We start from the raw sequence: 72,089 nt of genomic DNA on the forward strand, positions 1-72,089 counted from the left end.
TTTCTAAATGTAAGCTTAGACTCCGGAGAATAATTATACAACACTGTAAAAATAGTCTGCAGTAACTTACATATAGCCGTGAAATATCGGAGCTGGTTTTTTTCAGTGTCCCTACGTATACATGGTTGCAGCTAGCTCCAGTGTTTGCCAAGGACTCACAGGTACTTCCATCACAGAAACTGGTATTTCAAGTTAGGTCACACAGATGAAAAAAACATTTCTTGTTATAAAGGGAGGTTTCGTATTTTAAGGTGTAATTTCACCATCTAACTGAGGCATTACCTTGCCACTTTTGCCTTTCCTATATCACCTTCTGGCTGGATTCACATCAAATCCCTTTCACTAATGCAGGCATTGTTTATGTAGTAAAGTAGGAGACGATTTAACTGCATTTTTTTTCTTGTAATTACATGTTCCTTCAATTTTTGAATATGTTAATCGTACTGACAGTCTGTATCCTTATTTCTTTCTCTGCAGTCAACTTTGCTGCTGTTTATTTCAATTCAGCGTCATACCTCCTCACCCGCTGGAAGCTCACTCCCCATCCTGCTCTCCTGCATGCTGACTTGTCCTCTTGTCTCCTGGTGCCTCTTGCTGATAGTAGGACCACCAGTCCCACTGAAACTAAGCACTCAATCCTACTTTTTAAGAGTAGGAGAAAACTCTGCTATAGCAGGTGGTAGAATAACTGCCCACTGACCCTCATCTGCTACAGTAGTTGTTGGGACTTTGGACATTTTCAAGCCCAGCTGACCAACAGGATAAACTGATACGACTCAATCCTTCCAAGGAACCATATGAGCTCTCTGGATTACAAGCAGTTATCCTGTCCAGAGCCTGAAAATGCAGTGGCTTAATTCTTCCTTTCTGTGCTTTCCTAGAAGCCTATTTCTGTCTCCTATGTATTTCTTCCAAGCTCCTACCTTGCTAGCTCCTACTCTCCCTTTTAAGGAGGTTTTTCAGTTGTTGTTTTCCCCAGGAGAGCTTAAGTAATCAAATCAAAACTAACAGAAGGAATGGACAAAGCCACAGCCTGGGAACAAACCCATTGCCTGAAATCTCTGCAAAGAACCTATCCAGGAAATACAAGTGAAGAATACATGACAGAAGTAAGAATTTATGCAAGTGATGACACGCGTATGGGAACAACTTCCAACTCTTGCAACCTAAAAGTGAGGAATTAATAGCTGACCATTAGATTTGGGCACTGATTGGAAGGAGTTAAATTCCCAGGCTGCCTTTTCAGAGCAGGGAGGGGCACCGGGGAAGTCAGAGGGAGGAAAAAAAAAAAAAAGGCACCTGAATGCCCTGGGAAGGAGCAGCCAAACCTTCCCTCAAGCTCCCCTTGCCCTCCTGTGCTACAAATCCTCCCCAGCTGAGGGTGCCCCGGATCCCGGTGGCAGCCGCAGCCCCTGGCCAGGCACACGGCGTGCGGAGTGACCCACCTGAGCAGCCTTTCCCACACCAGGAAGCGAGTGCCACGTCCCAGTCCCGCTCGCCTCTCCCCACAGCCAGCCGTCCCCACGCGTGTGACAGCCCATGGCATGGCCAGTGGCCGGGGCCTGAGGGCAGGGACATGGCCATCCTCCCGGTTTCGGAGTGGGCATCCTGGAACGCATCCTTTGGGGAGCCGGGTGCCGGCAGCGGGCCCCTCTCCGGCCCCTGGTACAGCACACACAAGGTAAGTGCCCACTGCGCAGCACTGTGCTGTGGCCCAGGAATGTGTGGGCTTGGGGAGAGCGGGGTAATCATTTCAGCGTCTCCTCACCACCCTCTGCAGAGCCCCCTTCCAGCGCTCATTTGCTGCTGACACCTGCTCTTTCGTCACCCCGCAGTTCAGCCCGCGCCACCATGGCTTCCCCCTCCAAGCAGTCCTTTCTGAGTAGCAACCAGGCAGAGAGCTGCGTTGTTCTGTGCTAGAGCATCGCTGGTTTTTGTCATCGGTGTTTCTGTTGCTGTCAGTGCTGACAATGCATTTGGGCAACTGCAAAAGAGAGACTGAAGCAGCCCCTGAAAACTAGCAAGTTGTAGCATCTGCTAACAATAAAAATGAATTGGAGGTTGATTAAACCCTTTACCTTTTCCCTGCTTTTTGCTTCACAAACTAGGAGGCATGGGATGATATTCAACATTCTTGTTTTTCCCTGCATAAAAGGCAAACCACTTATTTATGATGCAAATTATTGGCATAAATTGTGCACAAAATGGCTTGCATAAACTCTCCTTTCCCTGTGAGCAGCCTAGTAGCAGGTCATAGCCTGGGCCAGGTCCCATAAACTTTCCCCTCCGGATTCCATGTTCGCTACCGGGTCAATATATCGATGGCAGAAGGCATTTCTCAGTCCCATGTTCTCAGAGCGAAGGAAAATGGAATTCCTGTGCTCAAGTCTCCGGAGCAGCAGGACTCCTGGGTGACGGCTGGCGGCAGTGCTTCCCGGGGCCAGAGCTGGGATCTCTCATGGGAGACAAGAGTGTGGAGCCAGGAGTTGCTCTGCATTTGGGAGTTAGGGCCCCGGGGCTGGGAGAGCTTGCAGAGCTGGCAGAGGCAGGCAGGAACAGGGAACTCCCTTGGCATGGGGACACCCACCTGCACGTCACCGTGGGGTTGTTGGTTTTCTTGCAAAGCATCCCAGCCCTGCTCCTGTACTTCTTGGTGTGGTTGTGTGAGAGTTGCTGTGTTTTAAGCCTGGTAGCTTTCTGGGAAGACCTGAATTTTTTTTATGTTGCTTGGGTATCTGCAGGCAGGACTGATCTTTTTTGTTTCCATCTACTTGTAGAGTTGAGGCTCTGGAGCAGCTAATGGGTAACTACAGGTTGTGTGTTTTTGTCAGCCTTCATTTTCCCAAGAGTTAAACACTTCTGTACACCCCCATGTCCACATTTTACATTTTTTTTAAATATCAGAAACCATTTCCTCCCTCCATTCCTGGCAAATGGGCTGTCCTGGCTGTGAGTCAGTGGATCAGACCAGGTTCAGGACTTCATGTGAAGGCTCTTTCCCTTCCCCTTTTCTTGAGGCCGTTTCATCCTCTCTGTTAGGTTTTGAAGCGGAGGTCTTGCTTTTTTACCTCTACAAGGGATTATAACTGCATCAGCTCTCATCTACCTGGAAACACCCCAGGAAAGCTGAGTAGAATTGCTTCTGGGGGAGGATTTTCAGTTCCTTCATCCCCACAAACCATCAGGCGGTGAAAGAGTGAGCTCCCCTTTCAGGAGCCCGTAAGCATGAGGGGCTCAGCACAGCGGCTGGTCACAGCTGCCTAGTGCCATGTGGACATCGGAGACATTCACCTGGGATCAGCAGATCTGACACACGCTTCAGGGAAATTCGTGGCACAAGAGCAAGCCTGAAACAATGTAAACACACAGCTCCTGGGAATAAATTAAGGTGCCTGTGTCTGCGTGGCTATGTAGTATAATGCCTCCTTGCGCTGACGTCAGACCTCTTTGCTTTTTTGTTAATCGGGGTTATTCTCCTGCCAGATCCCTCATCAGGACAATTGGTGCTAGCTGTCGGCATGAGGGTTGCAGGGGGAATGTGTGGTCGTAGGAAAACAGGGTGGAGGTAGGACATCTCCTTGGCATCAGCGTGGGTGTAGCTCGGTTGCAGCTTGGTTGATGCTGCTTGAGGAACTGCACCTTTGAAATACGCAACACAAGGTTCCGTGCTCCCACAGCCTTCCCTGTCTCCGCCCTGCACTGTTTGTTGTGGGACACGGGTGTGTTTAATGATGCAGTAAAATCTGATGAAATATGTACTTCATTGCCTGAAGTATTTCCTGACAAACTAATACTATTGTAATATTTTTGGGCCTGCTGGAGTAACGCACATAAGAAGCCACCACATGTGGATTTGGTCTGCTTAACAGAAAGTGTATGTAATTGCATCAGTTTCATCCTTTTTTATTTCCCTCAGCACTTCTCAAAGGTTGTTTATTTATTTCCGATATTGTTGTTTAAGGACAAAAACCTTTTGCAGTATCAATTGATATTATTAACTACAGTACTGATCTTGATTTGACTTTGTGTCAGAGAAGGAGAAAGAGCTGGGTGGCAATAGTCAATGAAAGCTCGGATGTAGTACTACTTCCATAACTTGGTAGATCACAAGGCTGTTGTGTGCAGTTGTTCAAGTGTGGAAGCTGAGCTGGAAATTCATTTCCCTTCTGCTTCTCTTTCCTCCTTTGCCTGTCTCTTAAAGATTCAGAGTTATTACTGGGTGCCCAGACACTCACCTCGAGAGATTGTTCGATTTCGTGTTTTGTGGTAATTAATAAATCATTTTGGCTCTATATTTGAGGTTTAAAATGTTGACAGCTCGTTCAGATGGATCTGTGGCCTCTTGTCCCATGACAATATATCACAGCCTGTCACAGGCCATACGTGCAGGTGGTGAATATGTGCAGCCAGGAAACCTGATCCTTCGCGTGCTCTAATCAGGAGGTGGTGGAGGCTGCTGTCAGGTGCGATGAGAAATCCCACACAGTAAATACATTGTTGGGAGGTCTTTCTACGCTCACTTCTATCATATAGATGAAATCTAGATTTCATGTGAAGTGCCACAATTAAGGTTTTTAGCTCATTCTGTTCAAGGAGAAGGTCTTCAGTGCTTCAACTCACCCCACCTTGCCAAGGGTTTGATGCCTAGTGCCACAGAGCCTCAGCAAGGTGAGGGCATGGTTTGGTCCCAGTTTCTTCCAGTGGCAGCAATTCCCTGCTGGTACTTCTGCCACTGTGGGAGCTGCTGCCTCTGTGCTGTGAGAGACCCAGTGCAGGAAGGACATGAGCTGCCACTGTGGAGAGGAAGATTATTTCTCCATTTCCGTTGGCTGAGGAAGCACCCCAGAAACAGTGAGCATCTCTTCAGCTGGCACTGCCACCAGAGAAGAGAGTTGTCATGGCACATCCTACAAACATAAAATCATAGAATCATTAAGGCTGGAAAAGACCTCTAAGATCATTAGGTCCAACCGTCAACCCAGCACCACCTTGCCTGCTAAGCCATGTCCTGAAGTGCCGTATCCACATGTTTTCTGAACAGTTCCAGGGATGGTGACTCCACCACTTCCCCTGGGCAACCCATTCCAATGCTTCACATCTCTGTCAGTAATGAAGTTTTTCCTCATATCTGGTCTAAACCTCCCCTGACACAACTTGAGGCCATTCAGCAGGACGTTTTAGAGCACTTAAACAATGACATTTCCAAACGTGGTTTTCAATCAGGGAAAGCTCTAGAGCAAGCCAAGGTGTTCATGAAGTGCAGATGGGAGCCAAAATGGCAGCATGGCCACAGCGCACTTGGGTTGCAACCAGGGCCACTTTCCTCTGCAAGAAGCAACCACCAGATATTATGAGGGTATTAAAGGTGAAGGCAAACCCTCTTGTTTTTTTCCACTTCAAGTGTCTTGGACAGTTTTTTAAATGTCATTTTTCTCAGTCTCTATAGGGTATGTCACGCTGTAGTCTGCTCCCTTATGGAATGCAGATGTTAACTGTTTCGGGTTAATCAGTAAACCAGTCCTTGAGCATGGGGAGAGGAGAGACAAATAGGTCTTCACCCAGCTCTCTGCTGCTGTACTCATCTCTGAAGACTACAGTGAAAAGTTTTTCCTCTTGCTCCCCCCGCCCCGCTCCTTATTCTAAAATGATTCATTGAAAGAAAACAAGGATATCTAGACACTAAATTTATTTCATCGTGTTGTTCTTTACCTGTCAGATTTCAGAGTTCACACAGTTTCAGTTTCCTTTGTCTTATGGGAAAATGTGTATGGGAGAAAATGCATACTGTTTTCTTAGGTGGGAAATGTGTGTTATTTTCAGCCCTTATAAATCAAAAGTTAGGAAAAGGACTTTGTCCAGCCTTTCAAATACACCTTTTTTGAATCAGTCATAGGGAATCCAAAAGTCAAAGCATATGATGAAGCAGCACTGCAAACAGTTGCTGCCAGATGCACACTCTTCTGGTGTTGTTCTGCTGTCAGGAATCCAGCAGCATTTCCATGGTTTAGTCCCCATTTAATTAAGCTCTGATAGAAAAGGATGTGTGGCTTTGGGTCATAAATGCAGGACTGTCAGCTGGGCCAGCTTTGCACCCAAGCTTTCAGGCTGTGCCAGAGCTATGAGTCTGATCTGCTGGGGGTTGTGCTCTGATTTGCGTTAGTGTGACTGAGAAGCTGACACGAGAAAGCAAAATACAGCACTAGTTAGAAAGGATTGCCCATATCATTTTTACTCTCATGTCATACATCCATTCTGCCTTGCCAAACATCAACTGTCCCAGCAGATGTAAAGATCACAACATGTCTGGTGTGAAATGAGCACACACCTTATACAAGCTGCAGCCTCCGGGTTAAAGAAAGATCAGCTGCTGCATGGGAACTCACTCCTTACACAAAGGGAAGGGAGATAAGCCCAGGAGAGCCTCACCCCTTGTCTGTCCCCTTGCACTGTACCATAAGCACGTTTGTATCATTGTGACACTCAAATTCCTTAGGGAAATGTAGCTTTTTTGAATTGGTGGCTTCAAGGAGAGTGGGAGTAGGCCATAGAGCTGTTTATGCCTCTGAGTACAGAGACAGGGGATGGGGCACCAGGTCTGCAACAGATGCCCTGGGTGGCAAAGTAGCCCAAACACTGGAGGTAGCATGCAGCTATCGAGCCAGCCTGAGGAGAGACCTGCTTATCTGGTTTCCCCGAAGAACTGCTCTGGGTCCCAGAACAGCCTAATTTCCTAGTGCTGTGTTATTGGCAGGTCTCTATCACCCTGCTCGGGTTTCTTCTACTAAGGCTGGAAGGACTCAGGCGCCTGTTGCAGTTTCGCCCCAAAGCCCAGCACGGTACTGGGCAGCAGATACACGTTTCGAGCTTGGGGCACACAAACTGAAAGCAAATACTATTGATGGGAAAGTTCATCCTCCATCTATTCTGGACACTTTCATCTCTTCAGCAAGCTGGCAGAGCTGCTTGAATGAGTGCTTTCTAGCCTCACAGCCAGCAGAAGCTGGTGAGAAAAGCCATTTTATTTAGGCTGACAACTTCCAGTTAATTTTGACTGAAGCAGTTTTGGTGGCTTCTCCTGGACACCTCAGCCAGGATACTGGAAACAAAACTGCCCTCGCAGTGCTGGGGCCGTGCTGAGCACCAGCTGTAGCTCTGCCAAGTGCCTGTTTCCCGATTCTCGCTGGGCTATTTTTCCCAGATCTCAGACCATTTTCAACACTTCCCCTCCCAGCAGCTGCTATGATGAAATGAGTTTTCAGTTTTTCTGTGGACATTAAAGAACATGTGCATCTGGTTATTTTTTTTTTTATGATTAAGGTGACAGTGAGTTAAACAGGAGCTTCGTAATTATGATAATCTGTTTTAAGAGGTTTGAGAATGTTAATTCTGAAATTTCTAGACAATAAGGAACACTACAGTTCTTGTCGTTTGTCAGAAAATGGAGTGCAGAAGACAAATGCAAGGAAACTTGAGTCACGAGTTATACATATCCCACCTAGTGTAGAAATTAGTTTTGCTTTGTACTGCTTCAAAATGGTATTTTACAGAAAGACTGGGGGCATAGTGCAGGCTCTACCTGATATCCAGCTCAGCCACTGACTACAGGGCTTAAAACACAGGCAATGCTCTTCAGCACAGTGATCCAGAGCAGCAGAATCAGATTTAGTCTGGAGCCAACAGAGCAGGGTGAGTGCTCCCCTTCCCTTAGTCAGCACCAGGTAGGAAAGACCAGGCATGGGCCGAGTCTGAATGCCTGCTCTGTTTAGTGCATTAGCCAGCCGGTGTCTGGCTCAGTGCAGTACCTTGGCCTCCCTGCCCCCAACTTCGAGACTACTCTGCAAATAATGGACTTCAAATTAAACTGGCCGTGGCTACTGTGTTGATTTTGGTATCTCACAGCCTTGCCTGGGAGTTGCAAGGTGATGTAGGGTGCAGGTCTGGCTGCTCAGGCAAATACCTGTCTGCTCCTGAGATTTCATGAGGTTGCGGTGTGGATCTAGGCCATCACTGCCACCCAAAGAGGTGGTGTTTCTCCCATCTTGAATCTGTGGTTCTGCTGTTTCATTTGCCCTAGTGCTCATTTGACTCCTTGATGAGGGAGTTTGTCTGGCTAAATCGACAGGAAAATACTCATTGATTTAACTTTTTAAATAAAAGTTTCCCTTCTCATAAAATCTTGTCTATGACACTGTGGCCCCTTACAGTTTTGTGACCCAAAGAAGACTTTATTGCTCTTTGAAGCTCAAGTATGAACTTTCTCTTCCTGTGGTCTTGAAGTCTACTTTGGGCATCGAAAAAAAAGATGTCTGAATCTTATCCTTGCATGTCTCCAACACTCTGCTGGATCTGATTTACTCCTGTTTGAAGGAATCAAAAGAATCCAAATGACTCAAGTAGAAATTTGACCAAACTCAAACCCAAGACTTTAGAAAGATGAGCAAACAGCAGACTGTGCACTTCAGTCCTAAGGGAGATGAGGACCTTTGGCTAACCTAGTAGCTGGAGCCTGCGAGTATTCCATTTGGAGTTTTGGTGACATGTATAAACTGTTACGCTCGTGTTTATAATGTCACCACAGATTGTCCCAGAAGAATGGCATTTGTTAATGTGAACAGTTGGGAGATATGCTTTCCATTCTGTGACTAATCTGGACTTTGAAACGTACTGCCAGCAGCCTCAAAAGACAGCCAGTTGGTGTGAGAATCAACGCCAGGCCTGGAGCAGAGCTCTTAAGAAATGTGGCAGTGATATTTGCAGAGTATGCTTGAAAGTAAATAGTCAATATCAAAACAAACAGATGTGTACCGCTTAAATTGAGGTTATATCAGTATAGCTGCGCTCTCCTCCATGACGCCCATGGTTGATTTACATCCTCTAGGCTAGAATCTTTGGCCTTGTTTGGTGGTATGGACTGCTCTGCCCATAATGGGGAAATGAAGAGAGATTATGGAACTGTGATAGTGGGAAATCACAGGGTCGTTGGAGTTCAACTCTTAGACAAGGCATGCACTGAGTCTCTGGCTATATTCCCCTTCGTATCCAGCTGTGTACCACAGAGACAACCCTGTGATGCAGAGGCCTATGGTGAATGCAAGGTCTGGACCATGATGAGTGCAAGGTTTGGAGGAAACCCCTCCATGTGTGGAAGCAATGACTCACCGCAAAGCAAACGCTAGCTCCTTGGACACAGCTTCTTCATGCTGGCTGAGGTGAAGCAGCAACACAGAAGTACATCTCCTCTTGTGGACAAGCCTACATCTGGCTGACATTTAATGCCCTAGAACTAAATCAGCTTTACAGCAGTTAAAATCTCCACCAGAGTCTTAGCTAACATGTCCAGACTTAACTTTCATACTGCTCAAAACAAAGTAATTTTGCCAGCTGATATGGATTACATTTGAAACCTTTTTCTTCAGCAGCCAAAGATATCTCCACTGGAAAGAGGTTCCTGTGAAAAACAACCAAAATATGTGTTTTGTGTACACAACAGACTTGTACCCAGATAGTTAACTCTCATTTAAAGCCTGCTTTAATTCTGTGAGGCTCCAGCTTAGGAGTAAATGGATCGTGACTCCATTTACTTTGTTTTATGACTCTAACCTGCTACTTTTTAATGTTTCTCTTCCATTTTTTGGGGGGGGGGTTGGGTTTGCATGGGGCTTTTTTACTGCTTTGAAATTGCCACAAGGTTCTTGTACTTACTGCCTTCTAATGACATGAATGTCTTTGCTTTGTTTCTCTTGCTTTCAGTGACAATCTTTTGCTCCCTGCAGTGACTAAAGCACCATGAACATTATCATTCAGTGTCTGTGTTATCATGCAGCAATGACTCAGTCATCATGTCAAGATGATGGAGAGCAAAGCTTGTAGAGTCTGCAGAAGCTTCAGTCAAACAAATAATAGCAACTTTCATCTGATCAAGGCTTTTGCTCCATCTCTTTCCTATTGTACTGGTTTTGGCTGGAGTTAATTTTCTTCATAGTAGCTAGTATGGGCCTATGTTTTGGATTTGTGATGAAAACAGTGTTGATAACATGAGGATGTTTTAGTTATTGCTGAACAGTGCTTGTACAGCAGCGAGGCACTTCTTGTTTCTCAAGCTGCCCCACCAGTGAGTAGGCTGGGGGTGCACAAGAAGTTGGGAGGGGACACAGATGCGACAGCTGATGTCAAAGGGACATCCCACACCATATGACGTCATGCTCAGCAACAACAGCTGGGGGTAGAAGAAAGAAGGGGGAGGACATTCGGAGTTACGGTATTTGTCTTCCCCAGTAACCATTGTGTGTTATGGAGCCTTGCTTTCCTGGTCATGGCTGAACATCTGCCTGCTGATGGGAGGCAGTGAATTAATTCCTCATTTTTGCTTTGCTTGCACATACAGCTTTTGCTTTACCTGTTAAACTGTCTTTATCTCAGCTGAAGAATTTTCACACTTTTACCCTTCTGATTCTTTCCCCCATCTTGCTGGGGAGGAGAGAGTGAGCAGCTGTGTGGGGCTGAGCTGCTGGCTGGAGTTAACCCAGAACAACTACAGATCAGAGGCTACTTGGACAACCTCAAAAACAATAAATGGTTTACAAAAGCAGACACATTATAGCATCTGACTTAGGAAAAGGGTGCTTAGTTCTCCTTCATTTTTTTAATTCCTGAAAGAGACCAGACAGAATTTATCTTCATGGCCCCACCTATGTAATAATCCCTGTCAAGAAGAAACTGTTACATCCTATACTAATATTAAAATACCGGGAAAAAAGACACCAAGTTCTATACGGGAGAATCAGTATAAGGTACAGTTGCTGAAAGATCAATAATACTCAAAACTGGGGAAAAAACCCTCCACCTTGTTATCTCTTTAAGTGTAACAAAGAATATAAAAAAAATGATAAAAATACCTAGAAGGGATCATCCAGCTGAACTGATTTCTGTTTTCTGCAGCAGAAGGCACCTACACGGTAGATGTTTTGGATTCTTGTGAACTAGACACCTACGTCTTGTGTCAACACCCACTATGAGCTAGAAAATGGCAACCAATACTTTAAACCAGTTTACAGTTTGTAGTAAAAGATCAAAATGCACAGCTGCAATGTGTCCCAGGAAGACAGCTGGGAAAACGTAAGCCCATTGCCTATATCTCAAGCCCCTGCAAGAAATTTGCATATGAGATAATTTCCTTAAAGGGTTTATTTGTTATCCCCAGATTTGCATCTTAAAGTTTTGACCAGAAGCATCTGCAAATTAAATGCATCCAGTTGTGTGTGTGTGTGTATGCGCCCATATACATACATGTGAATATTTTAGAGAGTGAAGACCTCATTTTTTTAAATCATCACTAATAATCTAGCAGTTGTTTATATTTCAATGAATAATGTTGCTAACCAGAAGGTTCTGCCTTCTGGAGTCCGGTCATTTTTTTTGCATTAGGAACTCTCTGTAAATGATTAACACTCTCTGTGGAAATGAAACTAGGAGAGCCAAGTGCGTGAGGAGCAGGAAGGAAAGCAAGGAACTAATGTACAGCACCCCTCCTCTGCAGGAACAGCAGACTGCAAGGGCCTTTGGGCTGCCCATTCCCCTACCACAAAATCAAGTCATTCTTTTAACAGATGGATCAAACTTCATTCTAAATGCACTTGGATCTTTCCTTTTTCCCCTCCCCTCTTGCTACTCCTGTTAGAAGCTGTTCTGAAATGCCACTGGCTTGCAAGTATCCTCATTTCCAGCTTACTTTTACCCCTGGCCCCCATGTGTGACACCGGCGTTCAACTGAGCATGTTCACTCGGGTTGTGATGTGGAGAAGCATTTTCTGCGCACATCAAAGGGAGGGTTAGTTATAGCTAACAGAGAATTAATTGATACAGCATGGGAGACAAGCCTGCCTTTGTTGGAAAGTGATGCTGGAGAGGTGCATGCTGGAAGAGGCATGTCATTCCTCTCATGAGCTCCTCCCAGCTGGTAAAGGGAGATTTTTTAATAGAAAAGTTCTTTTTAGGATTTGATAAATGATGTATTGATCTGGCTACATTGCTGTCAGGGTTTTGTTTATCTGCTTTAAGTGGAATTAGAAGTAGTCCATTTATACTCCAGCAAGATTTGTATTACAATAACGAGGGAACGAGCGAGCTATGCTTGGTTTGGAGGCACTATGTCCTCAGCTGTTCAGATAGCTCCCTTTCGATCTTGCCTGTCTTCCAGAGCACAAGCAGAGCTAGCTCCATCTCACAGGGCATGAACTGGTACACTCCAACTCCCCGTAAGCCTTGTGTCTCCTCCTTGGCTCTCAATTTAGGGGTCCAGGGAGCCACATGAAGCAGGGAGAGGAGCAGCACAGCCTCTCAACATGCGCAAGGTTGTGGCTTCTGGGAATTAATATACCTAGGCTTTGAGTGGTCTGGCTTGAACCTGACCTTGTACACCAGGAATTAGGCAGGGTCAGACAGGAATATCCAGAGAGCCGGCTCCTGGGCAGGAGTAGTGGAGCATCCCCGAGCCAGCTGGCCGTTTTGGGGGAAAAGCTGGTCAGACAATGCTAGCTTGCCTCCTTGTTTCTCCTGAGGGACCTGGAAACTGGCAGAAGTTTATAATTCTATTCTTGTTTTTCCTGGTATGTAATTTCTATATTTGCCATGGACATGTTATGTGATGGTCCTTGAGAAAATCTTTCTATTAAGATGTTATCAACTACGATTTTTAGACCCTCTGTTATACAGTCATTGGAGAGGTTTTTCTTTGCAATTTAACAAGCAATATTAAAAACATGAAATGGTCTTTGATTATGCAGCAAACTATCCCAGGCTACTCACCTGAGGAACCTGAGGAACCTATTCTGCCCATACCCCATTCTCCCATGTATTTCTGAGATTTAGTTCCTGAAATTGAAATTTAGGGGTTGGAAGGTTTGGTTGCAATTCTTCAAAAAGTTAAAAAAAATACTACTCGTAATGTTTGTTAACGTTATAGTGGATGGACTTGTTTCTATACACCCCTAGTGAGCATACCGAAAGTTACTTTAGTATATTTCACAATTCATATACTTCACCTCAGTTTGTTATCCATTATGGACATTAATTAAAGTAATCAAACTGATGAATGTAAATATGATCTCATGAAAATAATTAAAGCACAGAGATGAATAGAAAGGTCCCATTTCTGTAGTTGCTTAATTCACTCGAGTTCCCACACCTTTTTGTTACTTGCTAGGCTCTCCTTCCAGCCTTTACAGTTTGTTTCTTTTCTGGAAAAAGATGTGTTTTAAATTTGTGATGTAATGGAAGGTAAAACCTAGTAAAGGCAAGGATGCCGTAATATTCACGAGACAGGAACTTTGTCTACTGTGGTCTGGAATCCAGCCTGACGACCTGTGTGTAAAACCTACGAACTGTCTTACCTTCACTCAAATTTATCCTGACTTAGTTACCAAGTCTCCTCTCTCCTTCTGATCCTAATAAAGTTGGTGCCAAATGTTTTAATTCTCACCTTCTTTTATATTGAACAGTGTCCTTTTTCTTTTATGTCACAATGAACAAATCAAATGTATTTTCATTACATGTTCCAACACTGGTAATTGCCCTTTTACTCTTATTTTAGCTATCCTTCAGTACTTCAAATGGGCCTGAACCCATATATGAGTATATGAATTGCACTATGAAAACCATTGAAACAAGCACCTTGTTTTCTTTATACATCTGTAAAGCACTGAGTGCAGCCAGAGCTCTGTAAATAGTAATAGCTAAATGATAAGCCTCTCCTAATTCCACATGGTGGCTCTTTGAAAAATATGGTTTTTGTTAAGGCCTCTGAATTCCCCCTGCTTCAGACTTAACTCAGAGTTGGAAGTTTGGAAGGCGTATTCCCTCCTGTTTTTTTTAAGATCCACCGAGATCTGACAAAAACCTAAGTACTGAAAACATTGTGTAGTTTTTGAAGCAGTAAATGTCATTACGTTTGTTGGGAACACCTTTAGATCACAAATAAATGCAGAAATAAAGAAAAATAGGTGTAACAGTTTAAGTAGCCTTGATGAGCGAGTCGACAACATGCATTTAAAGTGGGTTTTTTTCTGCTCATCTGTTCAATTTATAGGCATAGCAAGTTTCTATAAGTAATGGCCATACACCTTTTAGTCAATGCAAATTAAGTTAATCTTTCTAAGTTTTCATTTCACAGGCTTGGAAACTGCTGTTTAATGTGCTTTAGGAAAACATACGTGTAGTATGGATGAATTGCATCTCACTGTGTAACTGAGTCCCCAATGCAGATTTTAGTCTGCAAGGGATAATTTATTAGGATTAGTGCCAAAGATTTAGATTTCAGCCTGGCTTTCATTTGCCGTAAACCCCTTACTGTATTTCGACAATAAAAAAAGACCAAGCATGTAAAACGCCCTTTCAAATCCCTGCCAGAACGATGTGAAAAGGTGCTAGGGTAAATAAGCATCAGGTCCTGCCTGAGTGCTCGAAGCAGGACCGTACGCAGCAATATGCCATACTGCTGCTCATTTATTCTGAATAGCAATGCGTTGCCACTTCACTTGGTGAATGGATGCCCACTGACCGATCGTTAAAACCTCCCTTTCCCACGCCTGGGCTTGTGCGCAGGCCCCACACCACTGAGATGGGGGATGCCAGGCGAGTGCTGAGGGTGCCTTGCTTGAGACAAATTTGCTACTTCTGGAACTCATTCCCCCCAGCAGCCCCCCATACAGGTCACTGTCACCACCAGCAAAACACGCGGGGACACCATTTTAAAGCCCTTGCCATGGCTTGTGCATTTTCATCTGCCTTTAGTGTTAAACATTAGCAGGTGGCTTATAAAGAACAAAATGCTAATGGGGTGTATTTTTGGGAGGGTTATTTCAAACCTGGAACACCGCCTTGCCAGCCTCATAAATAGTTATTTTAACACAAACGAGGCAGTGAGGGAACGGGGGGCCAGAGGCAGGCATTGCTCAAGCCAGCCTTGTCACAGAGGAAGATGTTAGCAGATCCACAGCCTCAGTCCACAGTCTGTGTGCTCAGGGACTATCTAGAAAGGACTGCAAAGCCGGCAAGAGACTTCCATGGCTTGTTCCAAACTCTATTAAGGTGAAGGAAAGCAAATTTCTGTGGTGTTTTTTCACTTTCTGGAAAACTTAAGAACAGGATGTTTCTGTGACAAGCCCGATGCATTTGGCAGCACTGGAAGAATGCGTAAACAGTTTGAAATCTGGGGTCCGAAAAAGTGACCTGTAAGTTCAGACAGATGTTTTGGTGATGAAGGGACTTGCATTTGATGCCAACAGTTTTGAATATTTAAGGCTTTTTCCTGTAGAAGTCCTTAGTTGACTGAAGTAGCACCATGGCTCTGAAGTTGTGTCTGCAACTGAATTCCCTCATGTAGATTTGTGTCAGGACTTCTGTGTGGGAAGACCTGAAGCGCTGTGGATGATATCACAACTGGATATCACAGTGGGAAACTCTGTGTTCAGAGAATATCATGTTTATCACTTTTAAAACTGGCTGTTCCACCAGTCCTCTAGCCTCTAAAGGATGTTGAATGGCAGACACAGCACAAATAATGAAGACATATACATGACAAGATGGGAACAGAATGGTTGTGGTGGCCTTCAGGGCAATACAGCAACCATTTGGGTTTGATAGGGTGATCCATCTTCTGTCACAGGTCATCTTTCATTCATGCATCTTTTACCAGCCTGAGACACAGTATCCTATTTTTTTCTCTCCTGCTTTGAGCACTGCTGTATGTGGTAACTCTTGCACATTCAATTGCCTGCTGATTTAAGATGCATTCTGATTTGCGAAGTTTGCAATCTAATTATTGTCTTCACTGTATTTTTGTTCCCTCTCGTTTTCTTTAATATTGGCACATCTGAGTAGGAACCTGTAAAAGACAGTTTTGCCATGCCATGGCTGCATGGCGTTACTGTACTTTCATCTCATCTCCCTGAATGGATCCATGTGATATTTGACCTCCTTAGGGCATCGTACTCTGCTTTTAATCTTTAGGGGCCTGGCCAGCCCTGGGTTTGGAAGTATGGTGCTATGACCATATAAACCAGAGCTCATTAACACACGTCAGTCTCGAGCAGGCAGCGCAGTATATATGCCAACAGCAATGCTCAGGTGAAACATGTGGTCATTGCAATAAAATGACCTGAGCGATGAGGGTGAGTTTTGAGCCCAGACTGCTGCTATGAATTTGCCTTGACACGGACTGTCTTCCCTCGCGCAGGACACGGGAGGCTGCCTAAGGCAGGCACAAGGGAGTGTCACCTCCACAACTTTGCCTGTGTTCGTCGGGACGCTGAAGGCACCCACAGCCCTGCCTGTCCCTGCCCACCCTCGTGGCTCCCACGCCCTGCCCACAGCCCAGGACCCCGTTTCAGCCGTCAGCCCCTGCCCCAGCAATGCCACAGCAGGGCTGGTCTCCAGCTCCTCACAGCCCTGCCCTGCCCGGCCGTGGGGCCTGCTGAGACTGGCGCACCCGCAGGCCCATGTCCCGGCCCAGTCACAGCTGAGGAAAATTTGGTATTTCACACGGAAGTATGGTTACACGTGTCTCGGTATTTCCCAGAAAATGAGGAGAAGACAGACCCAATTTTTTGACCTGTTTTCTGTTCCTGGCAGTTTCTGGAACCTGTAAGAAGAGGACTGGCTTTTGGGAGTGGTTCCTGTTCAGACACAGGGTGGTTATCACGTTAGAAATCTTATGTGTCCCACAAGGATATCTGAGTCAAGCTCACAGGTACCTGATGAAGCATCCACCATGCTACGAAAGCAGTTGCTATTCTGGAGAGGACACCAGCGATGCAGGGCATTGGAACAATTCCTGCTGGAGTCCTTGTCTGTGCAGTGTGTAAAGCCACCAGAACGGCATTTGATTCACAGTCTCTGGAGGCAGGCACTCAGGTCATCATCAGTACTCACAGGCGGATCTGATTTGCACGTGTTTTTAGATGACAGATGGAACACATAGCCTCATCCTCTGCCCACCAGCTGCATGCAAGTTTTACCTCCAGAGCTGGATGGAGACCCTTCTCTGGGCTGGCTCGAGACCACCCATGTTTCCTCCCTGGGATGCTGGGAGCTTCTGTGGCCCCCGGCCAAAAGCTGGGAGTAAGGAGCTGCAAGGGGTTCTCCAGAGATGCAGCCGTAGGGGTAGGGTTGGCCACAGAAATGAAAAGAGATGCAGAGAAGAATGGGTTCTCTGCTGGGAGTAATGTGGATGTAGTGCAATTACTGATGTGAAAGTAATAAAACGGTGGGGTAAATGAGGTGGCAGTCTCTGTTTTCTATTCCCTGCTGCCTCCTTTTTCTTAAACGCTTCATGACGAGGCTGACAAGGCCGCTTCTCCACCCCCTCACAAGGCAGCACGTTGTCATTTAAAAAGAACAAGTCTTCGGGAGCAAGAAAACAATTTTGATTTAACTGCTGTTTTATGGAAGCTGCTGTGTGTGCAGGATGATGAGGGGAGTGCAGTAACCCACCTGTGAAGCAGTCAAACTTTGCACAAGATCAATGCTCAGGATTTGATGCCACGGCACCAAAGCCTCAGGAAGGAAAGCCCATGACCTCTGCTCCTGCGGGGCCCTGGGTGGGGACCGGGACCGTTCGGCAGCACTTCCCCAGCGTGGAAGGAGGCTGCAAGGCTGCTCGTGTCCCTGTAACCGCTTGTGCCTGATCTCAGCAGAGACATCTGTGCCGAGGTGTGCTGAGACACCTTGTCACACACTCGCCACTGCTCCTAGTGAGGGGGTGTTCCCAAACCATGGGGGATGAACCATGCATGAGAGCTCAGGACATGCTGCTGGAGCACCTGCTGGAGGACACTGGGGTGTGGGGCGAGGATGCAAAGTGGGAAGGATCTCCAGTGGCCAGGCACCAGAGGGTATGGGCAAAACTCCTGACTAATGCTTCCCACTGAATGCTTCCTGTACACTGGTGCTTAGCACAGAGGACATGTGAGCAGAGGGAGACCTCTCACCTCCTGCATTCCCCTCTCTGCATCCCCTCATATCCGTCAGTCACATCTTGGTGACAGCTGGCAGTCAGCCAAGCTTTTCACCCAAAGCAATTCTGTTGTCCGCTTCTTCTGACTCTAAGCCACTATAGAAATGCATGAGCTGGAGACAGCTGGATTCAGCTGTGTTTGTTGAATGAGAATATTCTCATCCATTTGTAATAAGGTTGTTGTTTCTTCACACTTGTGGTGATGCTGTTTCCTAGTCTGCAAATTATCTAGCCACAACAATAATCCCCCCCTGCAAGAGCTTTCTGGGCCACATACTGTGCTTTATATTTGTTGAGGGACAACAGTCTCTAAGGCTGGTAGGCGCTGCCTGTTCATGGGTGCTCAGGGACCTTCTTGGAGAAGAGTCATGAAAGCTGAGTCTGTGAGTGCTGAGCTGGATGCTGCTCTACAGCTTGCAAGCAATAGCTGTGCTGGGTTATGTTACCATGACCTTGTTTATAAAAACTCACTGATGGTATGTTTGTCTTCTCTACAAGCTGATGGGGCTCCTCACAGCACTATACCAGTGACCTTGAATGGGTCTTGAACACACTTCTGACAACGTACAAAGTGTTACAACATTTTGAAAGTAGACAGGGAGTTCTACCATGTACCTGTTATTTGAGCTTGCTGAAATGGCATCTTTAAATGGCTGCTTTCCAAAATCATGCATCCTGTTTGACTGTTTTTAATTTCTCAGCTTCATAGAAAGTTTGCAAATCTTACTGAAAATTAGACAGGCTGATTAGAAAGGAATTTGATGAAATAACACAATACATGAAAGAAACTGTCAGGAGACCTATGCTCCTGGCTGCCCTGTCAGAGAGTGGATATGTTAACACGTAAGATAATTGTGTTCCAATATGAACGGTTTGATTGCAGTTGATTTGCCTTCTGGATTATGTAATAAAACAGGTCATTTTTTTGGAAAAGAAGAATACCTGTGTGTAGTGTTCAGCTGAGACCTGTCTAGTTTTTTCTTTCATGAGATTTAAGAAGGTGCGCTACTGACGGACGGCAAAACCACCTCCTGCACTGGGATGGCTTTTCCATTCCCAGTTTTTTACTGTTTAAGCCCTAGTCAACTGTGCAGAGATATTTTTTATCAGTTTACTCAGTGCAGCATGAACCTATTGACTGAAAGGTGCATTAATTTGTCTTTGATTGGGTTAAAATGTGCTATCAGAAAATCATCTTTATATTGTTCTTAAACTAATAAGTATTTTTGTATTTCTCTGTTTTGTGATCTTGCAGACTCAGCTCTTAGGAGTTTTACTTGCTGCTGCTTCAAATTTTCTGATTAGTGTCTCTTTGAATATACAGGTATGAAATTATTTCTCTCTTTGAATATACAGGTATGAAATTATTTCTCCTTATTCAGAGTTGTTTATATTAGCAAGGAACCTATGTTACAATTTGTTACATTTAATAAACATTCCCTCTCCTTAACTGTAGTTTAAGAGTGCCCTGCTGTATTTTTTGGCAGTATGATACCTCTCAACCTGTCCCGTGCTGTGATTCTTATATGGGAACAGAATAAAAATGCATATCTCCTCCTCCTCCTTGTAATGTGCCATAAGGAGATACCAGCTGTGACCTGCTTGTGATCCTACTGGACATCACGTGAATCTGTCTCAGAATGTCTCCAAATCTAAAATGGAATTGACCACAAGGTCTTAGGTGCTGCTTAACGAAGTCATTAATGTAGTTAAATGCATAGAGACATAAAGTTTTTTGCAATATTTGGCCCCAAAACAAACTTTGACCAATTTAGTTTTCCGTTTGCAATTATGATGAAATAATCTGAGTAAATTTTCTTTTAACTCATAAAAGCAATGGGAGGTGCTGACTTACAACAGTGGCAAAGGGTTGTAGGGTGAGATTTGTAAAATCCTTTCTGCATTAATAATTATAATACACACTCAGTAGAAAGAGAAATAATTAGAATCTGTATCTTGTAGACTTCATGGCATTTTTGGGTCTTCTAATGGAAGTTTTTAAAGCACAGAAGACATTTTGTGTAAGTTGTGCAGAAAAAGTTATTTTTGCTAGCTTGTATTTTATGACTTGTATATGTCTCATACAAAGTTATTTTTTATTTTTTCTGTAAAAGACAAAACATAAAGCTGTGGAATATAAAATCTTCTATTCATCATAACCCATTTTATTAATACTGCAAAGTTCTTCATTGATTTCCTTCTATTATAAGTATCTCTAGTTGGAGAATTCTGTAGAAAACAATCTGTTTAGCCAGAGATGGCAGGCAGGTTGAGATGACTGCTGCCTCTCCAATATGTGTTCCAACCTGCTGATGGCAACAGTACTAGGACAGGCTCTGTTTCAGTGGAAAAACTTGTTGGTGAAGTGAAAATTCAGTCTAGCTTATAACAGTGAGGTTGTTCAGACTTCATCTCTTTTGTCTGCTGAGGGTACTGAGCGCCAACGTGGGTGCTTTGCCAGGGGATATACTGAGGCATGCAGACAGACTTCCATTGACTTGTAATCATTAACAGCACTTACAGAATTTGAATGATCGTTCAGCTTTTTAAATGCTGTTCAGGAAAATCCAATAGCTCTGCATTGCCATTTGACAGATAGTTTAAACCGAAATTTTTATTTCTCTTTTAAATTAGGTTTTTTTCCATTTACTAATACTATCTTATAAATATGAATAATGACTTTCCCTAGGTCTCAACATTTATTATCGCACTCACATTAAATGGACAGACCAAATTTTGCTGTTCTCTCTCTCTTTCCCACCACACAGTCAGTTATCTTCCTTCTCTTCCCTCTAGCTGGTTGTCAGCTAAAGAACAGCCCACCATTTCCAATGTATTTCTGCTGGATTGTAGACAGTCTCCACCTAAATACTGTCCACACACATTACTATGAAAAGAAGGCAGACATCTGAATAAAGAAGGCTGTAGGAAAGCGGCTGAGCTCACCCTCCTGTGCTCATTGTGCATCTTTTCAATCATACTGTGCCCTCATGAGTTATTCCTACAAGAATCTGCAGAGAAACCAGAGCTCAGGATTCAGTTAAAAACTTTTCCTGTTTGGTTTTCAGCAGAAACTTGGATTCTTGATTTGAATATTATTTAATAGTCATTTCAACTGGATCTTTATTTGGCTTTTTTTGTTTGTTTATTTGTTTATAACAATGGACCATGCAAAGTCCTGGATGTTGCTGTGGATTGCTGTCTGTGGCTCATGGAAGTTTGATTTCCTTATGTTCCTTTTCTCCTTGGAGGGCTTAACTTCTTCCTAGAATTTCATCCCCCGAACATGTTCCACAGCATGAAGCTGCAATAATGTGCTGCATTCTCTCAACAAGAGGAATGACTGAGACTATAGCATATCACAGATGTTACTGTTTGGGCCATGCTCTGTAGAGTAGAATGGGAGTATGAAGGAAATTGTTTGCAACTTCCCTAGGGCTCTGCAGGGACACTTCTAAAATCAAATATGTAGTGAAGGAGGAAAGAAATGTATTTTACCGCCATTTATACTACCATAACTGTATCGTTTGGTTTCCAACTTTTTGACCCATGTGCAGAGAGGCTGGTGAGGAATCTGAGAAAAGAAGCAATATTCTGGAGAACCAATGTGGTAAACTTTGCATCCTTCTCAGTCACGACACCTTTCGGATGGAGACTGCCTGGACTCTGTTTCAGAAGACCAGTGCGATCAAACACAGATTATCTTAATATATACGTTCTTGCTGTACAGCCAGAGAGAAAACAGTTACAACACATGTCAATGATACCTTCTCCATGTAAGAAGAAATGTTGATGAATTATTACTTGAGTATATATTATACCTGTTGCTACAGGTACAGCTGGTTTTCCTTCTGAAAATAATGCTTTACCTGAGATCTTCTTCTAAAGTCAGACAGGAGATTGTAGCCAAATCCTGAATTCTACCTAATAATTTAGAGTCCTCCCTACAGCAGATGTGGTTAAAAGCTGCCTTATCCATTTTGAAATTGTATTTCTGGTAAGGATATGTATTGTGGAGCAGGAACACCATGTTGTCGGGTTCCCTTCTCTGCATTTGTTGCCACAGTTCTGATTTTGCCGCATCTCCTGTCTTTGAACGTTTCCAGATTCAGAGCACAACTGCCGAGCTTTGCTGTGAGAGAAGAACAGAGGTGTGCAGTAATAACTAGGAGGCACTAGCTAGTATTCACTTAATATTTTAAAGATTTACTCAGAGGTCTATTTTTTCAGTCATTTCCACCACGGCTAAGAAAGCACACATCTGAAGCAGTACTGAGCTAACACAAAGCAGTGTGTCTGCAACAACAAGCTGAAAGTCATGTTTAAAAAGAAAACCTTGATGCACCTGGAATTTGAAGTTGACAGCCCCCTTAATTATTCCACTTTTGTCAGATATAAGAAAACAATGGAAGTCTTTCTTTTCATGCCTGTTCCTAATAATTAATTTTCTAGAAATGCGCTCATCTCCGGCTGGCTTGCCACACAGAGCCGAAGCCCTACTACACGAGCAAGCTGTGGTGGTGTGGGATTACCTTCCTGGGGCTTGGAGAGGCAGGCAATTTCACAGCCTATGGATTTGCCCCCATTGCCCTCGTCGCTCCACTGGGATGTGTATCTGTCATAGGTGAGACGGTTTGCCATTTCTTGCTTGGGTACATATTTTAATCAAATGGTTGTTTGTGACTAGAGGAATAATACCACAGGAACCACAGAAGAAACATGAGGGGAAAATGTTAATCTTGTGGTTTGAAAACAAATTATTCATATCATTACATAAGCTGACAGTTTAACACAAATCCTCTACTTAAGTCAGAGACTCTTCTAGTATCTTTATTTTTGGATAGTTTTCGCTTTGGTGTCACTCTGTGCTCTGTTAGTTCCTGCCAGTTGGTCACCCAATGCTCTATAGTGTTGCTGGTCCTGCAAGCCCCTGAAGCGGGGGGCTGGTGTCCTGATGACCACACAGAGATGTGGTCTGATTCTGAGTACCTACAACATGTTTCCTATGTTACTGTCACACCAACGGGTTTCTGCTGCCTGTCCCCTGCCCATCACCGTGATTCATGTTGACATGGGCACGCTTGCTTGACTCTCTGCAGTGTGTGACAAAAAGGGCCTAGAAATTTCCTGAAACGTTTAGTTTATTTACAGACGTTATCAAAGTTGTTCATTTGTTCTTTCATGTGCAGAGTAATTGGACTTTAGCAGCAGTCCTATGCTTCGGACTCGTTTTACATGATCTTACTCTTTACTTCATGTGGTTTTTTATAGTTGCGGTATTGACAGGTGTGAGATGTCTTTTTCTTTGATAAAAACCCCTACATTTTAAAATATGTTACCATGATGTGCTAATGCAAAGCAGAGTGGACAGGGCAATATTGCACAGAGGCTGTGGAAACAGTAATACAGTGCGCAGCTGTATCCCTTAATTGAGTCTTTTCATATCCACAGCTGAAATATCCAGGGCTGAGATATCACAACAGCTCTGCACACACTGGAGCTCATTTGCTTGCTATTGACAAGTGGTAACATTTCATGGTCTGTCTCTAGCTACCAGTGTCATGCTTGGAAGTGGCATTACAGTGAGCGATCCTGCATGGGAAGGTTGAGAAGATGAATTATCTTCCCACTGGACTGCCTGGTTGTAGTGGAAGGAGGCAGCCAACCGTATGTGGGTGCAATATAAGAAAGAGCTGGGTGGGGGGGAGGGAAACTGCAGGCAATTTACTGTAATCTTTAATGTTAACTATTGCAGAGTTTTGGAGAATGGTATATAAAGCCATGGTAGTTCACCATTGTAGGAAAGATTTGTCAAAGAAAGGACTGAGATATTATCTGAGATGAAAATGTAAATTAGCATGATATATCTCAGTGTGATTTTGGTGGTAGTAGTTATTTATTTAACAACTGTAGACATTTGCACATGTCTCTGAACATAAAGGGACATTGACCAATCTAATTTGTTACCCAAACTGAATAAAATGCAAATATAGAAAACTAGAAAGTAGAAGTGAAAAGCAGTGGGAAAGGAAAAAATTCCCTTGGTTATTAAACTGCTACAAAGAAGACATCACATTAGGGTTGATTTTTGTCTGGGCAGATTCCTTCTTCTTTACCTTTGCAATATGTGAAGAAATGTTACATCTGTTTACTCCATTCTCCATTTCCCCTTACTTACAATAAATACCAAGAAATTATTATCCTAACTGTTTTACCTTATCAAAAATCTCATCCACTTTTTTTTTTTTTTTTTAACTGACCCAAAATGCTTAACCTGGAAGATCCCAGAAAGCACTTTAATATCTATTCCATTCCCATATATCAGCTGACAGTATCCATTTCATAGCCCAAACAATAGAGATATCTGAAATTTTGTTTAGTCTAGCAAACATTCCCTTAAGGAAGGGAAAGTAAAAATTGTGTAGACAGCCAATTACAGCAATAACTTCCCAGTAACACTTCCTACCACTAGATACTTTCCTGTCTTCTGAAATTAAAGCCAGAGAGAGAGAGCATCCTTTTAATTTTAGAAGAGTTCATCATTTAGGGCAATGACAAACTAAGACACATGTGCATCATCTGCTAACAAACAGGCAAAGGACAATTTACGCAGCAGGTCTTCCAATTTAAAAGTTCAAGAAATATTTTTCTCATTAAGTTGTGACCTCTTTTAGGTGGTGGAGGGTGGACCTTGCACAGCCTAGCTGGCAGTTGTTTCGAGGTATCAAATGTGTGTCTTTCATAAGTTAATTTTTTAAATAAAGAAATTAAGCACTTGATAGCAAACTCCAGATGTGTATTTGAACACTAAGTCCACCCTTTTGACATGGGTTTTTTTTCCAAATTTGATTTCAACACATCAGATATGCTAAGAGCTGACTCCCATTGACATTGGGTACTCAGTACCTATGGTGTACTGAGGGGAATTGCGCTTTGCAGTATGCCCAGCCATCTAGGAGAACCTATGAAGATCTCTGTCACTGTGGCTCGGCATGGAAAGTTTCCTTTGCTTGGAAACCAGGGTTCTGGAGGAGGTTATGGCAGACTGGAGTCTCTGCCCAGAACGGATTTGGGCTGTACCCATCATATATCTCCAGACCTCTGAGACAGGAAGCATTATGGGTCTTAAAATAGATGGAGCCAACATCTATTATGCTCTGCTACCACATTTAACTGCATCCAACTGAATTTTGCACTTAACCCAGTATCAATTAAACAGTGAAAAGTTTGTGCCTCATTCTATTGAGCTGGGTACTTCTGATGGCCACTTTTAGAAAGAATCCAGCACCACAGACCATGAATTGGCATAACACCAGCAGATTTCATATTTTTTTTCTTAGAATTAATCTACAAAGACTATATTTGTCTTCTTACACAGTGGAATTATTTCTTTGTGTGGTTTCGATGATGCGAGTTCTACATCTGTTCAGGATTTTAAATAGTCTGAGAAGACAGCAGTTGTTTTCTTCAAGAGGAGAAATTAGTAAATTTTTCATTTAAAAGTGGAGGAGTAATACGTTTGATGTGATCATTAAAAAGCTTTTTATATTTTAAAATTAAAAATCATGTTTTGCATGTAGCTCGGGTAATTTTAGGCTGCTATGGTTTTTAGCTCATTGTCTTGCTTCTGCCTGCAGAAATAACTTGGAGGTGGGAGGGAGGATGAGGAGAGGCCAGTGGTATCAGAGATCATTCCTTCTGCAGTTTTGATCGTTCTGTAGAGAGTTGTTTTACACTTAACTTTGTTGGGATCCTTTTGCATTTTTATCTGCTCCTTCTAAATAGCTATGGGGCAAGAAATTGCTGTAGGCTTTGAAAATTAATATCCCTAATGGTGCATTAGGAAGACGCTTCTCAGATGTTCTCATAGAAATTAATTTCTCCCATTCTCTGTACTGTAACATCTTTGTGGCCCAAGAGCCTGGCATTTTGAGAACTCTGTTGCTTATGAGAACTGGGAAACTTTCACCAGACTATTCTTTAAAATACTTTATTTGTACTTGTCTACAAGATGCAGCAAAAGGATTTTCAGGGTTCTTCTTTCTAGGCTTGGAGTGCCAAGGCCAGGGGTGAGATTGACAGCCCAGCTCAAGTGTGTTTACACCAATGCACGTAGCATGGGCAATAAACAGGAGGAGCTTGAAGTCATTATACAGCAGGACAGCTACGACTTGGTCACCATCACAGAAACGTGGTGGGACAACTCGCATGAGTGGCATGCTGTCATAGGTGGCTACAGACTCTTTAGGAAAGACAGACCAACAAGGAGAGGTGGGGGAGTTGCTCTATATGTGAGGGAGCAAGTAGAATGCATTGAGCTTGGCCTGGGGGCAAATGAGGGACGAGCTGAAAGCTTGTGGGTTAGAATTAAGGGACAGGCTCATAAGGGTGACATTACGGTGGGTGTGTACTACAGGCCACCTGACCAGGAGGAGGAGGTTGATGAGGCCTTCTACAGGCAGCTGCAAGCAGCCTCACAGTCACAGGCCCTGGTTCTCATGGGGGACTTCAACCACCCTGACATCAGCTGGGAAGACCATACAGCTAGGCAGGTGCAATCCAGGAGGTTCCTACAGAGCATCGATGATAACTTTCTGATGCAAGTGGTGGAGGAACCAACAAGGAAAGGCGTTCTGCTGGACCTTGTGTTAACAAACAAGGAGGGACTGGTGGAGGATGTGAAGGTCGGAGGTAGCCTCGGCTGCAGTGACCATGAAATTGTTGAGTTCAGGATCCTGCGTGGAGGAAGAAGGGCGATAAGCAGGATCAAAACCCTGGAACTCAGGAGGGCTGACTTTGGCCTCTTCAAGGAGCTACTGGGAGGAATCCCGTGGGCCAGGGCTCTCGAAGGCAGGGGGGTCCATGAGTGCTGGTCGCTCTTTAAACGACACTTCTTCCATGCACAGGAGCAATGCATCCCCCTGAGAAAGAAATTGAGCAAAGGAGGCAGGAGACCTGCATGGTTAAACAAGGAGCTTCTAGCGGAGATCAGGCAGAAGAGAAAGGTCCATGGAATGTGGAAAGAGGGGCAGGCCACTTGGGAAGAGTACAGAAACGTGGTGAGAGCATGCAGGGGATGCGATGAGGAAGGCCAAGGCCCACCTGGAATTGAAGCTGGCAAGGGATGTCAAAAACAACAAGAAGGGCTTCTTCAACTACATCAGCAACAAAAGGAAGGCTAGGGACAATGTGGGGCCGCTGCTGAATGAGGCGGGTGTCCTGGTGACGGAGGATGCGGAGAAGGCAGAGCTACTGAATGCCTTCTTTGCTTCAGTCTTCAGTGCTAAGACTGGCCCTCAGGAATCCCAGAATCCCAGAATCCCAGAATCACAGAATAGTAGGGGTTGGAAGGGACCTCTGTGGGTCATCTAGTCCAACCCTCCTGCCGAAGCAGGGTCACTTACAGCAGGCTGCACAGGACCTTGTCCAGGCGGGTCTTGAATATCTCCAGAGAAGGAGAATCCACAACCTCCCTGGGCAGCCTGTTCCAGTGCTCCGTCACCCTCAGAGGGAAGAAATTCTTCCTCATGTTCAGACGGAACTTCCTGTGCCTCAGTTTGTGCCCATTGCCCCTTGTCCTGTCACTGGGCACGACTGAAAAGAGCTTGGCCCCATCCTCCTGACACCCACCCTTCAGATATTTGTAGGCATTTATAAGGTCCCCTTGCAGCCTTCTCTTCTTCAGGCTGAACAAGCCCAGTTCCCTCAACCTCTCCTCGTAGGGGAGATGTTCCAGTCCCCTCACCATCCTCGTAGCCCAGGCCCCAGAGGTAAGAGAAGAAGCCTACAAAGAGGACGACTTTCCCTTGGTCAAGGAGGACTGTGTGAGAGATCGCTTAAGCGATCTGGACATCCACAAATCCATGGGCCCCGATGGAATGCACCCACGAGTGCTGAGGGAGCTGGCGGATGTCATTGCTGAGCCACTCTCCATCATCTTTGAGAGGTCCTGGAGGACAGGAGAGGTGCCCGAGGACTGGAGAAAGGCCAATGTCACTCCAATCTTCAAAAAGGGCAAGAAGGAGGACCCAGGGAACTACAGGCCGGTCAGCCTCACCTCCATCCCGGGAAAGGTGATGGAGCAGCTCATCCTGGAGGCCATCATCAAGCAAGTGGAAGAAAAGAAGGTTATCAGGAGTAGTCAGCATGGATTCACCAAGGGGAAATCATGTCTGACCAATCTAATAGCTTTCTACGATGACATGACTGGCTGGGTAGACGAAGGGAGAGCCGTGGATGTTGTCTACCTAGACTGCAGCAAGGCTTTTGACACAGTCTCCCATAACATCCTTCTTGGGAAGCTGAGGAAGTGTGGGCTGGAGGAGTGGTCGGTGAAGTGGATTGAGAACTGGCTGAATGGCAGAACTCAAGAGGGTTGTCATCAGCGGCGCTGAGTCTAGTTGGAGGCTGGTGACAAGTGGTGTCCCCCAGGGGTCAGTACTGGGCCCAGTCTTGTTTAACTTCTTCATCAACGACCTGGATGAAGAGTTAGAATGTACCCTCAGCAAGTTTGCTGACGACACCAAACTGGGAGGTGTGGTAGATACACCAGAAGGCTGTGCTGCCATTGAGCGTGACCTGGATAGGCTGGAAAGTTGGGCAGAGAGGAACCTGATGAGGTTCAACAAAGGCAAATGCAGGGTCCTGCACCTGGGGAGGAACAACCCCATGCATCAGTACAGGCTTTGGGTGGACCTGCTGGAGAGCAGCTCTGTGGAGAGGGACCTGGGTGTCCTGGTGGACGACAGGTTAACCATGAGCCAGCAGTGTGCCCTGGCTGCCAAGAAAGCCAATGGGATCCTGGGGTGCATCAAGAAGAGTGTGGCCAGCAGGACGAAGGAGGTTCTCCTTCCCCTCTACACTGCCCTGGTGAGGCCTCATCTGGAGTACTCTGTCCAGTTCTGGGCTCCCCACTTCAAGAAGGATGAAGAGCTACTGGAGAGAGTCCAGCGGAGGGCTACAACGATGATGAGGGGACTGGAACATCTCCCCTACGAGGAGAGGCTGAGGGAGCTGGGCTTGTTCAGCCTGAAGAAGAGAAGGCTGCGAGGGGACCTAATAAATGCTTATAAATATCTGAAGGGTGGGTGTCAGAAGGATGGGACAAGCTCTTTTCAGTGGTGCCCTGTGACAGGACAAGGGGCAATGGGCACAAACTGAGGCACAGGAAGTTCCGTCTGAACATGAGGAAGAACTTCTTCCCTCTGAGGGTGACGGAGCACTGGCACAGGCTGCCCAGGGAGGTTGTGGAGTCTCCTTCTCTGGAGATATTCAAGACCCGCCTGGACAAGGTCCTGTGCAGCCTGCTGTAGGTGACCCTGCTTCGGCAGGAGGGTTGGACTCGATAACCCACAGAGGTCCCTTCCAACCCCTACTATTCTGTGATTCTGTGATTCTGTGATTCCTTCTCTCTGCAATGTGTACGTCCTACAATCCAGTTACCAGAATTAGTATCACCTTAATAGTCTCTCTTTTGAGCAATTCCTCTGATACTTGGCTTGCTTTTTTATTAGGATATTAGAATTAATGATGGTGAAAAATGTTTCATGTTTTGTCCACCACTTTTCCAGTACTAGTATTTAATTATGTTAGAAATGTTACATGTTCATTGTGCAGGATAGCTGTCAAGTGGTCATGCACCAACTGACTAAATTCTGTAGTATCTTCCTTTGTGTTAAGTGTACCATTACCATCTACCACACGAACTAAGAATAGGTTTCAGTAGTCAATTAGTTGTGATGAGTTTATTCCCAGATGTCTTGGGCAGAGCTAGCTTCCTATTTGACTCTGTCTATGCATACAGCTATTCTTTAAGTTTCTCCAAATTTGTGTTAATGCTCCCTGACGCAGAGTTCTGGCCCTGCAGGAGACCTAGGTCCCACCAGGTCTAAATGCATCCATGCTACTCACACCTGGCTCTTCTCCTCCGTCTGCCCCAAAATGACCCACAGTGGGTCAGCAGACAGGTTTTCCTCCAGCTCCTGCCCTTCCCTTGAGCAGGACAGTACATCTGAGATGTAGGCAGGATGAAATGAAGGACATTTTAAGCTAACAGTCTCAGGGCAGGGAGATTCTTATGCATGAATTGTCTATATGCAGATTCCACAGCAGAGATTTTGCTACAAGCACTAAAAATGAGCTGTGATTTATCTGTCAGTGCCTGCAAAGTGCACACGGATTTGCCTGTCCTTGGTTGTTAGTGGCTATCTGTGCTTCCTGTCCTTCTGTCCCCCCCAGTAGCCCTTTGCATGGGAAAGAGGTATTTTAGTTAGCTCCAAGGCTATAAGCACATCTCCTTTCTCCAAACCAGCTCCTTTCCTTCTGAATGTGCTTAATAAAAATGCCTAGGCACTTTTAAAATAATTTTTTCACCCTATACTTCAGCTAAATGACATTCCTCTCATGACTGTCAACTTCATCAGGTCAGCCTTTTTTCTTGCCTCCCTCCTAGTGTGCAGCCTCTGGATAACTTGTGGAAATACTGGTACTTGCTCAGGGAGACCGGCTCCCCTCTCCCCGCCCCCCTTAACCTCCTGCTCGCTTGAGCTGCAGTGGTCAAATGTACTACCTGCCTCATCATCTCTCCAGATCTTCCTGACTGCGTGGCAGGCTACAATAGCTTGAGTTTGGGGATGGACTAAAGCATCCCCAAGTGCTTCTGGACTGGTGTGGTCCTGAAGCTCTTCAGCTTGGAAGGCAGACTGAGGGTCTGTCCGTATAAAGCATACTTTCAGGTCATGTCTTAAACTGTGGCTGGTGGCAGCAACTGCATCCTCACAGCTTGAGCACTGCTCAACAGATCTAGTGCAAAATCAACTGGGTGAGCTCGAACAACTTCATTAGATGGAGGCAGACCCTTAAGTTGCATAAAACAGTGTAAATGCTTGGTCTCAAAGTGAAATGTTTTTCTTGTTGCACGAACTGGGAGAGGTGCAAACACTAAACAACAGTCTTTGAATCACAGCTAGTACTCCTCCTTCACTATTTCATGCAGACCACCAGTAAAATGGACACCAAATTATGAAAAATTGGTGGTTTTAAATGCCTTTAGCTGACTGAATCAGTTAAGCATAACAGAATAAACATTTGAGCCAAATGTTAAATTTTGTGGTTTTGTTGGGAAACTATTGGACAAGACAGAAGCAGTAAGAGCAGTCCATGCATTTGAGGAGAGTACTAATCTATTTAAAATAATACATAAATCTCATCTAAGAATTGCAAAGAGGAAGAAGGGTATACTAATATTTGAGGTTAAGAACAGTTACGAAAGCAATTATTTAGTGTAACACCTGACAAAAATAGAGGTAAAAAGATGAGATTCATAAATAGCCTCAGTACCAACCTCAATCCTAACTGCAGCTTTGACGTCTAGGAGGCAGAGGAGTTGTTTTGTGAGCTGGATTCTCACCACTCAGCGTCTGCTAGTGGCAGAACCCACATATCACACTACTTTTTATTTCTGTTTGTGCTGGATAAAACCTACATACAGAGATAATCACACACTATCACTCTCCTAGGAGAATCAGCATCTGACTAAGCTATGAGTAGCACTATTACAGCCCTCCCTTAAAGCACCTAATTGCACACCTTGAAGAAAATGGGCATTTTCTACTATTTTTTTCAATTTAAATTGAAAATCACATGCTCCAGTGAATATATATTCTTTCAACATATAGTGAATATATATTCACTCAATAATGAGTACAAATCAGCCTGTTTTATGCTGATGTATGAGAAGATAAGGTTGTTTCAACATGACAACTAAGATCCTGAACAAACTCTTTTTTCCCCATTTTCTATCCAATAGTTTTTCTTTATCATGATTTTTATGTAATGCCAAGTCATAATATTCTTCATTTGAAATACTAACTCTATATTTACAAATTGAAGAGTTTCATGAGCTTTCAGAAAGGCTCTGTCATATAGGTACAGATATTTCACAGGACCTATTTACTTCTGAATTTCTGGATATTAGTACAAGAATGACACAATTAAGGCATGAAATTAACTCAAGGATTTAATTCGGTTGTCTTGGCTCTGTAATGTTCAATTCTGAACAGATCATCTCCCAGATTTTCTGCCCTTCTCTTGATCTAGCAGGCTATCTGCCACCGCCCTCAGTAGGAGTAGGATTGGTGTCTAGTTTTGAAAATTTTACCTTCTTGATTAGTTTAAAAGTTATAAATGTTCTGATTCACTTGAAAATATACAAGTCTCAGACAACCAGGGATGGAGCCTTTGCCTGAAAATTCAGGCTTAGGGTTGTGCATGTGTTGTATTGCTAAAACCAGTGGTTCAAAACCAATGAGACTTCAGAGTAATGATAAATTGCTTGTTTTGCTGCCAGGCTGTTGCCAGCTTACACTTTGACACAATGTTTTGCCCGCATTTCTGTATTGCTGTATTCTATTGCTGACCAACTGAAAAAAAAAAACAGAGACTGTTCCTCACTCTGACACGGATCTCAATCTCTTTAACTGTCTATAGCTTTTTTAAAAAAAACCCAGGCAATCAAATGAACAGTTGCAGAGACACAATAATACTTTTCAGTGCAGCAATTTCCCAAGTTCCTCAGTCTATTCATCCACAGAGTTGAACATAATGTTCAGTGATTTATTTGCCACATCGGTATAATTGTGTAGGAGGAGGAGGCACACAGCTTCTGTGACAGAGGGGCAACAAGAGGACCCTGACATGGGAAAGGGAAAACTAGGGCTGAGTGGTAGGAAGTTACACTCCTACTGCAGTGATGAGACGAAATCACGGTGAAGAGGAAACTGGCTAGGAGGAAAGCATGAGGATGTTGAGGAGGAGAGGTAAGGAGACAGGAGACACCTCACTTGTGGTGTGAGGGGTGGTGGAGAAGGAGCGGAGCACAACAGTTTTGACAGGGCTGCATTTAGGAGCTGAATCTGAGCCACAATAAAGGCTTTAACTCAGATATCTATCTGGTGGGCTTAGCTAAGATCTTTGGTTGCCCTCTTCGGCCAAGGGTTCACAGGGTCCTAGGGACCTCAGGAGGTCCCTAACCCAACCTCCTGCACACAACAGGGTCAGCTTGGAGGTCACCGGGCAGAAAGGAGATGGTGGGGGGAATGTGTTGGCCATCTAGCATATTGTCTTAAACTGCCTTTGCGGGAGGAGTTAATGTCTTCTATACAGCTAAATGCACCTAAGACTGTGGGCCAGAGCCCAGAGGAGTTAAGGAAGAGGGGCAGAACATCTTTGAGGGCTGTGCATTTCTCACCAGGCTCCTGGGTCATGTGTTGGTGACTCCCATTTGCATGGACTGGGGAAAGCTGCAAAGCTAGCAGAAGACCTAAAGAGCGTATAAGGTCCTAGGGCTCACACACTGCCTTCACACCCCTCCTCCTCTGGCCCAACACTTCTGGTGAGCCACTGTCTGCTTCGACACAATCTAGCCTTTGTTTCTTTGATTTAACCTGGCTCAAACCCACCCTGCAAATTGAAAAACATAAAAGATTATTTAAAAGTCAAAATTAGGGAGCATAAAATCCAGCAAATTATCCAAATAAAAATAAATTTTAAATATTGTTTTAGGCAGTGTGCAATAACAAGGTGCTGTCTTGGCTGTGCTACAATAACTTGCTTAAAATTCTTCCCTGAAGGTAATAGCTAGAGTATGCCAGGTTGCTGATCAGTCATGTATGTCCTCTAGCATCTCATCAGGTCTATGTAACCGTTCTCTGCTTCTTTGCTTAGAGTTACCCAATTTGCTTTTTCTTCTTCACTTGAATGCATATGAAATATTGGTGGCTTATCCACAGGGACATTTGCCTTTTGTGTTCAGAGTCTCTCCTGGGTCTCACTTTCCTCACCTGCATGTTACACCTCCCCTCCTACTTCACTTTTTTCCTCCAATCCCAGACGGCCTAACATATGTTCTTAAAACCTCTCCTATTTTTAGATTCCTCTAGATATTGCACATCACAAAGAACATTAATTATACATGTGTTTTGTTAAGCTCATGATCTCTTGTGCATTACCAGCTATCTCTGGAGAAAGAGCTTGCCACCTTTGAATGCATTATTGAAGCGGATGACAGGCTGAGTGACAAGTTTCATTACCTGCATGCATTCCAGTGCCTCCCTGTGCCTACTGCCAGCCTCAGAGACTGTGATCCTCTAAAGCTGCCCTTTGTTATCTCCAGAGCAGTAGGAGTGGGATGCTACGCACAACTCATCTCACCCCAAATTGGATGCCAACACCAAAACTGAACCCTAAAATGTGTTTACTAGATCTCTGTTGAATACAAAGAGCCCAGACAAAGGGTACTCAAAAAAAAACCCCAAACCAAAACAAAACCAAAAATAATCACTGCGGCATCAATTCATTAAACAACAGGTCTTTGCTGTGACAGTGACTGCCTAGGTGGGTGGGATGAGGTGGGGTTTGGGAGAGCTATGACAGCAACAAGACAGAGCAGTAATTAATTCCTGCACTATCTTGGGCTGCTGCTGCTTCTTTCCTGGTTTTTGTCCTCTGTCTTTTGTAAACGTAGGTAGCTCTGCTATTACCAGTGTTGCCTGGATACCAGTGTCTTTTCTCCAGCAAAGTTATCACTGAAACATTGAAAAAAGAAAACCATGTCAGGCAGCTTACCTTCAGTAAGGCATTTTCAGCTGGAGATTATTTTATTGCACTTATTTATTTGCATAGATCTCTATCACCCTTGATACAGTTTAAATTTATGACTTGTGCATATATCTGACTTTCTACTGACTGGATAACACAGATCATGATGCTGAATTCCAGTGCTCTGTTTACCTCTTGGTATGAAAATACCTAGATTTATCTAAAGTACATCTACTGGCTAACCACAAATTAAATTTTCCATCAGAACAATAGAGATAATGAGGCAAAGATAGTTGCAAAAAGGTTGAACTGTTATTTCAAGAATAAACCAAGAATTTAATGCTGTAGGCAGGAACAGAGCTCTTGTAACAGCATCCCATGATTTAGGTTCAACGTATCCCTTCACGGTCCCTCCTGGGCAGAGTCTTTCCTTGAGGTTTCTAAATGAATCTAACATTAGCGATGCACCTCTCCCAAAGGCCTTTCCTCATCTTCTTTACATAGGAGTTATTCAGCCTCTTTCGCTTCTCCTTAGAGGTAGATGCTCTTAATGCTGTGTGATGGAATAGAGCCATCTCTCCCAGGTGGCCAACAGTCTCATCCATCTTAAGTCCAAACCCCTTCTTGTCTCTCCAGCACACTGAGCTGCTTACCAGAAATCCTGGCCGGATCACTACTGCTGCTCACCCACCCACCGCTGCACTTCCAGGAGAGGCAGGGCTGGGAGCTGACACAGGGGACATGCGAGAGCTGCAGCAGGGAAAGAGTTACCCAGGGAATAGGAGGTCATTTCCAGGGCTCACTTCCATTTTTCTCCTTCCTCATTACAAGTCACTTCGTAAGACCATGGCCAGTGCTCCTGTGTGGTACATAAGTTGGTTCTTCCACCTGCTTGTTTGCAGACATTATGACCACTCTCTTAGTTCATATTAAGTGTTACGCTTTTGCAGTGGCTTTCTTCCTCTTGGTTGTACAGCTGTTACTTTTCTTCTACACTGAAGTCTAGAGAAGTGGAATTTTATCCTTCTATAAGGCAATTTGCCTTGAGCAAGTCCATACAGTGAGTTGGTGGTAAAATTAGGGAGTGGAATGGTAAGGCTGATTGGCCCGAGCTTCCCTGACACTTCCACATATGACTGAATCAGAACAATTTAAGCAGTGTCTGTGTGGGAGATGGGAAGGGTATTGCATGTCTTCAACCACATAAGAGCCTGCTGGTTATACATTTTAAATCTTCCAAAAACTGAGGATTGGTTGGTTGCCAGAATGGACTCCTGGCTGGTTACTTCATGGTATGGTGCGACAAGAACAGCCATGAGACTTATTTATACTTGGCCGAGGGCAGCTTTTTGCTATAGCACTTGATATTCTATCAAATATAAAAAATGTCTTTATATTTCTGTTCTAGGTAGTGCATTTATTTCTGTCTTATTCCTAAAGAAGACCATGAGGGCTGCTGATATATTGGGTAAGTAAGCATTTGCTAATACGGACATGTGTGTCGCCATATGCTTAGCAAGCTGTAACTCTCACGCAGCCCCCCCACCTTCACACTCCCACTTTCTCAAGCAAGTGTTTCAAGGCAGATACTTTCAAAATTGGGAAGAAGTGACAAAAAGAGAGAGAATCTTCAATGCATGTGGAAAAGACTGCACTCCCAAATCTTCTGCCTTTGTAACCATAACTCATTCCTTATGTGTCCTTCTTGCTCAAATCTGTTTTCATTGTCTATTTTTGCCTCTGAGGTTGATTTAGTATTGTGAGTACAACACAATTTTAATAAAAACAATGACATTATTGAGTTATTCATTCAAATATAAAATATTTTTCTTGCTGCATAGACATCGCACAAAAATTCAAGCTCAATTAAAAGTGACGACTTCCCTTTTGGTACTAATTTTGTCACTTCAAAGAACAAATAATCATGTTGTCAAGTGTTTTTTCTGGGAAACATGGTCTTCAGTGTAAAAGCACGTCAATTTTTTTGTCTGTGTCCAAGAATTTTTTGCGTATCAAAACTGTCCAACTTGAACATAGTAAGAGTGAAAGACAAGCATATTTCGGAGTTTGGGCTTTACACCAAGCCATCTTGGCTGGTGCAGTGCATGATGTTGCTACAGGGCATCTGATATTTCTGTGGGGTTCCTAGCATCTAGGTTTGAGTGTTCATACTAGAACAAGGACATCCCAGCTGTTCTCATGAACGCTTTGGAGAGATCTGTTCAGTGTTGTTCCAGGAATACTATATAATATTTATTTAGGTTTGGGATCCAAGTTTGCCAGCTCAGCTGCTACATTCAGAATCCCCCTCCCTCAACTGATCATGTTTCCCTTATGGCCTTACACACTGTGTGTTGCTTGAACTAGTGCTCAGCACTGATTTATTTTATTTCTGTGAGTCTGACTTTGCAAGAAGGATTTAACAATGCTGCTACATTCCATAGGAATGAGCTGTATGATGGGAAATATGGTGATGTTTTTGCAAGTACATAAATATAGAACAGTCCTGCTTTTCCAAAGGAACTGTGTGTGATAGCAGGGCCAGCAAAGTCCTCCGGATGTGCTTCGTTTTGTATTCCTGAGCCTTGTATTCCACACCGATTTATAGGTTTGCCAAGAATTTTAAAGATTACTTGAAAAAAATTTGATTAGCTAATATCTTCCTTAATCCAATACAGCTTACAAGCTCAGGATCGGCTCACTTCTATCTCGATACATCGATGAACATCTGTGTTTGTCAGCTGGCTGTCCACAGGGCAGAACTTCCAGATTTTTATTAAAAGCACAATAATGCAAGTTCGACCTTGAAAACAGGCCCTGGCAACCTAATGGCTGAACAGTCTTTTGCAAATCAACCCTGTCTGCAGATCCAACAGGGAGCGGCCAAAATGTTGGCTTCATGACAGCTTCACCTAAGCGTTGGACTGGAGCGTATCTGTTGCACTAAATGTTTCCAGGGCAGGTCCATAGCTGGTGCAGAACTCTGTAGCCACACTGACTTTGGGGCAAGCTGTGTTTACTTACACTGGTTATTGATCTAGCTGTCTGCCTCAGTAAGCAACTTGTCCTTTCAGTTTAGGACAAGTGTATGTGATCTGCTTTGTGCCTGTGAGAAATACAAAGGATCGATTTCCTTCATCGTGCACTTGGTATTAGAATTGGATGCATTTGGAAATGCGTTGTTGCGTTGGAACCTTAATTCATGAGGCTTTACTGACAGCTTTTTTCATATTTCCAAAATCCTTTGAGTCTTTAATGAAAATTACATTAGATAAGACCACAAACACAAGACAACCCAAGTACCTAAGCCCAGATCTGATTAAACAGACTTACATTTTCTTCTAGAAACTATTTCCAAGTCAGCTGGAGGTAACAAATATTGTATTACCAAAATAATATGTCCTTTTCTTTAAAGGAGGAACACTGACAATAGCAGGGACATACTTGTTGGTGATATTCGCTCCAAATGTACCCCAAGAGCTCACACCAAGACGAATACAGAATTACTTAGTGAGCTGGCCTGTTTTGGCGTATTCAGTGAGTATCTGGTTCATACTACTCCCTAAATCAGAAAAAAAATGCGTTCTTGGGCTTTTTGCAGTGTTACAAATCAGTGGCAGAAAAACTGCTCCTGAAGATAAATTGTGTGATTTTCACAGGAGAGAGAGCAAGTGTCTGGGTCATCACACCAGCCCCCAAGCTGAAAATATGCTGAACCAAACGACATCTTCCGAACTACATGCCAGGGGAAAGTCAGAGTTGTGCAGGATTAACGAGAATGGAAAGATTTTGTTTTTAGTGGGCTCGAGGGAAAACCTAAATATTGGAACTGCTATATACATGTTCATGCCACACTGCCTGCATGTACATCCAAGTTACAGTGCTTTTCTGGAATGTGATGGACTTGTGCTTTTATCAGGCTATGTATGCTCTTGGTCCTGCTTTTTCCTTTCATATCTTTCTGTTTTATTCGCATGTCGCTAAACCTGGATGAAAGGAGCTTTGTATGGAGTTGAGATGTGGAGAGGCAGCCTGCTTCACTGCCACTCAGGTTAATCTGAACCCCAGTCTGAATTCAAATGCAAAAGTACCACTTTAATTTAAAGTATCAGTATACAAACTTCAAATACCATATGTTGCCTTTGATGTATTTAATTAGCATCAGGAACAAGACCAGAGTGAGTAGGAGGAATTTCTCTTTTGCTTTTGCTCTGGAATGCTGAAAATTTGTTCCTCCAGCTGAATGTAAAAGACGCAGAATAGGAGTTTCAGAAGCAGTTACTTTTTTCCCAGTGAAGTGACTCACTTGGATTAGATTATTAGTGCCCAGGCTTTTTTCAATAGGAAGCTCAGTTAGAAAGCCGCTGAGTAGACAGTTTAAAGACATTAAGCTCTTAGCCAACCCAAAGACTTTAAATACCGCTACCTACCCATGAGACTGTTGATTAAGCAGAAAGTGCATGCTACCACAGAAATGTCGATTCTCTTGCTCAATTTTTTGTGCATTTTAAAAGCTCCTGAATGATGGTGATACAGCTCAACAGAAGAAATTAATGATCATGCTGCATGAATGACAACATGCATTTTCAGTCAGGCAGTAGAGAGGCTATTGAAGGCAATGCCCAAGAGTTTTGGGGTACTCAGTAGGCACGCAGGTACTCTACCTGAAGCTAGAACTTCAGCAAATCTATATAACCAGGAGAGGGAGAGGGACTTCTTTAGGAGGGGGTTCAGAACAAGAGGCTTAGTGCTCACTGGAGGACCGTCTCTCTTTCCTACTGAATATTCCCTGTCTACCATGCAGTTCCACCTATAGATACTCAAACAGCCACTGATTTTAAATTGCTGACTCACCCATTTGTGTAGGGGTGGTGGAGGGAGAAAACTCCCCATTCATGCCCAGTGACACCAGAAATTTCTGTGCCATATGCTGTTAAACCAACAGGTTGCTGGAAAAGGTCTTTTCCTCATCTGAGGACTTTTTGACTTTGTTTCAGGAAAAGTTAATAAGAACACGGTTGAATGCCTAGGAAGACTGTGCTGTATTCTTCTTAAGAGATATTATGAGGAGGTGGTGGGTGGCCCCTGGACTTTCTTTCCCCTCTTCTCTCTTTTCCATGCCTCAGCGAGCATCCAATTCTACACATACAGCATGGGTTGCAGGGAAGGATGGAGCAAGTACACAGCAAATCTTGTTGACTCAACAACATATCAAGCTTTATTTGTTGCTTCTGCTCCCTGGGTTCATCTGTTTTGAGCTTCCTTTGTCCAAAGCAGAGGGAGGAGTGAAAGGCTCCACAAGAGACTGAGATACCAGCCTGATTATCCTGGTATGCTGCTGGAAGTTCAAGCAAACCCTGCTATAAACATTCTCTTTTGGCAGGAAACTAGCTCTTCATAACTGTTTGTAAAATGCCTAGCACAGGTTGGCCGCCGACATAAAAAAGTGCAGCAGAAGTTGCAGCATTTCCAGTATAAATATATAGCGAGGAGACAGTACAGCAGTATAATACAGTCCAACAGTCTTTCTAAATGTAGCCCCAAAGTGTGGTCTGCTGAGAAATACAAAGCCCCAATGGTACAAAATGTTCTGTGTGGGTGATAAACCATCCCCATGCGGCACTCCACTGGCATCAGAGGAGTTCTGCAGAAAGAGCCTCTGGTTCCCACGAGGCAACTTCGGGTCTTCTTCTGAGACTTTGCAGCAGCATAATCATGTCTGAGCAAGAGTGACTATCCTAGCTGGTTTTTTTCTCTTTTGATTATGTTCACTTTGAGTCACTACAGCAGACATCAATTATAGATGAAGCTCTTAGGTTTCCCTAAACAGAAGCGTAGTGAGTATTCGGTTGTTAATATGTAATCTCTGTAAAAACAGGTTCAAAGCATTTCTGCTTTTCCTTCAAAGCGCCTAGCAGACCCTTCTGGTTCATCGGTCCCTATGTTGCTCTATATCCCAGAAAAACAATTGAGGCAGACAATGTGGTATTTTGTTCTGGTGCCTTCTGGTAATGCTTAGAAACATGGAAAACATCATGATTATAAAAAAATGTTGATGAGATGTGGGCTTGAGGAGGCTTCAGTAGAGATTAGTTATAATAGCAAAAATGACTATAAGCAGGTCAAATTCCTTCAATTCCTCTAAACAGAATATGTGAAGCTGATATAATCTATGCACTTCCCATTCCTGGACTTTGTACTTAACACTACCACAGCTATCAACTATGACAGCGAGCACTGTTTTGGGTAATTCTCAGGAGACAATTGTAGGCAACAGCTAGGGCAGCCCAGGAGGGTCCCTGTCTTTGTGAGGTCCTGTTAGGAGCCATGCACTCTGCTTGCAGTGTCACCCAATGTGATGGCCTCTCCCTTGTCTTGTGGTCAAAGGTGACCTCCTGGTGGGTCACCGAGCGGCAGGGAACCACAGAAGAATAGTTTGGCTTCTGGGCAGCACAAGGCGAGGACTAATTGTTTGAATTTCATGCTTAGTGTGCGAGACTTGGCAGAGCTGAGTAAACTTAAATAAAAGCCCTGAAAAGCAGACATCAGCTTTTTCCCCAGGTTCAGCCACAGAACTGCCATCTCTGGCCCTACACCATGGCTGCTCTTGGGGATTCCCCAGGAGGCAAAAGCAGCCAGGTACACAAACCTGTACACCCCTTCCAAAGCTGCCATCAGGGACTCTTTGATGTCCTTTTGAGGGTTTTGCTAGGCTGTTTCCTTTCAAAGTGAGTCTTCTTGTTGGGTTTGATTGTTTTAAACATGAGGAGATCACAGTGGAGCTTTATGGTACCTTTAGCAAGAGAAGAGCTGATGACAGGATGAGCACCGACAGAGGGCTGATGGACGAAGCCAGCAGCAGTGACTTGGCTCCATTTAAGTTGGTTGTGCATGGCACCCTGCCACTCCGGAAGTCGGAGTGAGGTGGAAGAGGGAGTGGAGTGCCGGAGCTGGTGTGGTGGAGCAGTTTGAACCAGCGACTGGCCTGGGGCTTGCTTTTGTTCCTGCATAATTTGGAATCTAAGTGGCTGGGCAGGTGATGGTGCTTCCCTCTATTGGCATTGTCATTAAAGTTGTCTAGGGGATGTAAAATGAATCTGTACCTGAGGGTAGCTGGCTGCCTAGTGTAGGGCTGTCTCACAGGTTTCTGTATGCTCTATGGCAACCAGTCCAAGGGTCTGGAAGCGGTGATGGGTGTTCAGGTTTGCACTGGGGAGGAAGCAGATCTCATAGTGCTGTGTCACCTGGTGCCACAGCCCCATCCTGGTCACATCATCCTGTGTGCCAGTCCTGAACTGGCACATCATGGAAGAGGATACCTGGGACATCTCTGGAACTTCTTTCTTAGCCTAGGTACCTTTCCATGTGGGGAATATTTATTTAGCACAGCCTTCCTCCATTCTGTTAGCAATTGTTCACTGTCAAAATAGCAACTGAAGCTATTTGGAGGCTGTTGTAGCTGCAGCCTGCTAATGCGATATTCCCCTCCAGCCCTAAGATGTGTTTGCCAGTGGCATGAAGAGCCAAGCTGCTACCTTTACTCCTCCTCTTGAGTTCCCTCAAAACCCTGTCGTCTTTTTCCACAGGGAGGCCAAGATGAATTCACATGTCTGCAGATGTGAACATGCCTTCTGTCTTGGCTCCTGATTTAGACATACCTGGTGTAACACGGTTGAATAAAGCTGGGGAGGCTAGCTGAGTGACTTGCTGCGGGGCTGAGGCAAAGGTTGCTTCTCTACCAGCTGGTGGCCCAGCTTCCATCTCTGGGTGTAAGCCTGGTGGGGAGGGATGTCGCCCTGGCGGGAGATGAGACCAGCACTTCACAAGAGATTGCAAAGATTATTAACCAAGGATTACTCCAGGAATGGATTTTAACCAGCACTTCACAAGAGATTGCAAAGATTATTAACCAAGGATTAGTCCAGGAATGGATTTTAACCAACAGTAAAATGCTTTCTTATATTCAACACATATTACAAAGAAAACCCAGTTTCCTTTTTTTTTTTTTTTTAATCTTATGATAAATATTTGACATTTTTAAAAGAAAAGTGGTATAAAATCCAGATTTGTGTTTGTAATGTTCTGAGATGCAACTGTCTCTTGGTTGTCTTTGGGAGCAAGGGATCAGGATGAAGGTACATATGAATTAAAGAATAATTATGTTCTGTTCATATTTTTGAACGCTACTAAACTGGGAGAGGTGCGAGTGTGGCAGAGAATTTTAGTAACTGAATGTAGCTGATGACTGCTTTCCTGCTGCAGTGACTCTCCAAAATGAGAGCTCGGCTATGTCATATTATATAACCGCCGCTAGAAACTGTTCAGTTGCTTCTTTGCAAATTTCATCAGCACAACACCTAGGTATTTTTGAGTCTCGTGCTGCCTTCTGACAACTGTTGGTTCAAGAGTGGAGTGGCATTATAAAACATAAAATAGTATGCTGGTGATGAAACCAAAGGGATAGATATAAGCATTTTCTATGGCTTGTTTTGTTAGTAAAAAATTACAATAACCAGATTTATTAGTGATGACAGTCTCATTTTCTGTTTTATTTCCCCAATTTGATTACTTTCCAGCATGCATAAATGAACTTCTCTTTCTCCACGCAGTCTCTAAGGCTACCAGGCTTCCAAGTACCTCTCCGTGCTGAGGTCCATTATCCCTGTTTTCATTAGTCTTCTGGGCTTCACAGAAGCTTTTTGGCTCTTGCACTTGCTGTTTTATTTAGGTGTGGAGGGGCATTTGGGCAACTGCCTTACGCCATGGGTAGGAGGGAGAATAGTCATGCTTTTGCGATGCTGCGGACGTGGAAGCTGTCACTCCCTGAAGGCATTTCACCTACCTGGCTCTCCAGCACTGAGTACAGCCTAGCGGTGACTTGGGTGGCAGGGAGCTTCTGCTGAGCTGATGATGCAGAAATGACATTACACTGTCTAAAGGCAAGAGTTACTAAGGGAATCTGCAAAGAGACACACTAGCAGCAAGTCAGTAAATTTAACGGTCGTTTAGCTGTCGGATGTTATTGAAGGAGCAAGTTTGAACCGTGCACAGAGTAGGTGAAGCTGCTTCAGCAACTCCAGATGTGCTGCAGTGTGGTCTGCTAGTGTGTCACTGAGCTTTTCAAGGTAAGCTTCTGACAGGTACCTGTGATTTGAGAGCTACCACTTGAAATAAACATTTTCCTCCTTACAATGTACAGCAGAAAGTTTGAACAAAACAACACAGTGTTTGCGGGGATATTTTTTTAGTAGAACTAGGGAGAAGGGCAAAGAGAGTAGCAAAAACAAGCTTGAATGTCACAAGGAGTGAGTCTAGGAATACCATACATAGAAAGAGAGACTGTTGTTCCTCCAGATAAGTGCTTTACTCCATAGGAATTACAAACAGAGTTTCTGTAACAATAATTACCAATAAACATAAGTATCTTTGCTGTCATATTAAAAAAGTCTTCTCAGCGCTGTCAGTGACAAAATACAGCTAGGAGTGCAAAAAGAAAAACCAAAGACATAAGAAACGTGCAAAGTTTAACTTTTGCTATAATAGGAAAGATAAATGACAACAATTATTTGATAGTTCAGTTGACTGGCACTAAGGTCAGTTTTTAGCAGAAGGTGCTTAATAAAGTAATTCTCCATTTAACTATTAAAGCAGAGAAAATGAATGTGACATCTCAAAGACTTTGAATGAAGCATTTATTACATAGTTTCATGGCTCTAACTTTCTTCCCTTTTATTTTCAGATCTTAGAAATTATAATATTCTGCATTCTCCTCTATTTTTACAAAAGGAAGGCTGTGAAGCACATTGTGGTTTTGTTAATGATGGTAGCACTACTGGGTAAGAACATGTTATTCAGTTTAATGTTCCTGTCTGTTATTTGATAATTCCTTGTCACTCAGTCTCCCCAGCTAGTTTAGATTTGGGCCATTTCAAAGTGGTGTGCTGAAGGAGAATCATTGAAACATTTCACTTGATTCTTACTGTGGTCTCTTTTTGAAGAGAAAAGCTGATTATGAAACGTAGCTTCGATGCTTATTGCTGGGACTATTTCTTCTCACAGATTTCCTGAAATTAATATGCTGTGTACAATGGTGTTCTGAAGGTTTTTTTATATAACACTTCAGCTTTAGATCCTGGGAAAGCAGACTGTTTGAAACTGTTTTGGAGAGCAGGCTAGCTGTGAAAATCAGTTCTTTCAATCAGAGCAGCTTAAGACCTTGTATGTGCTCTGTAAGAAAATGCATTGATATGCTGTGACCGTACAGGAACTTTTCTTTGCATCATCTATGTCTGTTTGCATATGCAACTTTTCATACTTCACCATCTTTCCAGAGGCATAGCAAGAACTCAGTGGGCCACTGAAGTTTGCCTTCCAATTAATGTTGCCACAATCAATACTCAGGGAAACAAGAGAGATAATTTTTTCAGGCAGCGTTCAGTACAGTTAAACTTGAACCAGTTTTGAAAAATGTCGGAAGGCTATCCCTAAAGCTCCACTGCTTGCAGGCATGTATTAGGAATCTGTCACCATCCCATGTCTCCTCCTGTCCTTGTCTTGTCACTTCTCCATGAAACCTTGCTGGACACCTCATTTCTTTGGTAGAAGTGAAAGATGGTTGAACTGTGCCATTGAAGTCAATGGTTGTATTTTCACTGAGTTCAGCGGGTGCATGTATCAGCTTGCAAAGACTTATAATGCGCATTTCTAATGGAGCCGGTCATGACTGTTGTGATAAAACAGAATTTCAGTAAAGTTGGCCAGTTACACAATTCGCATTTAACTGAATGTGAAAAACCCTCACAGATTTATTAACCGCCTTCCTTCAGATCCCTGCCTGTTATTTTACACAGCTGAAAAGCTTGGCCTTTCAGATCTAACTTTTTGGGACAGTATCCCCATTTAAATTTCCCAGCTCTAGGAACATTAGGATCTGCAGCTCTGCAGAAGCCTTGAAGGATTTTCATGCTCCCTGCATGAGGCAGGCATGGAAGAGCCCCAAAAGCCTTAGGTCTAACTGTTTGAATGCTTTTGGTTTGGAAGAGCGAGTGCGAGTCCAGCCAGCCCCTAGCTCCTAGTGCAGAGCCTGGGAGCTCTGAAGAGCTCACTTCAGCTGCTCCACAGCTTCCAACCCTGCCACGAGGAGCGTGAAGCCCTGCATGCTCCTGAGCAATGAGCAGGTCCAGTCTCCTGGTCACCTAGCTGGAAATTTGAAGGCCCTCAGACGGGTTTCCATACTTGACTGCTGCAGTTCTAGGCAGATCCAGCATGAAGGCTGCAACAAGCAAGGTCGACGCATGGCTCTGGGAGACCTGGGCCGTTGGGCTGCGTAGCCTCAAGTGCTTATTCTGCCATGGAGCCTGCCAGCCCTGATGCCATCAGTGTCAAAGGGACGCGTGGAGCTGCTGAACAGCAGCAAGGGCTGCCAACGTGTACCCCTGCAGGCATTAACTGCGGTTTGGTGGTCAGGCTGCAATCAACCAAAAATAACAATTTCAGCTGGTGGCTGCTGAGGTTTTGGTGATCACATGCAACTTCACAAGAAATGTGTCATTATTTCTGCTCTGTTAAAAAAAGACACAAACAAACAAATCCTGGTTCATGGGAACTTTTGAAACTGACATTTCCCTCGAGCAGGAAACCCAGAACTGTGGCTGGCTCCAGTTCCTGCAGCCGTCCTGGTGCCTGGCTGTCCCCACAAAGCTGCACTGAGAGCCTTCTGCTTGGTCTCCAACCTTCCTGCTGAGCAAAGTGATGGGGGGCTGAGAGAGGGTCCCGCAGCTTTGCTCCCAGCCGCCTGACACGCTCAGTGCCCTCGGAGTGCCCCGGCTGCGGGAGGGGTGGACAAGGCTTGGGGTCTCTGTGCACAAAATTCTCAGTGGCAGCTGGTGGAAGGGGATTTCCGCCTTTTCTTATACCCGTACAGATACACTCCTGGTGGAGGGTTTGTACAGATGTAAATGAAAGGCAGACAGGTTTCTTTAAAAAGAAGGAAGCCTTTGTGCTTCATTGGATATGACAGCTACTGTCATGATGAAGAAAATACAGATGTAATTGGAAAATCTGAAAACGTTTTGCTTAGTACAACTCTGCAACTTCATTTGGTGAGAATTATGTTACCTCATGTATGTACTGGGAGTTATCATAAGTTCGGGGGGAAATATTTCAGATTAAAGTGGGATTTCTAAGTTTCCTGCCCTAACAGCTGGCAAGTGACATCATTTGTCACACTAGCCTTGGGGGGAGGGGGAGGGGTGTCATTCTATCAGAGACAGGAAAACAATTTCCTAGGTTTTTAAACTTCTTCCAGGGCTATTTTAACTAAAAAGATCATTCCATTTCTCAAAGAATCCCAAACGAACCAACCAACCAAAAAAACCCCTGACCCTTTCTTTCGTGGTTTGTTAAAATTATAAGGGATGGAAACTGCTCTTTCATCAGAAACTATTTTTTAGCAAACTGGACAATTCAAACTACTAATTTTTACCTGTAAGTATTTTTTTAAAATTACAGCTCCCCCATGTTAGAGTGCAAATCTCAGTTTTTACGTGGGCTGCTTGAGTGTATTTTTTGGCTTTTTATTATACCATTAGCACCACTGCAGGCCAGGATTTGACCTCCTCTGCTCACTGTTACTGCTGTTACTGCTCCACCTATTTCCATTACAGAGCAAGAAGTGAAGTAGTATGTGGAAAGGTTGTCATGAAAGCAGTGAATTTCATGATGGTGAACAGGATCATCACAAGATGTATGCAACTCTTCAACTCCCCCTAAACTTTTGGATGTGCTATAAGAAAAATGCTTGCAATCAAAACCACAGACCTGAATCCATTCTTCTTCCCTCACCTTTTCTCCCAGCCCTTGGCCTGAACTTTTTGCACAGTGCAATTCTCCTGGCCATTCTGAATTTTGCAGTTACAGGAGGATGAATCAGACCACAAAAATCCAACACTCCTCAGCTCTGGAAGGGGCTGGAACTGGATCCCAGCTCCGGGACGGTGCTCCTGATGATTAATTACCTTTGTTGAAAGTTCATCTCTGCACCCTGACTCTTCTTGTCATATTTTGTTTCTTTTGAATTTGTTACATTGTACTTGAAGTAATCACAGCCTACTTGAGTTAGCTTCAAATAACAAAGAGCACACTCCAAAAGGAAATATAAAGTAACTCTTAGGTGAACTATAAGCCCCTTTTTTAAAAGACGTGTATTGCAAGACTTCTCTGAACTGCCTGCTGTCTGAGATTTGTCGGTGGTGATGCAGTGACAGTGACTAAATGGATCGAAAACACACTACTGAAGTACTCCCTTCAGTGGGCTAAATCCAGTAATGGTCTTAAGGGCCTGGCCCCTGCAACAAAACACAGACCTCTGTGTTCGTTGCCTGCTGTCCGTACAGAGTTAGGTACTTCATGATGCGATCCCAGAAGTCAGCTTTGGCCAGTTTTGGCCAACCCCCATCTCAGCAGAGAAGTCCTGAGGGTGAGGAGTTATTTTAGGCTGCTGGTGTCACATGCAGGCTGCTATTAGGAGGTGTCCCACCTGCTTTGAACAGATAAGAAGACCTCTTGAACCTCTCCTGAATAATGCAACATGGGCTCTAAATCAGCAGCTGGAGCTACATGAAGTATGTCTGGAAGCTGTGGAGGCTGTTGTACCACTCTGCCTGGTAGTACAGTGTTTAGGACATGTGCCCAGCAATGGGAAACGGATGCAGTTTCTTCCTCTACCTGAGCTCATCCTCTTTCACACAAGCACACAGAGTTCTACCTTGCAAGATTTTATCTGACTCTAACCTCAACTGCCCTGTTGAAAATGGGGAAACTTTGGGTAGATGCAGGGTTGCAGACCTCAGCGCTACAAGAACTTCCAAGCAAAACACAAAGCACACATGGAGTTAAGGCCACTCTGAGTTTCAGCAGTAGCTTAGTGAATGGTTATAAAATTACATGCTTGGCTTTAGGTGCCCAAATCCTACCTCAGTGTGTCTTTAGGTCATCAGCTCTGTGGTTCTGACCTGGCACCTTGCACTCTCTCACTGGTGATCTGAGGTACCTGATGTGAACCCTGCCCTGCTAACCTCTCCCTTTCCCTTTCAGCATCGCTGACTGTCATTGCTGTAAAGGCTGTGGCCAGCATGATAACATTCTCTGTGAAGGGCAAAATGCAGCCAACTTCTCCTGTTTTCTATATCATGATTGTTTTAATGGCAGCTTCTTGTGCTTATCAAGTCAAGTAAGTGAGTTTCTACTTATCTCCTAATCTTTGTACCCATGTATCTGCCAGTTTTGTTCAGTACTGATACTGACTCCAGATTCAAGTTGCACTTAAAGGCAACAAATTCCTGGCAGAGCCTTGACAGATGCATGAATTGCCTGCACCTCATTATGTTGTTTATTTAGGCTTGATTTCTCAGTTTCTAATTGATTAATGACACAGATGTTACCTCATCTCATTATCACCTTGTACTAGGTCTTCCCATATTTAGTTCTAGTTTTGGTGCATGTTTTGAACTCATGAAATGAAATTTATGTTTATGTAAATTTTTTTTAGTTACTTTTAGCAGCCTTCATTGCTGAATAATCAAATGGCCATGTTTACCCTCACCATGCATCTCTTTTCCCTAGCTTCTGTCACTCGTCAGGTCAAAGCAGAGAATTTACCCCAGCTTTCTCCCTGCCTCTGTTGAACCTGCATGTTGTACTTTGCTCCCCTGTATGTCTGTACTTTTTTAGGAAATAATAGTTAACTTTTAGTTGCAGGGAGCATCAGCTTTTTCCCTGCTGGCCTCTGGCCTGTTAAGTGATTGCTTTATGCTGCCTTCGCAGATTTCTGGGGGTGGCAGCACAGTAAAATATGACTTGTAGCTGAACAGAGCGCCATTCCCTTTATGCCGGTCCCTCTGCTTCAGGTGCTGATAGCATCGTTCAGTAATCTCATCTAGACAGCTCCAGTGCGAGCCTAAGTGTTTGCTTGCACGATTATTTTCCGGTAGAAGAGCCAACCCAGCTTTCTCGTGGCAGAACACACCATTCCCACGTGGAATCAGAAAGTCCATGCGTTATTACGCAGTGACTCTCCATGGCTGACTCAGGAACTCCCCTGTAACAGATTATAGAGTGATTTACATCCAGCTTGTCTTTGCTGGGTGAACAGCTCAGGGCATTTAAAACAGGAAATAAAAGCTTGGTAAATAGGAAGCTGCTGAATTAACCTCTCCTTCTTGCCAGTTTTTTCTTTCTTTCTTTTGCTAGGTCAAAATTAGAACAGCAGTGAAATGTGCCCACTTCATTCCTGGGGCCCAGTGTCTCTCTCTTCTCTGTTGGACACATTTTTTAATGGAGACAGTGCTGTCAGTCTAAATTTTTCATTTTATTTGTTTCCTCTCTTGTTTTATTTGATTGTCTTGTGTTAGCTCAGAACAGCCTGTGCTGCAACATCCTCCTGGATTTAGTGCTGGACCTTGCTATCACTGTTTTAGTCCCTGTGACCAAGTTTCTTGCAAATGGGACAAAAAAATGAGGTGTTTTCAATGACTTCAAAATCCTGACTATCCTGTGGATATGTAGTATTTCTTTATTTTTAAAGCACCATGGAGACTGTTCAACAGTTGCTAAAATAACCATGCAATTACTTTAATGGCTAAAACAGATCCAAACTTGGATTTTTACTGTGCACATATACTGTAACAGTGAAACATTTAAGTATGGTTCTTTTTATAGGTTTTGAATACACTCTGCAGCCTCCTGATTTTTCTCTTTAGGTCTGCAGTACACTGTTCACATAGCAGAGTATCTGCCAGTGCATCCAAGAGTTCACACTCGTGATTCATCACCCTATGGGTAAATGTTGATATCTCTGGTCTCTGTACAAGTGGGTTAATTGCTTTGCCTTTTCCATATGCTGATGCAGACTGCATGGGCTGCTCCATGGCCCAGTGTCTCAGTCCTGCAGGTCTGTGTACAGTGTACGCTCCTGTGGTCCTGCACACTTTGCTCGTGATTCTGGTGAAGGTTTGTGTTGCCTTTCCAAGGAGCACAGCAGAGAGTTTTCAACCCAAGGAGCATAGGCTTGGAGCCACCTTCCTGAACTTTCTCAGCAGGACAGAGTGTGTCTGGGGTATGATTACATGGTTAAACATACAAATATGTGTTTTAGCCAAGCTGGATTGAGCAGTAGCAGCAATGTGAACTTCAGCAAAGTGAAACAGTTCCTACGAGGACTCACGTGTTCATGTCCGTGCTGGAAATACACCCTTACACAACACGTTTAAATTAGAGCAACTTGTCCCTGGCTGCTTGCAGGCAGCACTGCTTCCAAGAAACATTGCAGATCATAAGCAGTAATACCCTAGCATTCTTCCCTTATCTGCGGCAGACAAAATATTTCCAACAGCGCTTCAAAGGACTCTCCAATGACAGCCTATAGCCAGAGAAATCCATGACAACCTTCTTGCTTTTGCGTATTTGTTTGACTCTGCAGAGTAAAAACCAGAAGGTAAGTTCAATACACTTATGCATCTCTCCAGGGTGACTTGCTATTGTGGTAAGGAACGGTCACACTTATTGTTAAAATGACATAAAGTGGCTCAACCTGACCTAAAGTGCAATGAACCTGCTGTAGGCATGAAGTGCAATAACGCTTGTCTTCCAGGTTCTTGAATCAAGCAATGCATCTGTATGAAGCGACAGCAGTTGTGCCCATGAATTTCGTGTTCTTCACCACCAGTGCCATCATTTCAGGTCTGTTTCTGGCCTTCCGCCTCTACAGAACAATTTTCTAAACATCAGGTTTTCAAGAATTATTGCCCATTAACAGGAACACAAACCAGTCATGTTTGTCTTCACAAAAAGAAGTTTCTCCTAAGTGACAGGTGTTTAAGTTCTGAAAAATGAGCAAGTTCACAACTTTTGAAGCAAAAGATAAACAATCAAACTCTAGCATTTCCAGAATTGGTATGTACAGTTTATTGTGCTTTGTTGGCTTACTAGAAATACCTGCATTTATCCTACCCTCATCTTGACATCCAGAAAACGCATTTACCATGTGCACACCAGCCTCTCCATATCCGAACTGGTAGAGTAATTTTAACAGCCTGGCAAACTACTCAAATGACAACCAGCTGTGTTTCATAGTAGTTAGTGTATATTCTGTTTCAGAAAGTGGAATTCTAGGTTAAGTGAAGGAAATAAAATGACTCCAAAGACCTTTTAAGCATTTAACATTTTATTCTGGGTGAGAACTTTGAACTCAGCCTTGTTAAAGAGGGACTGCAAATCTTGGAAATGGTGCGCAGCATAAGAACATGAGCAGTGAGGATGACTAAAATGCTGTATCAGCAATGAGCCAAAATGATTATGTTGTTAGAACATTTATGACTTATTTTAGCACACACTGGGGGCTTTCCTGTCATTGCTGTGCAGGAGTTTCTCATGCAGAGCTGCCATTAATGAGAAGGGGAGTTAGCTTCATGCACAGATTGCCTCAGCACCTGTGTTAGAAGAGACCTACACTTTGTGACTGAGAGGAGACTTGCGCCAAAAGGGGGCTGCATTCTTGTGACCATATGGGGAATTTGGCCTTGTGCCTCCTTAAAAGATCAAGTACCTATTCAGGAATGGCTTAATAGCTTTGAGACTGGATACACATGCATTTGCACCAGGTTAGTTAAACCAGTGTGAGGCTTGGAAGATCAAGCTCTGCTGAATCTTGCTGGGGTGCTCACAGAAGATCCCTCATCTCATGATGCCTCCATCCCGAGCTACAGCCTTTGAAGATACAGTCACACACCAGCCGCGCTGGTTCACACTCTGGAGTTTCTAAGCAAAACTGTGCTCATCAGTGGTTTAAAGTTCATAAGCTTGGCTGTGAATTGGGGCTGCTGAGATCCAGACACACATCTGGTTCTGTCACCTCCACTTCAGAGGTGCTAATTCCTGGAGGAGGGGTGACCAGAAAGACCTTTCAGCCTGAAAGATTCGGCAAACTTCGCTGCTGGAGCCCTTAACTTGCTGTAAACGTCAGGGGGACAGCTAGTTATCAAAAACCTGTTCCCAATTGGAGTTAAGATGTCCACATGGTCTGCCAGAGTGGCTTAACTAAACCCATGAAGAACCTGTCAGCTATATTGGTGTGACTCTGCTTGTGAGTAAGACCTTGAGTTTGACCTGCAGAAAAACCGTTGCTGACAGTGCAAAAAACCCTGCATCTGTGCAGTTACTAACACAGCACACACGCCAATCTGATAGACTAAATCTTCTCCAGTCCCATGCAGTATCTTGAGAAAGCCTAGGTAATGGAATATGGGCACATAAAGCAAACCTATCACAATGTGTATTAATACCTTATTTGGGACTTTTTTTGCTCCATTTGAACATGACACTGCTCCTGACCCTCCCAGCTGTAATTCATATCACCTGGAAGCCAGTCAAGATCTGCAATTCTTGTTTCTGTCACATTCCAGGGGTCATATTTTATCGGGAATTCCAAAGTGCAGCTTTGCTGAGCGTGTTCACGTTTCTGTTTGGGTAAGTGTATCTGCCTCAAATCTGCACTAATGTTTGTACTGAAACAGCATTGCCTTGTGGAATCCCTTCTTTTCTCAGTAAGAAGAAACCTGTCCTGTTATTAAAGTATTATGGAATAGCCATTATAGTAGGATAAAAAAACATTAAAGGAAAGATCGATGTCTGTGCTTTGGGAGTTTGGAGGCCTGGTTTTGAATCCAAATATGTAAAAATGCGAGACACTTATGAACTACTAATCTCATGATTGAATGAAAAGCCAGCAGCATGTGTTCCTCCAGCAGGAAGGACAAATCTCTTCTCTCCACCAAAGATCATGTTATAGGGGGTGCTTTTACAACTGCAAGAAATCTCCTTACATGTTACCTTCCACTTGCGTGTCTGGCTGGCCTTTGCTGCCATTAGGCGTGGGCAATTATGTGAGCTGCCGGCCTGCGAGGCAGTACTATGACACCTCTCCCTCATTTTCCTGTGCTGAGAAAGACACAGCATGCCCGTGGAAAAGGTCAGAGCGTGCTACGAAGCTGTTAACAATGAATGTTTGAAGAAGGGCCTGTATGGTGCGAGAGCAGAAACCTTCTACTGGCTACCAGCACCGTAACAACCCTGGGGACAGGTGACAGTTCCCTGATAACACATGTGAGATGGTTAAAAGTGTCTCTCAGAACTGCTGGAGGTGTCTTGCCACAGTGCTGTCAAATAAATGGGGCTGATAGCCACAGACATCTTCCTCCTCTGCAGCTGGACTGGAGAAGCTGCACGCAACCGCTATCTTGTTTGACTGCAGGAGAAGTGACAGAAAATGGAGATGAGCAAATTCAACCCATGTATTTGGCAGGCAGGAATCAGTGGTTGTGTGTCCAACACAGAGCGGATAGAAGATTTCTCCAAGCACAGCAGTTTCTCACTGCTCCTGGCTCACAGCTTGCCCCTGAGACACACAGTCAGACGAGAAAAACAACAGAGATGTTGATTGTCTGCAGCTAGACTGAGCTGTTAATGAAACTGCAAATGCTAGAATGCTAGCTTAGATGCTCTGCGAAGATTTGCTCAGGGATTCAAATGCTGTGGTCTCACACTCACAGGCATTTGATTAGGTATATACTGCTGAAAGTGTAATTTTGCCTGCGGTGCCTTTGGAACTGATAATAAAGCTTCATGAGGCAAAAACTAGACTGAAAGAATGAATTTATAGAGCTGCCAGGAAGAGAAGTTTCTTTATAAGCTGAGCATCTTGGGTTTGGAAGTCCTTGAAAAAGAAACATTGAGGGAAATTCTCATCTCAGATGCAGTGAACTGTTTCTAATGATACTACGCCACTGTTATTTTGCAGGTGTCTCCTGTCTTTCCTTGGTGTATTTGTAATTGTAATAAATAAAAAAGAGGAGCATTTACAAATTCCTTTTATTGACTGTGGACATATTCCTGGTAAGTAGGGCTTTTTTCCATCTCTGTTTAAAAATGAGATACCAGATAATGGGATGACCTAGGAGAGTTGAGTCACAAATGTGCTCTAGTCATATTTAATAAATACGCTGTTCCCTTAATTTCTATTCCTGTTCCCAACAGATTTTTCAAAGAATTTTTCAGAGTTTTTCCAAGCTATTGTTACAACCAGTCAAATGAAAACAATGATTACTGGAGCAAAGAATGTTTAAATGATGGATTGGTGGGGGATTTGTTTTATTAAAATTCTTCACAGAGTTGTTGTTTTTCCCTTCTCTCACCCCATTTCCTTAGGACAAAAATTGACAGGCAAAATACAACCAGATTCTCACAGTTCATGCTATGGCACTTTGGATAATGAAGACAACTCAGTGAAAAGTCAAAGCTGAAAGAAGAAAGGACCTTACATGCCAATTAACAGGTGGAACACCACTGGAACAAGGATCAGCAGCACCTTTTTTCAGATTTATTCAAGTATATGGTGAACTCCTGTATGTTGATGACTCATAGTACTATTTCATTTTACTTAATTTATCCAGTGGTTTTCCCAAATGTATTCTGAAGGTAAAGGAAGCCTTAAGAGAAACTAAATAACCATTAATGAAATGGAACATTCTCCTAGTATCAATGCCTCTTGGGGATATTTTTAGACTCTTAATTGCCTTGAAATGCAAATAGGCACAAAACAGGATTATAAAAATTCCCCTTTGAAATCCTTCAGATATGTACAGATAAACTTAAGACAAAGGTAGGAAACGAAAATTTTTGTAAGTGACTTCAAAGTATTCTGCTCTATGTATAATACCTTTTAAAAATCTGATCCTTCCTGTTCAGGAGTCAAAACTGTGGACACACAAATAGTACACACAACTATGTACCAACAAAGTAGTATTTTATATTATGCATAGAGGGAAAATCCTGACTGTCTTCTGCTATCAGATTAATTCTCTTATCTTCCAAGGAAATAAACATTTGACTGAGGAGGGGGAAGGAAGAGAGCATTTGCCATAAACATGGGCACATGGGCACACACAGCCATTTGAGACGCCCAGCCAAAGCAGAGCCAGGGAGCCACCTTTGACATTTTACATCCTCCCAGGACAGACCTATGCACTGCGCTGGACTGGGCTGGGCTATGCTATCTGTTAGTATAGTCTAACCTGAGATTTAGCCTCTGTTTTCAGGAAATCACGTTTTTAGTGAAGAAAGCGCAAAGTTCTCCAGAGGGAATGAGGTAGCCGGACTCCCTCCCTTGGTGTGTCTTAGAAAAATACTCCTATGAAAGAAAAGTAGGACAACTCCTGCCTCCTTCCTAAACCACTGGTAATCCTGCATGAGGAAAGGCTGTAAAAAACAGGGTCACGAAATCGTGGTAACAGTACTGTTTTTCCTTCATTAAATGGTAGTGTCTCCACACCGATTTGAAGAGCCAGCAGTGACGGGAACCATGGCAATACAGGCTCCGTGTTCTAGGTCTGGGAGGTCTCAGTGTGCCTCAGCCCCAGCCTCCTGGCAAGAAAGCTTCATCTGGGCATTCATTGTAGGTCCACTTATCCCTGCCTGATAGCACCGATCCACCTCCGCCAGCACAGTGGGGGTCAGACACCTCCTTTGCAGAAACAAGTGAAAGCGCTCTTGAAAAGCGTTCACATCTTAGACAAGATAGTTCTTTTAGCTTTGAATCAATCTGCAGTGATGGATAGGGACCATATGCTGTGTGCATTTTGTTTCAGTGGAATATGAGGAAATGAGGTCTCTTTTTTTTCCCAAACAATTGTTTGCTTCATTTTACAATAGGTGCAGCTGAAGACGCATAAGAAGACAGTTTCATATCAAACCCTACAAAGCGCACACAGAGCTGCAGTATTTCCTATGCAGCTACATCCTGGGAGCCGGGGCACGGGGCAGGGGGGTTGTGAAGCTGTTTTGCAGTGTGGATCTTTTCCAGCTGGCACAGGGAAAGACTCTGTGTCTGCACCTTACTTGTACCAGCTGCCTGGCCATGGCCTTCCTTTCCCCTCTTCCAGCTTGAGTTCAAGTTTCTAAAGCTTAAAATAACAAGAAAAAGCACATTCTTTCCATATGCTTTCTCCAGGGAATAAGGGCATGCCTCTATATTTCTTTTGCAAGTCAAATTCAAGCCACTTTCTAAGCCTCAAGTAAGAGTGTGTGCTAAAGATGGAAATAGGCGTACAATTTTTCATTCTGTGACCTGGGAAACAAATGGGTGAAAGGGTTTGGTTTTGTATCTTTTTCAAACAATTGGCATCGGGCATCTTCCCAAAATCTGTTTCCATGATTCAGGAGGGCTGGAGAAGATAATAAGGGTTACCAGGTATAGAATTTTCTCTTTAAAGCAGGTAATCAAATGTAAAAATCTGTGTCAAAAGTTATTATTTATTTTAAACTACTGAATTTCTTCTCAAACAAATCTTCTTTTCTTCCTATGGGTTTATAAAAAAATTATAAGAGTTAAAATGTTTCTGTAAACTTGAATGTAATTGAAACTAATATATGGAGCATATATGGAGCAAAACACTGGTGAGAATTATGTGCAATTAAAACTTGTGATTTTACACAATTTTTGAGATATGAGCGTGTTCCAACTAATTAATGTATTACAACATTGGAAAAACTCAGTGATGAGAATTCATTACTGCTCTGCCAAGAAAGGGACATGATTTGTTTCAAGAATCAGTTTCTAATCAATGTCATTTTCAAATTCTGCTTGCAATATTTAGGTTGCAAACACCACAGACAAATGCCTGCTAAAATAAAAGCCTTTTCACTGGAATACAAAAAAGTCTCTGGAGCCCTTCTCTTTAATAATGAGTTATTTTCCTGCGCTGTTTTTCCTGACGTCAAAAATGTGGGCCAGACATAAGCTGCACAACTTGCACCTGCAGACTGAGCGTTCTCGAACGGATCCTCCATGGAATGCGAGGAGATCAAACCACGGGAAGGCGTGGTGGGCAGGCAGCGGCTCACGTGGTCCCCAGGCTCCAGCTTGGGATTTCTGACAGCCCAGAACCAGCAGGACTCGTTCAGCGCTTGTTCCACTGCTGGTCATGCTGCAGTGAGGGATGAAGTATTAACTGGCCACGGGCCTGGAAATGGGAGCTCTGCAGTAGAGCGAGGCCGTTTAACTTCTGCTATAAAATATCAGGATGCATTTAGCAAAGGGTTTCAGCTGGCAAAAAAGAAATTTGGGACTGCATTTGTATTTCTGTCCATGGTAGGCTCCTGGCATTTACCTGGCAGGCTTATTGCCTGCACCTCGCTACAGCCCGGCTTTTGGTGGCCTCATGTTCTGTGCCTGAGGGCACTGGTCACCTAAAACCACAGGAGAGAGGTTGGATATTATAGGGGCTTGAGCTTCTGTGCTCTGAAACTGTGGTTTGACGGACCTGGTGTGCTGCTTGAACTGTTCAGTGTTGCTCAAAGTCTCACCCTCTTTTTCCCAGCTGTGAGTTCCTGGGTCTCTGTGAGCCAGCTCAGCTCACTCACCCCGCAGAAACCATCTGCTTTCTTTTCCTTGCTGGGCTGGCTTTTTGAGCTGAGCCAACCATGGAGTGTTTCGTGGGAAGGAGAGGAAAAGGAGGAGAGGGAATGAGACCTCTCTTCTTTAGGGGGAAGTATTACATTCGTTTTCTTCTGAAGAGCTTCACCGTACAGCAAGCATCCCACTAAGCTCACTCTTCAAGTGTCATCATGCCCTAAATGCAGCAGTTATGAGCTTCTTGAAGCACTGTTAAGTGTCTGACTCCTGAAGCAAAACCCTGAGCCAGACTGACTGGACTGTGCATGGTGAGCGTCGAGTGGCTCCACTTGGGGCTGAGATAGGCATTTGGTGGCATGACGAGGGGTGTCCTAAGGTCAGCTAGAAGCCGGGACATGTGTCTGACTATACAGCCTGTTGCAAGGACTGATTTTTTTTCTTTCCATCTACTGTTTGTTATAAGGTGCATAAACAGCACTGGAAGGATGGAATATGACCAAAATTCATCTGAACTCAAAATGGTCTCCCCTTGCAATATCTCCTTCCAACCCACTTTATGGAGGATCATTGGTTATTTACAGAGAAAATGTTCACTCTGATAAGACTGGGGTGCAGATGGTTAGACCAAGCTGTCTTTCAGTTTGCCCTTTTGTCACTGTCCTTTGAGGCTTGGCCTTTTTCTTGTTTAAATTTGTTTGTTTATTCCATTTGGAGAGATCAGCTGGACTGTGTTAGCAACAAGCTCAAAGGAGAGAGAGGCTAATTACCATAATTATTATTAGAGGGCCAAGCTGGACAATTTACAACCTGAGGCCACTTCAGGAGAAAAAGATAGAGAAAGGTTTGGTGCTCTGGATTCTCAGGAGTTTGAGAAATCCTGTGTTTGAAATGTTTATGGGTTCTAAGATAGAACTGGGGACAGCAGTGAATAAATAGTGATTCCAGTTATTTTTGTATGTGGTTTTAGTTTGGCTATTATTTAGTTTGTTGGGTTTTTTTACTGATTTGGGAGTGAAGGATGACTGTTCTCTGTCTAGAGAAGCAGAAAGGAAATGAGGCATTCCTTGGGCAGATGGGAGATGTTTCAATTTTTTGAAGCTGGAAGAAATGTAGACGCACCTTCCAAGCACCGTAGCTGAGGTAACCATGGCGTTATACAAAGAGGCAGCACTGACAAATACAATGCTACGTATTAAGCAGTCATGACCATTTAGAAAGGATCCTCGTCCTCTTCTCATGTGTTAAATCTTTTCCCATCCGGCTCCTTGGGCTGCACATAAATGTGTTTCTGAAACATGCTGAACCGGTCTTGAGGGTCTGGACCCCTTGAGCAACCTATTGATGCCTCTTTGGCATGTACTGTCTCACATGCAGAGTTCTTGCTAGGCCCTCCCTGTGTGGAAATTAGACTGTGTGGTGGGTACACACCACAGGCTTACTCTGATAAGAAGACACAGTGTTGCCAGAGCATTTCCCTTGACCTGGAAAGTGTTCATAGGGTACTGCCCTACAAGGAAGATGCACAAACCTACAGTCTTTGATTACGTTCCCTTTACTTGGTGATTCCCACTGGAGTAAGTGAGGGCAATTTTGGGTATCCACAGAAGCAGAATTATTGGCACCTCAGGAGCTTTCACGCACAACAGATGGATCCTAAATAACGAGTTAGGTGGCTGCTGAGTAGGTTTCTTATTTAACATAAATCCCAGTTTTTCAGTTAGGCCCCTAAATTTTGTCCAAGCCTTTGAGGGACATGGCACATTTAATAGCATAAATCTGCAGTAGCATTTTGACTGCTGATGGACTCAGGCATCAGCGCTAGGGGAATCTGTGTCAGTTCACGAGGTAACGATGAGGGGGATGATGTTCAGCAGCAGAATCAGAAATGTGTCCTGGTGGCAGAGGAGTTCTGCATGAACACAGAGGAACAACTCCAGGGGACCACTAAGATTCAGTGGTCTCCTGGACTCCTTGTTGACGACAGTGCCAACACGGCATTTGCTGACAGTTTTCAAAGTAGAGCTACTGTAAAGGAATGATGAAACAAGTGATTCTAGCACTGATGGTTTTACATGCAGTTAATGTATCACTGGCCCATGGCACTAATACCTTAAACATGAAACGTGGCCTGTGGCCATTGATGAAGGAGCCAATTTCTGTACTTTGCAAGATCACATTGGGAAAAATAGAAATGATTGATTTAAGCCTCCAGCACAAAAATGCGCTTGCCAGCTCTTCAGTTGGAGATTTCCACTCAGAATAGGCATTGCCTTGCCTAGATGAAATCTTTGGAGTCTGCTGTCAGGTTTTTTGCCAGAATCATTAAACCGGTTGAAAGAAGAGCACTGTCATTTGTCTTCTGTTTGATAGCTGGTGGGCATAAATCCAGAGCTGCATGAACACAAGATCAGGATTTTTCTCTCCATTTAAAAAAAAAAAAAAAATTATTTTCTTGAATTTCAATAGCATATGTGCCAGGCCCAGAGCTTTACGCTGTCCAATGATTCGTAATGCCCTCAGCCAAGAGTAAGAGAGACAGCTTGCACAGCACAGAGGCTGCTAAGTAGGCAGTTCTTACCTGTCACTAAAGGTTACTGCTGGTAACACGTCGTATGGCACATAGAGTACCACAACAAAGTCCTGGAGCTTCTATTCAGTTTTCCAAGAACGGCTGTTCTGTATTTCACATGGGAAAGGAGCTGAGGAATATGATTTACTGTTACTGAGCATTGCAGTTACCCATTATTTTTTCCAGACAATATTTAACAGTTAACTAACAGGCACGTCCTGACGATACTGACGGGATGCTGGGTGCGTGGATGTGCTGCAGGGTTCGATGCAGCGGTGTGAGTAACAGCAGGTTGATGATACGAGAACGCAGCTCGATGTCATCTGGCCTGGCCTCCTGCACAGCTCCAGTCAGAAAACCTCCTCCAAGCACTTCTGTGCGAACCCTTTGGCCCATCTACAGAAGAAGGCCCCCGTCCTCTCCTACTAGTCAAAGCAGAGGATCCACCAATGCCATTAGTAATTTGTACTAGCAATGAGTCATTGTTTGCTTTTGAACTGTGCCTTATTTCTATTTTAACTTGTCTGGATTAGCTTGCAGTTATTTGTCTTTTGCCAGTGATTTAAAGCACTCTGTAAGTCCCTCTAGTAAAATATAAGAAGATGACTTGGGCTTTTCGCTAAGTCAAACAGACGGACCTTTCAAGTCTCCCACCATCAGACGTTTCTGTCAGCCTTCAGATGGTTCAGCCTTTCCGTGGTTGTTTTCTGCTCTCTCCATTTTTCCAGTGTCTGCAATTGGCCAAACACAGTAAACTCGGATCCTAACCAGCACCGAAGTGGCACGGAACTGGACCAGACCCAGGGCATTAAGGTCCAGTGCCCGGCTTCTGCTCTTCCCGAAGCTGTGGCCCCGTACCCAGCTCAGCTGTCCCCTCTCCCCAGAGGCGCCTATGCTTTCTGGTTTGACACTAATGCAATGGTGGCCATCTTACATGCCCAGAGACACAGCAGCCTTCATTATTTCCAGCAATTTGACTTCTGACACGTCGCTGAGTTTGGTGATGGTCTAAGGAATAGATGCCCCTGGCCAAAGGTCCCCAGGAGACCCAGCACAGCAGGGGACCCTGAAACCCTCTGGCCTGGGGACTGGCACAGACACAGTGGCACCTGGCAGTGGCAGTGAGCAACCCCACCGAGCTGCCCGTTTTCCAGCGCCCACGCCACCCAAGAGCTTGGCCCGGGTTTGAGAGGGGGGTGACTCCTTCAGCAACTTCTTAAAGTGTAGTGAAGTAAATAGGCTTTGGGAGGGGTGCCTGGACATGAGGAGACCTTGCCCGGGTCAGTTAGTCTCTCCTCAAGGATGGTGACGGTGAGAAAAGATGCTGGTATTTGTCATACGTGACAGAAAGGCTTCTGCTCCCTCTGCCGCTTTCCACTCACAGCCTCATGGCGAGGATATGTTTTGAAAGCAGCAGCTTGGGCATCTCCCCTCTGTGAGGATGCAAGCACCTGGCAACGCTGAATGTGCCATCTGAACCCCAAAGAGCGGCAGGGTGTGTGTGCCAGCCCTGGCCTCTTCAGCTCATCCCAGTGACCAGCAATCTGCTCAGCCTGTGGATGTCCCACCCTGAGGTGCCCAAGGCTCCCCACAGGGTCCTGCTTCCAGGCGGACCCTGGGCTTCTGGTCCTGCTTCTTGTCCCCATGCAGGGAACGCGTCTCCCCCAGCCCTTTTGGGGACCTCGGTTTTGAAATGCATCTGTGTTGGAGAGAACGCTGTGGTACATTTACAGCCCAAGGTGCCATGTTACACCACAGCTGTTTTGCTGGTGCTCTTGCACTGTGAATAGTTTGAATTCAGTGCTTTGAGGTGTTTAGGTTCAGATTTTTTTAGTAATTTCGAATGAACAACTCAGTAATGCCACCTCAATTAGACTGAGGTAATTTGCAGTGGAATTCTTCATTAAAAAAAAAAGAAAAAAGAGAAGCTGCTTTTAGTAGTGAAGTCTTTGCAAACAAGAGGCCATGCTGGAGCACTTTGAATGTGATTACAGTGACTCACATTTTTAATGGCTTTTTTTTTTATCTCAGAAGTGGCTTTTTTCCAAACAAAGTCCTAGAAGGCCTCATACAACAAACAAGGGTTACTGCTCTTTTCCACACATAGCATGAAAAATATCCTTGAGCGGAGCAAACTGCAGCCCATCTGCTGTAGCTTGGCCCGGCGCGCGGCGCAGCTCCCTGACCATTCCGCATGGCTCTTGGTAAAGCAAACCACCTGCTTCCTGCACTGGGGCCCGCCTCGAGCCTCCCCAGCGCTTCTCCCAGGAGGAAACCCATCCAAACCGCTGACGGGGGATGACAACCTTGGCATTCCCGCCTGCTGCGCTTGTCCTTGTGCCATTTGTTGTTCGCTCAAGTGCTCCGTGGACTTTCGTCTTCTTTTCCACCCAGACTAGAAAAAGGTAGGCTGTGCCAGAGATAAATAGACTCTTACTTTCCTGTTTATTGCGCTGCCTTGTTCTCCAGCTGTGGTCAGCAAAGCCTGCATCTGGGAACCCAAAATGGCACCCTTGAAAGGGAAGGAAAAGGAGCAAGAGCAGTCTTGGGGCACTTTTGCTGAGGAGTAATCTGAACGTCAGCCCCCTCCTCCCTGATTCAGTGTCTGGTGCTGCAGATGCTTAACTGAGCTGAGCCTTTCATGAACCCCACTCATGTCAAACAAGCATTCACATGAATCCCAGAAGTATCCCGGACATGTACTTCCCAGACACTTTACCTGGACACTTATAGCGCAGATAAACTGTAATTTTGCAAAGGCTGTGCTGAGTAAAAAATGGCATTTCCATCACCTGCTTGCCATCACGCCCCACAGCTCTGCTAGCGGAACAGACCAGAGCCAATGCCACTACATAGCACACGCTGAGTATCCTTGTGTTGCCTTTGCTGTCGATGCAGGGAGATCTCCGCTAAACTTACCACCACTGCTCGAAGCAGATTAGGGACCATTGGCAGAAGCCCATCCACCAGCCACACTGGGACGGTGCCCTGCAGACTGGGGCTGTGGAGGTGGGCACGGCTTCAAAGGACGCAGCGCTTCACTAAACAAACCGCTTCCTGCAGCCGAAGTGAGTTCAGGGCATGCACTGCACCAAGGTACTTCTTAGTAGTCAAAAAACTAATGTTAAGTTTAAAAGTGTGAGTTGAAATCCTTCCCCAGTCTGAAATGGAGACCACTAGCTACTTCTTCAGGAACTGGAAGAACTGGGCTACTGGGGGATGAGGACTTCTGCTCAGCGGTGACCCTGTTGCTGCAGTCCAGAGGGTGCTGTGGTGGCACTTCGTATGGCAGTCAGGACAAGATGTTTTTTTCCTCCTACATTAAAAAGAAAAGAAATTCAGTGCTGTTATTTTGCTAAGAAATAAACAGTTTTCACTACCTTTTTCTCTGAAGAAGTTAAACCATATTGTTAAATTGACTGATCATAAATAACCATCAGCGGTACTCAGAGGTGAACACCTCACATGAAGAATTTCAGCTCAGATGGTAGAAACTTGGTAGAGTTTTATGATCAGCTCAAAATGGCATCTTGCAACAGGGAATGAAGCAGTGCTGCCATCTGTGCCTGCAGCCGGGACATTTGCCTTCTTGAGACAGCGTTACGTGGAGCAAAAGTCTTGTGGATATGTCTGGTTCACTGGGTACTTCTGTGGCATAGATCAGTATCTCACTGGTACCAGCCCTATCACCTGTTCATGAATGTGCAATGTGCCATGCCACTCAGTATTCAGAGTGCACCATTTTTGTATTTCTTTCTTAGAGACTGAAGTTGTGCAACATGCAGTAAATATCACTAGAACTGGAAAAAATACTAACTTGCCATGCATAAATAAGTCTTCTAACACAAAAGAAAATCGCAGCTTTAAACATGCCATCATTAACCATTGGCCAAAACAAAATCATAGCTTAAAAATGTATCATGTCTGCCTGGTGAAAACTTAAGCCTATGTTACTTTGTTCTGATGTGCTGAATGGTGGCTTTAAACACACCAAACCATGGGCAGAGCTTGGCTGCAGCTGGGGCTATATGAAACAGGGTAAAATGTGCAACGCACACTGCAGTAAAGCATTGGTTAAGATGATCTCAGCATCAACTCACAAGAACACAGCTGTGCTAAAAAATGATAGGAATGGCCCTAACTCTATTCAGCAAGTGTTCGTGCTTACAGATTGCAGAAGCCACAGCAAATACCAGAGTCCCTGTGCTTTCCTTCAGCTGCTTAATAACTAACAACCAAACTGCTGGGGTGAGCTGGGGGGTTACTGGGAGGCTTTCAGACCCTTGCCTTGAGCCTGCGCTTACAGCAGACCATGCCGCAGAACAGGTAAGGGAGAGTCCTGAATTCCTGCGTGATCACAGGTATGGCAATATTTTGGTTCCTTTTTCCAAAGGATCTAATTCAGGTGAAGTATGCATAACCATAAAACCTGGCCTCCTCCCCTCTGGAGCAACTGCTCCTGTTGACTCTTCCCCATTCCCTCTATTTGCCTTTCACAGCAGGACTTTGGGGTATTTCTATGTTCCCTGTGATGAAAGAGGCACCAGAGCAGTGAGCAATCAAGATATTCAGTCTGACTTCTCTGCACACATCTGTGTTTTGCATCTTCTGCTGAGAGTCTCATCTGAATCCAGAAGCAGTTTGTTGGGTGCTCAGCAGGGTCTGGGTAGGGCCCAAGGGTGTGACAGCAGTACAAGCAATTCATGAAGATAAAAGGCAGTATGAACAGAAGAATAGGCTTACATGTACCATAAACATGTGTCTGGAATTACAAGGTTTCCAGCAAGTTCTGGTAGAAGCAAACTCTGGAACAAGGCTCCAACAAGCTTCACAGTAGAAACAGCAGGACCAAGAAACCTAACTAATCGTAAGATGGAGCCTGCAAAACGTACAATGTCTTTGTCTGCAATAGCACAGGAGCCTCTGATGGTGATGTCTCTCCCTGTCTCATGCTCCACAATCTGATGTAGGTCTTGGCTTCCTGCAGCTATGTAGATGCAATGTGCGCTTCTGTGCAGAGCAGAAAGCCCCTCCTCTCCATACAGTGGAGCTGTGAGGAAGGCAAAAAGCTTGCATTTGAGCCCAGACTATGCAGTAGCCGAGATATTCCAGGAGCAATGTTTATACTGGAAAAGCCAAACCAGCCTACCGCAACAGTGGTAGTAAGGGCTTCGGCAGTACCTGAGGTGGTGTCCAGCAGACAAAAGGAGTGGAGCAAAATAATATAAAACTGCTGGGTTTTATTACTAGCACTCTTGCATCTAGTATGCTTCATTCATGAGTATTAAGCACCTGGTGGAAGATGGAAGCTTGACGCAGCAATTTGTCATTGACTTTAAAGAGTACAGACAATGTGTGAGGCAGATATTTTATTTCTTCCCAAATAAATAAAATAGTGGACACACATCTCCAAAGCAGTGTTTCTCCATGCTTTTTAATCCAAAGATCCCCAGACTTTTTGGAGGACTAAGCTGCAGGCTGCTTGAGCAGTCTTAATGCAGTTGTCTTCATGAATAGCCAGCTAAATATTAGACCACTCTTTGAAAGTTGTGACAACATGTCAGGGGGCGGTTTGGGCAGTTTTGGGATGCAGGAGATAGCGGGGAGCATTGCTTTGTTTTAGAGTGATCTCGTAAACCATTCTCTGAAGTCTTTCAGACCATGAGTTGTCCCCAGAGCACAGGTTGAGAAATACTCTCCCACGGACACAATAACATCCGAGAGAAGAGCAGCGTTGTTCCCCAAAGCTGCTGAGCTCATGAGAGATCACTCGGAGAGCAGGGGGTAGTTAGACCTCTCCATTGTTACCCACAGCTCTAACTTACAGCGAAACAGAAAATAGCGCTCTAATTGTTGTCCTAGTGAAGGAAATGTTCAAACCCCAATGCAAGTGTAACCCATGCTGTTCTTCTGCAAGCACATGTGGAAAGCCTGAGATGTAAGATCTTCTGGGTACTCCCATGAACTAGAGTATAAAATCAGAGCTGATACATTCAACACCTCCTATGCTCTGGTTTTGGTGGTGATCACAACGTGCAAGAACTGAGAGGGAGTACAGATTTTAAGCAAAGTTGCACCAGCAGTCACGAGTGTTAGAACACCCCAAGGAAGAAAGGTGGGTGGGCTCTAGAAGACACAGACAGTGAATGTACAAACCCCTGAAAAGAGCCAGGTTTCCCAATGAGTTTATTTCATTTTCTGGGTTGAGAAGTAGCCTTCTAAGAGTCTGGAAACATTTTCTCACTGAATGAGAGGTGCTTTAGAAATGAGACATAAAGGGATAGTCTGACTAGAATCAGCACCCCCACCCCCCATCAAATTTCCTTTTGAATAATAATCAAATGTAAATATTGAGGAGCCTCCTTTTGGTACTTACAATGGTCTTGCTCTTCTGTTGTTTTTGAGAAGCACTTAAGAGAGATACCTCTTTTCCCTCTGTCAGTAGGAAAGTAATAAAATCACAGTCATCTGAAAAATGCTGGCATTAACTCTGAAAAGGGATAATGCAGAAGTATGTCAAAGAAAAAAAAAAGCAAAATTAAATTTTTGTAATGGTCTGTTTAAGATAACTGAATCCCTCTAAGTGAGTAGCACATTTATCATCATGAATGTCAGAATTTCCAAAAGTAACCTTCATTAAGTCTCTTAAAAAGTCAGCCGTCAACACCCACGTGGTTTTGAGTCTGCACAGCAAAACCAATAATAAAACCAGTAGGTGTAATAATCGCTGCTGTTCTCTCTCCCCATTGCTTGCTTTTCTTTGTTATATAAAGATGTAAGAGTATGCACGCGTGTGTGTGTCTCTGTGTGTGTGCAAAACAGACATGAATCTAGCAAAGAGCAGGACTTGCTTGTCTCTGCATATATCATGCATCGATGACTCAAAAATACATCATTCTGAAAAATAAAGAAGTCTTCCTTCTCCCGTATCATCCCCCTACAGGAGGAACTTTCTTTTTCCTGCCCAAATCATCACTTCAAACATTTTAGGACTGAAGAATGACTCAAACTAAACATTTTCATTTGGAGCAAGCATTTTCCAGCAAGTTCGGGCGGTCAGCTGTGGAGATCATTTGGCTTCTATGAAGGTATTTGCAAAGAACTAAAAGGGTTGCTATAAGTGATTTAATTATTTTTCAGAGATTACTTTCTTGATAATGTTATACAATAAACCCCTAATAGCTGGTTTATAGGTCAGCTCCACAAGACAAACAGACCAACTACACAAGAGAAACAGTGAACAAATTGGCCTGGCCAAGGAAAGCTTCCCTAAGATAATTAAAAACACTTTGTGTCTGCACTGTGAGAAAGAAGACAGCTTTCAAAATGTTTATCTTAGAGCTAAAATACAGGTCCCAAGCCTGAGTTTGAGAAGCAGCTGAAAAATAGTTGGCCCCAGTGAGGAGCTGGTGCGCAACTGGGGATTGGTGGGCCAGGCTGTGAGCACTACACAGGCCAGTGGGTCAGGTGGGATGATCCTGGGAGGAGGTGGGCAAGGACCTCCTTCCTCTCATTTCTGCTTAGCTTCACATCTCGGAGAGGCACGTCCCCCTGCTCTCAGAGGAGCATCCTCCGCCAGCTATCTGAGAGTCCCTCCTCACACAAGGCTTCCATTAACTCGTCCTAGCATCTTTAGCCTCTCAGTTTGTTTCTCCCTTTTGGTCCCTCCATCCTTCTGCACCTCCAGATGACTGTGTGGCATAACTGCACAGCTCCTCTGTCTTTCCTGCATCTTCTCCAGACTGCCCCACCATGGGGGTATGTGAAATAGCCCTTTTTTGCCAACACATCCTTCTCCTTCTGTTGCTTCTCTTCATGTTGGCTTTCCATAAGTTATTTAGGCAAAGGTTTGTATGAAAACCTAGGGTGAGAACAGAGATCATAGTAAGAACAGAGGTCATAGTAAAAAGATGTCTTGGTTTAACCTGGCAGCTGGCAACTAAGCACCAGACAGCCACTCCTTCATCCCTGTCCTTCCCCCGCAGCAGGATGGGAACGAGAAACGGACAAAAGGGGAAACTCGTGGGTTGAGCTGAAGACAGTTTAGTAGGACAATAAAGGAAATACTGATAATGACAATAACGAATATGCAAAACAAACTATATTCAATACTCTTTTTCTCACCACTCAATGACCAATTCACAGTCAGTCCCCAAGCAGTGACTGCGGGACCCGGAAATTGTGAAAAAAGTTCAAACTCCTAGACAGGAGAGGATTCGAACTCATAGAAAAGCAGATTCCTTCCCCCTGCCAGCTCCCATCCCTAAACTGAGCATGATGCTTATGGTATGGAATATTTCCACTGGCCAGCTCAGCTGTCTGTCTGGCTGTGCTCCCTCCCAGCTCCTGCACACACGCTCATCAGCTGAATATGAGAAACTGGAAAAAGCCCTTGATTTCATAGCAACAACTGAAAACATCAGTGTTATCAACATTCTTCTGGTACTAAATCCACAACATGGCAGCTACTGCAAGGAAAACTAACTCTATCCCAGCCGAAACCAGGACAAAAGGCTTTGGTTGCAACCTCATTTTCAGTCCCTAACTTTAGGAAAATGCCACCTCCCAGTTCCAGGTTTCCTGGCATCGGGGCTGCTTGCAACTCGGTGGCTTTGCTTATTTGGGAACATTTCCTTCACAAGAATAAAGGAAGCAAAGTTCAGCCATTACCATATGAGTGGGAAGTGAAGAAAAATGCCCTCTCCTCATTACAAAAATACGCTCAGACCTTCTCCCTGCCTTCCCTCACCCTCCAAGCAAGACTTCAAAGCAACAGGCAGTCTCAGGCAGTGATACCTGCTATGGAAGTAGATTCGTGGAGTGCAGCACAGGGCTGGGGCCCAGAGGTAATTTTTGTTGTTGACTTGACAGTTACAAGGATTTGGAAATCACCTAACGAGCACATGCGGTAGGCTGTTACTGCCTCGCTCACCCATTAAACCCGCACCTGGTTCTGCCTAGCAAACAGCCATGTGCAGGACTGCTGTCTCCAGAAACAAATGGCCTGAGGAAGCCACGGCTCTGGAGACAACAACATATCCCGTGCCCGGGGCGAGATCCCGCAGATCGCAGACTTGTACCGTAGTGCTCTCGGCTACAAGCCTCAGCCGGCATGCCTGGCTGGCCGTTGGCTGCAGACGAAGGCTTTGCCGAAGCTGGTGGGCCAGCTCCTGCTCACCGTGGGAGTTCTGCTAGTACCACCCCCAGATGCTGTTGGGCTACGAAAAAATGCAGTGTGCTTCCAAGGCAAATGCAAACAATTTGGACATCTAACCAGAGAATATGGTCACAGTGGAATTATAGTTTTGAAGAGCCATTTCTCTGAGAAATAGGGAATAATAGAGCCCAATAAACAACACAAGGACAGTAAATGCTGGCCATCTCTTCAGAGAAACCTGCACAGAAGTGTGACATCCTAGGTCCGGGATCATCTCTTATTTGTGTCTCTTACTTTCTTTTGGCTGAGTGGCATCTCTTCTGATCTGTCCTCACTGCATTCCATGCTACTCAATGGCTTTGTCGACCCAGGAGATGGCACAGAGGCATGGAAGCCCTGATCTGATGCAGGGCCTCTGGGACATCACATCAGCTGTATCAGGAACAGCATGCAGCGTCTAAGGGGAAAAGATTAAAACACCCTACTTGTGAAAAAAATTGATAAGAAAAAGTTTCAGACCCAGCGGGATGAGTTTCAGAGGCTGAGAACCACATGTTGGATATCCTCCAACACTGAAGAACTACTACACTTCTGAAAGATGCACTGCATCTGATAACACCGGTGATGTACCCAGATCATCATCTCATCTCCGACCACAACCAGGTGGTGCCAGAGCAAAGGGCAGTAACCCCTGTATCCAGTAATCACACGTCGGGTGACAGTGTTGATGGTCTCCTTCTCAAGAGTCATGGCTTCTAGGAACACATGCTTCTAGGACAAACACAGCGCTGCCTCACTGAAACAAGAGAAAGTGTGGGGAGAGATGTGCCACCAAATTGTAAGGGTAAACACCAGGGCAACACCTCCATGTGCTTTTGTGCTTACGGCTGAGAAGTTAATATTCCATTAAAGCCAGATTCAAGTCTTGAACACACCGGACACGAGTAACCGTGCAGACTTGTGAAGTTAAGAGCCTACCTTGTTTGCTGTATGACTAGCAGCTAAGGCTTGGGCAGCTTAGTCACTGCTACAGCAGTTCTGCAGCACTTACTCGCACAGACAGGGCGCAACACAAACACGACGCTGATAATTTCAGCAGTGTGTTGAAGGTCTGCAGCAAGACAGGAAAGGGCAAAAATGGATGGTGGCAAATAGTGGGGGGAAGGTCATGAGAAAAAAATGAGAGAAGTAAATTGTATTAGCAGAAAAACAGGGCAGGACCCTACCATTTGGCAAAGCTACAGAAATCTTCACCTTTGGAAATGCTGTTAGTTCGTTGCTGTTGGAAAGTTGGCTAGAAAGGCAAGACTCAGGACTGACTCAGTTCTAGGGTTTCTGCTGCGCTAAGCACAGTAACACACAAACGCACCTCCCCTCTCGGAGGCACGCTCATAAGGAACGGTCACTAAATACTCTGTTATTCCAAATATTTTGCTACCCTAGGCAACCAACCACCGGCTCCACTCGGCATGACACAGCCTGGAAGAACTAGATAGTCTAGAATCAATTTGCTACTCCAGTTGAGTCTGATTTTATGATCTTAACACTTGTCATTTTGGGAAGGAACAAAACATTCACTGTTCCCAGGGTATGTAATGCTACTGGGAAGCCATAAATTTTAATTCAGCGCTTTATTTCCCTCATGCAGGGATGTTGTTCATATGTGCGGTCACAGTTGGGGGTTCCTCTTTTTTTTTTCTCCTTTTGGTTGCTTGTCCCATCATTAAGTTGGAACGCGCTCAGAAGCACGACAGCTTTTGTTTCTATCGATGATGGATGTTATAGTGAGAGTTTTGGTCTGATTTCCTTGGACCAGGAATCGTTTCGCATGAGTTTTTCTGCTGGATGAGCTGGCACTCCTCACTCCTCCTGGCTCCCTCTCCAAGCTCTGCCAATCACTATTTTTCTTCCTTCAGCATCCGGATTGAACTTGAAGCAGCGGGAAATAGAGATTGACGGTTTTATTCTTTAGAGGAAAGGAATCAATTCAGAGTGCATACTGGTGCCCAAAAGGGACTTACAGGAAAGAAGTGCCCTGCAAGTTTATTCAAGGGTATTTCAGGGCCTGAAAGCAGAAACAGAAAACTTTATTAAAAATATTTGTATTTTTTATTTAAATTACTGTTTTAATTTATTGGAAAACCATGCTCCCATAGATTTTCCTGTAAGATATACTGCTCCGTATTTGGGAAGAAAATACCTGGATGTCTAAAGGGTCAAAGAGCAAGCCTGCTTTTCATTCTTCCCCCCTTGTATTTTCCACTTGAAAAAAATTATACCATGACAAAAACTG

The 72,089-nt window shown here is 44.2% G+C and overlaps 1 protein-coding gene across 1 annotated transcript; it reads left to right on the top strand.

The window, feature by feature from the left end:
- Nucleotides 1–1,303: 1,303 nt before the first annotated feature.
- On the top strand, nt 1,304–57,319 carry NIPAL2 (NIPA like domain containing 2). The gene is given in 13 exon segments (XM_075415229.1): nt 1,304–1,405; nt 1,407–1,592; nt 1,595–1,681; nt 19,266–19,334; nt 22,463–22,634; nt 36,015–36,074; nt 38,022–38,143; nt 44,346–44,442; nt 48,701–48,836; nt 51,255–51,343; nt 53,065–53,128; nt 54,459–54,553; nt 54,866–57,319. Coding segments are annotated over 13 exon segments (1,374 nt in total). The 3' UTR covers nt 54,961–57,319.
- The last annotated feature ends 14,770 nt before the right edge of the window (nt 57,320–72,089 follow it).

Source organism: Opisthocomus hoazin, chromosome 3 (genome assembly GCF_030867145.1).
Source record: "Opisthocomus hoazin isolate bOpiHoa1 chromosome 3, bOpiHoa1.hap1, whole genome shotgun sequence".
NCBI lineage: Eukaryota > Metazoa > Chordata > Aves > Opisthocomiformes > Opisthocomidae > Opisthocomus > Opisthocomus hoazin.